The sequence below is a fragment of the Protopterus annectens genome, chromosome 3.part0 (genome assembly GCF_019279795.1).
Source record: "Protopterus annectens isolate FY-2018-M chromosome 3.part0, PAN1.0, whole genome shotgun sequence".
Taxonomy (NCBI): domain Eukaryota; kingdom Metazoa; phylum Chordata; order Ceratodontiformes; family Protopteridae; genus Protopterus; species Protopterus annectens.
Window position 1 is genome coordinate 1,046,075,172 of NC_056731.1, and position 72,089 is coordinate 1,046,147,260.

The following is a 72,089-nucleotide window of genomic DNA, read 5'->3' on the forward strand; positions in this document are numbered from 1 at the left end:
CTGATAGATTCCTATGCAAGAAGACTGAAAGCTGTAATTAAATCAAAAGTTGCTTCAACAAAGTATTATTTAAGGGTGTGCCTACTTATGAAACCAGCTTATTGTACATTTCTTATTATTTATATTTTTCCTCTAACAAATTAGTTTGCTTTTCAATTGAATTGTACAGGTTATAGGTTACATTAAAGGTGGGAAAAGTTTTGAAATTATTTATTGTGGTCTCATTTTTTTATATCACAAAAACCTGGCATTTTAACAGGGGTGTGTAAACTTTTTATATCCACTGTATGTGTTATGTAGATATTTGGGGAGAGTGCATGTATCATTATAATATATATACCTATAAGGATGTATTCTTCACCATCTCCAGCAAGAACTGGCTTCGCCATTGAGCATCAACCACAGCCTAAGTACTGGTTTCATTCCAGCAGAGTGGAGAACCGCCTTTGTCATCCCCTTGCTCACAGGTAGTGCCACTACTGACCCTGGAAATTATCACCCCATTAGCTTGACAAGTCTGATCTGTAAAGTGATAGAGCATATTATTATGGATCTCATAAACAAGGACATAGGCAATCTCCAAGCACTTGACCCCACCCAGTTCAGATTTGTCAAGGCCAGATCCTGGCTGTTGAACCTGGTCGACTTCTTTGAGACTGTCACCAAGGCCTTGGATGAGGGAAAGTCAGTACATACAGCTTACCTTAATTTGGCCAAGGCCTTTGACACAATCCCCCACTTGGGTGTCATAAAAAACGAACACAACTTGGCGTAAATCCCTATCTCATCAGGTCGGTGGCTAACTGGCTCACCGACAGGACCCTCAAAGTCAAAATAGGCACCTCCACCTCCAATAGCAGACCTGTCACTTGTGGAGTTTCCCAGGGATCTGTCCTGGGACCCGTACTGTTTGGCATCCATTTCTCAGAGGTACAGGCATAGACAAAAGGTCTGTGGCTGACCAAGTTTGCCAACGACTGTAAGTTGGCTGCTGTCATTGACTCCCCAAATGATGTTAACATACTGCAAGTGGGTCTTACAGTAACTAATGACTGGTGCCAAAGTCACGGCCTCAAGATGAATGCAAAAAAATGTATCATCATACCATTCAGCAAAAACACCACCCCTACTGATTACCACATCAATGGCAATCCCCTAAGCATACAACCTGTGGTGAGAGACCTGGGCACTCAGGTTGATAACAACCTCACATTTGACCATCATGTAGCGGCAGTGGTCAGAAAAACCTTTTACATGGTTCATCTCATAAGTAAAAGATTGCATCCAGAAAAAAGGAGGTTATTACCTCTCTATATTCCTCCCTCATTAGAAGCTGTGGTGGTGTAGCGGTAGCATTGTTGCTTCACAGCAAGAGGTTCTCCCCTTCAATTCTCGGCTAGAGCGCCTTTTGTGTGGAGTCTGCATTTCCTCCCCGCGGTCGAGGGGCATTCGAAAGACATGCTTGAATGGGCATGCCTTCGTTGATGGTTGGGTGTTGAGTTGGCACCTCAACACCATAAAACTCTACAGCCAATCATTAGCGGACCGGAGTTCCACTGTGGTGACCCCTAACCGGGAAAAGCTGAAAGAAAGAAGAAGAAGAATACTCCTCCCTCATTAGACCAGTAATTGAGTATCATGCTCTGTTTGGGATGTATCTCTCCAAACATCTGCACAAACTAGAAAGGCCACTGAAATACCTCACAAAGAGAATCCATGGTCACCAACACCTGTCCTATGTGGACAGGCTCAAATTACTTTCACTCTACTCGGTAATGTACAGATTTCTCAGGGGAGATCTGTGTCTCTCCTACAAGTCCAACTTGGACTCTGCCCTACTAAAGATGCTCCATATCCATAAGTCTAACTCCTCACGTACTACCCGTTCAAAAGACCTGAACCTAATATGTGACATTAACAAAACCTTTTGTAGTGATAGGTTTGTCTCCCAGAGGCTGCCCTGTCTCTGGAATAGACTTCCCATACACGTCAAACAGACAACCTCACTGACCCTCTTCAAGCGCAGCCTTGATGAGTGGATGGGAAATCACAAATTTGTCCCAGGGGTTCCACCTGTATCCCTCACTGACAGGGACAACAGGTGTTGACTGAGGTTTCTTTTGTAGGATACACTCTTGGCTAGGCTTGTAAGGGTCCCAGGGCCATTAGCCTAGTAACCTCCTATAATCCTAAGATATATCAGTATATATCTAACAAAAAGTGCCAAAAGGTCCAAAATACAACTAATAAATTAAAAACTGGATCCCTGAAGGTGCACAATAAAGCTTGCAGACAGGTGGTTTAATGTACTTTAATATAAATAAAATCCATCTACGGAAAACCATTAACGCTCAAAACAATTACATTTTTGTTTAAAAACTTAATCAGATGTGGGCTGATGTCTCTGAAGTGCTCATTTATAGTAACTTGAATTAAAAAGATCCAATCGCAGAGTATCTCAATTAACATAATTAACACAAAAGATTAAAAAAGAAGTTAAAAAAGGAATACCTACTTAACACATTTAATAAATACTCTTTTGAAAAAACTTTTAAAATCACCACTGAATAAATAAGTGTACATTAAAATTCAAATCAATAAATACTTATAATGTTTAAAAAAAAAAAATAATGCTTATTCCATTTTAAATTCCTTCAACAAAAATAAAACTTTTAATAGAATAGATTATAGCACCATCTTGTGATCATTTATGAACTATATCTAACTAGTGAATAATATTATTTCACACAGTCACATTTAAAAGTTTTAATAAATTAATGTGTTAATGAATCACTTATGTTAAAAAATAAACAGTTAAAACTGTTATTATAAAAAAGACCTTCCCCAGGATTCATGAAGCTCGGCACAAGGCCGGCATTAGGCTTGTGCTGACCGTGCGGCATGTAGATGGCGCAGTAGTGCCAAATGCATATCAATGAAGGTGCACTGCCGCCATAGCCACTTGCATAGGAAACGAGTGTGAGTGCAAAGGGCGTGTCGAAGTGCCACATGGAGGCGTGGAAATGTCAGCTGTCAACGTGCAACCTAAAATGCTTGCATATAACAATTTGCCTGCAATAGTAATCACATCTGTCAGTGTCCATGGATACTGAAATGTATGCAAAGCATGCAAGACAGTCCCTGCGAACACAAAATTAAGAAGCAAACACAAATGCACGGTAGGGAATAACGAGTCCCCATCCCTCGAACAAATGACATTGAAAACCGTGTGCCCGTATTCCAACGCAGTGTAGATAGTTATACCAAGAGGAAGTGGGACGCATCATGTTATCACGCCGCTAATAACTACATCCAGCCCAATGGTCAGAGTCACCAGCTGTCCCACATTGTGAGGGAGAGTACACAGCTGGGCAGATGTGGCCAAAACAAAACCATGATAAATGTAAATATCTAGCGACCGTATGACAGAATTATATCCCAAAACGCATGTAATAGTCACATACAATAGGTATGTCCATATGTAACATACCACATGTGACAAGAAATAGAATAAGTAAGAAAACAAAACAGAAGGAGCATATAAACTGCTACAACAATAAGCTAACATGTAGGCAGAAAGGAAAAGTATTATCCATAGTGTTGACCATGGGTATGGGATGTCCAGTACAATCGGATATGTGTCCAGAATATATCCCATCCTGGACATATGAAAAGGTGGCACCCTACCAATGATCATAGCAGTCGGCCAAAATCCGCACATATGTGGTCCAAGCCATACTTGTCAGAATGTGTCACAGTTGAACGGGTATTACCCGGGTGTACCAATCATGTCATGAAAGTTAAGTATGGGTGTGTACCTATGTGCGTGATATACAGTATGTGAAAGGTGAAACATGCCAGGTAGTCCACACAACCATACAGGTACCTGACATATGTAATGTATGCAATGTGTTACCTTGACCATGTCATGGGCCATCAACCAAAGCAGTGATGGATGGAGTGTCAGGAATATGTGTGTGGGGGGATGGGTAATGGTATAATCCTCAAAGGTGAGACTGCGTTGTATGCAGAATAGGTGAACCTGAGGTGTACGAAGGAGCAGCAGGTAAATCAGAAAGAAACACAAAGAACAAGTATACACATCTGCAATACAACCTGACAGGCCATACTGTAGAACACAATCACACAAACATATGAATATTAAAACGTGCGATACAAATGTACAGAAACGTCACCAGCACATACCCACAGAATGGTCCTGATGGAACCAGCCCATTCAAATGCAACACATCTGGATGCATAATTGAATACCCATCATCCCCTCCACAGCACACAACCTGCCCCCATACCTGAACGTCCACCAAATCCAGCCATACTCGGCCTACTAGCTTGGCGCAGCCACATCTACACATAATGACCACTACTCATATGTAGTAGGCAGTGTCACCCTAGACAGTTTCAGGATTGCAAACTATGTATCCCTTGCATGTAAAACCCCCAACACATTTTCGTAAAGCCAAAAGAATGGTCGGTATTGGCCTTGTTAAATTTTTGGATATCCCTCATGGGTTAAGTAACTTGTGTAAACATCAGAATGTGTATCAAGACACAAAATCCAGTTTTGTAGACATCTGGACACAAGTTGAATGTGCAGTAGTAGTGCACGAGACTGTCCAGCCCTAGACGGTCATGCAGAACCTACTACCCAGGATCAAACACCTGCCCGTGACACACATGTCCCCACATGAATAATCGAGAGAATATATTGTACACATTCGCATAGTGGCACTTGGAAATAGGGTGATTACGGCACTGATGTAAACAGGGTACCCCCTGATCCACTGTGAGAGGGACAGTCACTGTTTGGGTAGGTGTGTCCTGACCAACAATGATACAATGCCAAATGTCCTGTGATTGTAGGAAATAACTAAGTACCATACTGCATGTAACATTTGCCTAAAGCAGTCATGTCAGGATAGAAAATACGTAATTCGTACAAGAAACAGACTAACAGTTAAAGTGCTAAAGGTATAGGCTCTCAGCTAGGAAAATAATGAATGTTCTAAACCCGCACTGACCGTGGGTATGTGTTGGCCTAAACAATCTGGTGTCCCCAAAATATATCCCATCCTGTACATATGGCAATGTGGCAACCCTACCAATGGTTAGAGCATTCACACAATAACTGGCCAGCCTTTTAATCACTCAAAAACCAGTGACCTTTGGAGGAAAGGTGTTGAATGGGAATGACTAATGACAACAATTAAGAGTAATAGATGCATTTAACTGCATGAAATAAGTAGTAATATGAATCTGTCAAGACGTTCCAAGTTAATAGTATTAATATTGTAGAAGTGTCCGTGATTGTCCCTGATTTGTCATAGCCTTGTCCCTGTCACTGTAGAAATTAGTCCCCGAGTATCACAGAGGTCCGTAAACATATGTACACCAACCAACTGTCACATTTGTTGACAGGACTATTGCATACAAGTAGTGAATTTATAACTGATGTCCAGAATAATATTCATTGTATATATGAATGAATGAAATAGTCAAATGTGAAGGGAAACACCACTGGATATGGCATATAACCATGACACCAGTGGTTACCCAGCATCCCCCACTAGGAGACTGTAGGGGATGTTCATATTGGCAAAGGTGTGGTACAGCTGTGTCAGACTCCATATATCGTAATCATCATTGCTTCCAGGGCAGACAGCACACACATTCAATTTAATGCCCTGGCCATCGCATATGGCCTAGCTGTTGGAGGGTATGCCCCTGCAGTGAATATAGGCCCTAACCCGCTCACTGGGTGTTGCTTTGATGTGTACATGTGTGCAGGCTATAACACCCAGTACCCCAGGGTAGTCAGCCATGTGGTTGAAGAGATGCATATTGCTGGTCTACTAATCACGTGTGTTGAGGACATGTACGTGCTCACTAGCATGTGTTGACATGGCATCTGTGAACTGGTGCAATACTCTGGATGCAGATGCCTGTGAGATCCCCATGATACCCCAGTTGTGCTGTGGGAGGTACCTGTGGCTAGTATACCTAGGCCAACACATACCGTGGTATCCACTGTGATGGATTTCCCTCGGCCTGTTTGATGTGTCAGGTGTGGCAGGCACAGGTCAACAAGCTGCTGTAGGAGGTCTCAGCCCACCCCATAGTGCTCCACCATCCCCAGCTCATGTAGCCCCTGGTAAGTCACCCTGGGTCTATAAAGTCTTATGTCACCCCAGTGAGGGTTGTTCGGCAGCATACACATCCTCACTGCCCTCAGCCTCCTGCACATGTTGGTCTATGTTGCCTGCTGCAGCCCTTCTCATTTGGTTGGACTTTGTTGTGAAATGTCCCCGCAGGTATACATCGGTGGTGTAGAGTGCGGAAGAAACCTGTGTGTATGCTGCTTGCTCACATTACCGTACTGTTCAGGTGTGGGCTGGCCATGTAATCTGCTGATTGTGCTGATCATCACCTGTTTGTGCAGCCTGTTCACCTTGACTACCCCACTACTGCTTTTGTTCCTCCCAATGTCACCAGGCAGGTATAGACACACCCCTAGCTTAGGCATGCTAAGGCAGGAGCACTCCCGAGGCACAGGTGTGCAATGTACGTACAGTATGCCTGACCCCCCTCCCATGCTGTCAACTATATTCGAGCCCTGCACCCGGCTATCTACACACATATACACTCCAGGGATCTGCATCACACCCTGGGGATAAATGGGATACACTATTGTCAACCTCATCTGCATAGTATAGTCTTCTAATGAATAGTTATATGACCCATACCGTACCTCCAAATTAATAACCACTGCTTAGTGTTGCTCAGATACATACACAACTGGTAACAGGTGTCTTACTATCACCGTATTCGATTTCCCATGGTCTTCCCAGCAACAAAATAACCAGTGTCTACACGACTACAACCCAGGACCCTCCACACAACAGACGATGTGCATTACTACTACGCCATGGCAGATATACATACATCCCAGGTTATCATGTACAGATCATCCGGCACAGACATTCAATAGTGCTGATGTCCCCAGACATATATGTATATATCTATGTCTATCTCTCTATATCTACATATATCATATATATTATATGTATACATATAGATATATATATATATATATATATATATATATATATATATATATATATATATATATATATATATACACACACACATACATACACACATATACATGTACACACATATGTAGATATTGCATTTATAACACAATAGCAGACCACATGACACCAAAGCATTAGACAGGAATGAAAAGGAAACTACATGTGCCACCTGCATCATGTAGTGTTGTTACTATCAAGGCATGTGTGTTTTGTTGCGTCACACGGGTCAGAGTGTATTAAGGGTAAGAGTAGGGCTGCTGACATTTACTCACCAGACCTATTGGTGAATGTATGTGTTGACAACCCAGTGTCTTGGCAGATTATGCGGGCTGTGGACACTATATAGGTCAGCAACAAAACACACTGAACACATCCTGCAGCTAGCCACCCACAGATACCAATACATAGGGTATAACTGCCAAACACACACACCTGCCATGCCTTGGAATCGAGCACCTATCTGTCTATTCCCCCACACTACAGCGTTAAGCAGTAACAGAATGCACTACTGAGTTTCAGCATCACAGCACTCCCAGAGTTATACTTCTGGGTGGGTGACATCAGCAAAGGCAAAGACGCCGATAGGGAGTGTATGGAGAGTGAGCTGTCTAAAAACATTATTCTGTCTCCTGGCAGCTGGTAACACACACACACACATGGCAGGGCTGGGATTAGAACATAGAACTGACTACCTTATCACACTACAGCATTACGCAGTTACAGAATGTGCTACCAAGTTTACGGGATCACAACACTCCCAGAGGCAGACTTCTAGGTGGGTGACATCATCAATAAAGGGAAAGATGCCAATAGGGAGTGTACGGAGAGTGAGCCATCTAAAAACAACATTTTGTCCCCAGGCAGCTGGAAACACACACACACACGGCAGGGCTGGGATAAGAACACAGAACATACTACCTGACTACCTTATCACACTACAGCATTATGCAGGTACCGAATGTGCTACCAAATTTACTGGATCACACCACTCCCAGAGGCAGACTTCTAGGTGGATGACATCATTAGTAAAGGCAAAGCCACCTATAGGGAGTGTACGGAGAGTAAGCCGTCTAAAACCATTATTCGGTCCTCAGGCAGCTGGAAACACACAAACGCGGCAGGGCTGGGATTAAAACATTGAACTTACTACCTGATTACCTTATCACACTACAGCATTACACAGTTACAGAAAGCACTACCAAGTTTACTGGAACACAGCACTCCCAGAGGCATACTTCTAGGTAGGTGACATCATCAGCAAAGGCAAAGACGCCAAGAGGGAATGTATGGAGAGTGAGCAGTCTAAAAGCATTACTTTGTCTCCAGGCAGCTGGAAACACACACTTGGCAGGGCTGGGATTGAAACATACACCTAACTACCTTATCACATTACAGCATTACGCAGTTACAGAATGTGCTACTGAGGTTATTGGAACACAGCAATCCCAGAGGCATACTTCTAGATGGATGACATCATCAGCAAAGGCAAAGATGCCTTTAGGGAATGTATGGAGAGTGAGCAGTCTAAAAGCATAACTCTGCCCCCAGGCAGCTGGAAACACACAGACACAGGGCTGGGATTCAAACATACATCTACCTACCGTATCACACTACAGCATTAGGCAGTTACAGAACGCACTACCAAGATTATTGGAACACAGCACTCCCAGAGGCATACTTCTAGGTGGATGACATCATCAGCAAAGGCAAAGACGCCGCTAGGGAATGTATGGAGAGTGAGCAGTCTAAAAGCATTACTCTGTTCCCAGGAAGCTGGAAACACACACACTTGGCAGGGCTGGGATTCGAACATACACCTAATTACCTTATCACACTACAGCATTATGCAGTTACAGAATGCACTACCAAGATTACTGGAACACTGCACTCCCACAGGCATACATCTAGGTGGATGACATCCTCAAGAATGGAACAAACGCATATAGGGATTGTATGGAGTGTGAGCAGTCTAAAAGCATATTACTGTCCCAAGGTAGACGGAGACAAACACACGGCAGTGGTGTGAGCGGGACAACTGTCTATCTATAGAGCACTATTACAACACTACATAGATACGAGATGCGCCACAGACAGTACACCTTTCAAGACAGTCAACCAGTGTCTTCAATGTAGGACTCCATCCTGACGTGGGGTATGGGCATCTGTTGCATAGATGACCACTATCGCTATACAGGATTTCAATGGTCATGCCCATACACAGAGGCACATAACTGACACAAGGTGTCACTGGGCATGCTCACACAGTAGCACACGTCTGTTTGGAATGTACTATGTGTCCATCTACACAATGGCATACTGGGCATGCTCACACACTTAGTAGTAGCGAAGGGCTGTCTTGTATGCACATGGATTCTAAACATGGAAGGGCACAGTATGTCGATAGTGAACATTGTTAGCACGAACACTGCACTACATATATCTGACACCAGTCGTCAGTGCTAGATGTGTAGCGTTCATAATCACAGCTGACAATCCAGATCCAACAATGGGGAATACGGACATCTCTGCAGTGAGGAACACCTGGCATATGGCACAGTTGTGCACAACAGCACTACCACCATATACCTCAGATACAGACACGTGGGCCATAAGACCATGACGGACCGCTCCAGGTGTTAGTGTCCCCATGTACATGAAGACCACTCACATGTACTGACCAATACACACTCCAGAGCCATCACAGATGTCTCAGGTGCAGATCATAGTGGGCAATGCCGCATTCTACTATGTAGCCCTCAGACATCACCATGTCCTTGGACCAGCAACACACATCCATACATTACTACAACACCATGTTATAAATCTGAACCTAGTGCCATTGTGAGTTCGTGTCTAAATCTGTTTTTAGAGCCTTATTGTGAGTTTACATTGCCCTGTGTGACATCGGTCTGGTTTGGCTGCTTTTTCTTTGGTGGTTGTGGTTACTACAACACCATGTTACTCATGACCAGTGGACTGTACATAGGTCTACAGCAACTGTGTAGACTACACATGTACTGACAGGGTTCCATCATGTGTTATGCAATGCAATGACATCACTGTTCATAACCAGGTTAGCTCTACACATAACAGGGGCCCTGGGTCTTATACAGCTGTAACAGATGACTGTTGCTGTACACCAAAAAATACTCATGTTTGGATATGACATACATGTAATTGCCGTGGATATGCACATGGCCCCCAAACACACACACACACACACACACACACACACACACACACACACACAAAACACATATGTACATAGCATGGCTTTTGCTATCCTCCGTGCAGACAAGTGGCTACAGCAATCACACGCATGCACATGGAAGGTAGGTCCATGGCTGTTGAATGCTAACAGTACATAAGGTAGCAATGTTGACTGAGGTAACATTCCCTCTGTACTAGTTATCCATGACAACTATCATATCATACAACAGTCCATGTGACATGTATGTCATCACACATGTCCACCAATTGCAATGCATACAAACATGGCTACATGACAGGAATGTAGGGCCAACATACATGTACATGTAGTGGTGTGCATTCAGCTACCATGCATGTGCAGTAGCTGATGTATGCAGTTCATCTGTGTCTAACTACAACATGCAGTTGCAATGCAGCCCCATCACTGACACCTGTATATGGTGAAATACTGACAGTACGGTAGGATGTACATCAGGTATGGATGGATGTGTGTACATAAAGTGGTGGTCCACCTTTGCAGATGGATGTTTGCTGAAGATGGCTCACAGGTGTGTCACAAGCCATCCTACCATAACATGTGCAAACAGTATGCTATGTTACTGTTACTTGAAGGTGAAGACATACAACCTACACAGCAGTCAGGGTGTCACTGACTGTAAATCACTTGAAACCTGTAACACTTACGTCCTCCCGTGTGCATATACCAGCACAATTGCCAATGGTATCATCGGTACACATAATGCGGCCAATACTGCTGCATGTCTGTCAGACGTATCATCATATAGCAGGTGCATGATTCACAGTACTGCCATGGGTGTTTGCTTGTGTGACCATATATGCCACATATGGTGGGGAATACATCCCAATTGTTACACACTCCTGTACACTGTTGTAGAGATCTGTACATACTGCAGTGTAGAAAGCAAGACATAGGCAGGGGTGGTGTGTGTATCACACACATGTCAGCTATCTGTATGTGAATGAGATTTGTGGACTCCACAGTGTGTGTGTGTGTGTGTGTGTGTGTGTGTGTGTGTGTGTGTGTGTGTGTGTGTGTGTGTGTGTGTGTGTATGTATGTATGTATGTATGTATGGCTGTCTGGTGCATGGAGTGAGGATGTATGCTACCTTACAGAACAGACAGGATCCCTAACCCCTCATGGTGATGCAATCTACTACCCTGTTGATGCCGTCGGTCTCAGCCTTACTGCCTAGGTGTACATGTTCATTCTCTGTGTGGCGTCATGTGGGTGCACAGTACTGTGAAGGTGATTACCACATAGGCAGGGGTCCTCACCTCAACACTATCAAGTGTGCATTATAGTGTCATTGACCTTGTGAGTGTGGAAATGTTACTGTGTGTTTCTGTGTATGTCTGTGCGTGTTCTCATCCTGCAATGTGACAGTGTATTACTGCTACACAGTGAGGCCTCATGCTATCAACTGGCCTCTACCCTTGACATCAGCCAGACCGCTGTGTAGACCCCCCCCCCACACCATGTCACTGTACCTGTGATGTGACCCGATATGGATGTCACGTCTCTAGCCACTGTAGCCTATTAAACAGCTCACATGCTTCTGGATCAGTAGATGGGTGGACATCTGTGGAATGGTAGCCTTTCTAACAGTGAGGTTGAGGCTACGTATAGCATGCAGGTATTGACATACATGCCTCTGAGTACTCCACATTTACACATGGGAAACTGCAAACACTGCTACTTATTGGCACATGCAATTAGACCTTAAGGAAGGAAGCAGGTCATCATTACCAACATGCTGTTACTGTTGTTACCAAGACACACACTGTGAACATATAACAATGCATTCTAAACCTGTACTACATGGTATGTCTGGTGCATGTCAGCAGTACACAACAAATGTAGTATACACTCATCTCACTATTCTGTTCACCCTGTGCATCAGACCATATGAGCATGTCCCTGCACTGATGGTGTGGATAACAGGGATGCGGCACAGGCATCATCATATGCACAGGGTGATAATGTTTGCCAGGGGCATAGGCTGCACCAGTGGATGACATCATGTGTGTGGGTTAGGGCTGGTGATCTGATTGGACATGTGTGGTTGTTATGCATGTGGGTGTTGCAGTGCCCTACAGATGTTTCTGCTGTGTGTGTATATGTGTGCACACAGTTCTGCCATGTGTCTGGCCTACACAGGGGTATTATTGACAGCTCCAGATTGTACAGACCAGGATGTAGAGCTCACTGTGTCCGGCCACGGCCATGTGACCTGTGCCTGCCAGGGGTTGCATGGGCACTACCAGGCAGAGGTACAGATTGGCTACTATCCGATGACACATGTCCACTCGAACCGTGTCCCCGCTGGGAATGTCCAGGGCCATGTCCATGTGGCCTGCTGTGTCCTGGTGTGAACAGCACAGCACCAGCTGCACTGCTACTGCTACCAGCACTATGGGAGCGGGCATGTGAGGTAGCTCATTCACATTGACCTGCACCAGGTGGTGTAGCTGGCCTACATCCATGTGGCCTAAGCCTCATTCCTACCAGATGTTCCAGCACAGACAGCTCATGCTCATGGATTGCCATGCCACGGTCAAGGATTCCAACCATGTCACCCAATCGCCTGTCCAGAATGTCAGCAATCTGCTGTTGAGCATTTGCCAATGCCTGGATGTTGTCATTTAAAGAACAGATAGCAGCCCTCTGAAGCCTCTGCCCTTCTCTGTTCTGCCATTCAGCATGTGTCTGTGCCGCCATTACAGTCTGAAACATGTATCTGGTGACACCAGCTGCTGCGCTCTGTCCTGCAAGTGCATGTCTGCCAGAGATCCTCCTACGAGCAGCACTAACCACATGCCTGTGTGGCACACCTGCAGTCATTACACTGACACTATGGTGTGAAGACACACCTTCTGTAGCCACCACACATTCCTGTTCCAAGCTAACACATGCTGACTGTCCTTCCTCTATGGCCACTGGTGATGGGGTATCTGTTGGCATGAGAACTGTGTGTGGGGAAGAGGGGGATATAGCTGGGATGGCAACCACTGGCACAGGTTCAGCCCCTGACAACCCTGCCTGTACCTCATGCATATGTTCATCACTGCTAGAGTCTGTGGGGACACTAACATCAGATGGACCGAAGGAGGGTAACGCACCTACATCACCTGTGAATGCAAAGAAAGACTCTACATTACAATAGAGACACATGCACAGACAGAGACACACACACACACACACATAGACAGAGACACACACACACAGACAGTGACAGACACACACAGACAGAGACAGAGACAGACACACACGGAGACAGACACAGAGACACACAGAGACAGACACAGACATACACAGAGACAGACACAGACTCAGACACACACAGAGACAGACACAGACACACACAGCGACAGACAGACACACACAGACACAGAGATAGATACACACACAGACACAGAGACAGACCATGCATGTGATTTGACAGAAGGCATGCAGCATGCATGTGATACAACAGACAGCATGCAGCTCAGACTTTAATAGTGGTAGTTAGCATACAACCCTGGGTTGCATACAACAGCAAGCAGGTGTCATATCAGAAGCCATGCAGTTCACACAATCATGGTAGTAAGCATGCATCCCTGTGATACACCATGTGGACCAGCACAGGTTAACAGTACACATGGCTGATGTGACCTTGACATTAACATGTAGTATGACATGTAATCTGCTGTTGTGTGCATTGACATGCAGACATGTCTGACACAATGGTGTCCTGACACATGTACAGTGGTGTAACGGGTATCACATTGCAGTGTTGTCTGTATGCCCTACAGATCGAATGCACTTTTAGCAGATGTGCATGAGCATTGAAGGGTAGTATGAGGCGTCTACATTGCTATACAGTGTGAAGTATAGACACTGTGCCTTTGCATGGCATCATGAGGCGTCTATATTGCTATACCGTGTGGAATACACACACAGTGCATAGCCATGACTGCGTGCATACACATTACATAACTACTGTGGATTGTGACCCATGTCGCTGAGGTTTATCCACACTAAACCATGCTGTGTCATGTGACAGGTCACCGGAAGACCTACGGATGACACCCCTGCACAACTACTAGACTGTCTTAGCTGCCTGGCAACCGTGTCCATACATGGCAGACTTGTCAATACACCATGTCCCACATGACATTTATGTACCACACAAACGAGGTGCACGGCTGACAGTGTTGTCCAACAGCAGCAAGGGAAATGTACGGTATCTGTGGCCTGATGTGGTGTCTATGTCTGTGGAAGCTGTACAGGGGACTACTGTCAAGCTGTGACACAGTCATGATGTTCAACACATCTTATATGGTCAAATTAAGTGACACCTCCACAAGCTGTGCAGAGGCTTTTAGGATGTCCAGTGCTCCACATCAACTATATAACCATTCAACAAAGGCTATAGTTGGACCATGTGTAGACAATGTGCAACAGGGTGTATACACATCACATCTACTGTGTGTTGCTATATGTCTCTGGCCATCCTCCATGGTCATGTGTGAACATGTGTTGGCCAAATGTTTGTGATGGCCATCTATCTGACATGTCTGTGTTGTCTCATATGACATACACCCATAGATGTCAGATACGTCACTGTCCACAGGGTTATGAAGACAAAGGGTTGTATGTTTGGGATGTGGGGTATGTATTATGGGATAATGAGACAATATTTCAGCTGGAACACTACATGGCTGGGACATGTCAGATGGCACATCACAATGTGTGCACCCATTGCAGGGGCATATTCCACAATGGGAATCCTGTGGGCTGCCCATATCCCAGCTCACTGTGTGGTACTGTTTGCATACCACACATGTGTTGTTCCAATGTATAGTACATATTCCTACATTGAACAACACCTCCACCATTGTATGCACAGCTGTCCACACATCTAGCAATGACAGATACTGTGGTTTCATGTTGGTGTTTCATTTAGTTTGTATATATTGCACATGGGTAGCCAGTGTGATTGATGACAGATGCGACCTGTATATCGTGACTGGACCATACATTATGTGTACATGTGTTAACTGGCCAGATGGTGAATAGATCTATGCATTAACATGCCTGATACTGATAACTGTCTCACCTGCAATGGACTGCTGTCTGTGCGGCACGTCAGATGTACCTGTATAGGGGTGACACAGCAGTTTGTACATTATCCATGACTGTATGACAGCTACAGGGTGCACTGTGCATGTTAACACATTTGCCTGTACAATAGCATATAGTATGCACATGTGTGCATACACAGGGTAGCATACTATAGTATGTGGCATGTATGTAAACATACCTTGCATATGATGTTACATTACATATTGTACAGTGACACATGCAACTAAATGGGATATAATAGTTGTATGTGCAGTAGTGACTTACCAGGCAACTCCAGGCTCGGTGGTAGGGAGACACCCACCTCCATGATGGCAGCTAGTGTTTGTGGATGCTGTTCTGAGGGTGTCCCCAGGCTGGCCAGTAACTCCAAGGTAGGTGTGAGTGGGGGCTGAGTTGGTGGCCCACCACCTGTTCTACCTTGTTCCCTGGTGATTGCATTGGCACGCTGTTTCGCATGTCGTATCAGGTCCATGCAGTGTCTGCGCACCTGCTCGTAGGTGTGGTTATTGGCACCCACATCATTAACCCTCCTGCGAAGTTCCTGGGTTAGGTCGCCACTCTGGTGGGCATGCTGTGGCACATGGCTGAACAATACCTCATAGTTATCATGTTGGTACGGTATGAGGGCATCATCCACCAGGCGGCTATACACTGGCAGGCGTGAATGAGGCATTATCTGGAAGACATAATGATGGGGACAGGTCACAGTATCACAGAGATGTACAGAGATACAGCTGCACATACATTTGTATTAAATCTAGTACATATGAACAGTTATCTTTGCAAATCGTCATGACACTGGCATGACTGACATGTTTGTGGCACACACATGTAACACCCGTTGTGCATTGGATATCATCACCATATATGTGTGTCACCTCATTACATTGCTCATACACCATGTGAATGCTGTCTTGATGTGGGCATGTCTGTTTGCTATTGTTGTTCTTACCTATCAGCACATGACTAGATGTGTCCGCAGTAATGCTGTTGACCTTGATGCTGTGTATATGTCACATATCAACACATACACTGCCTTAACGGACATAAGCAGTGACAATGCAGACATGCACATGGAAACCTTTACATGCATGTGTTTTGCCAAATACATCTACACGGCACTGTACAGCAGTTCAACATCCTGCTCATGGATGGCACCCTGTCATAACTTGGGTGCCTCGTATGACTACCTACTAGGCCTGGAGACATCACCAGCTCAGGGAGGTAAACTGCACAGCACCATCCCTTACACACAGTGTCCATAATGTTGACCACTGCCTAGGTGGTAGTTAATGGGTACAGGGTTATTCACCTAGCGGTGATAATGCTGTAAGCAGCTGTCAGATTGTGACATGTGGCACCTCACCCACAAAGCCCATTCTGTATGTTGTCCACAACACTGAGACAGCTATTTCTCCTAGGTCATGGCCATTCACATCCTTACATACGCAGATGCCTCCCATTTGTCTGTGTGGTATGGGCTACAATGAGGAGGAAGTAAAAAACATTAACCCTGTTTTACTGTAGCTGCCACTGGTGTGATATGCACGTCACTCAGACACATTTTGTAGTGTTGCTTCTGTCAACAGGCCACTGGTAGAACACTCCTGTGACATACGAAGGTACATCTAGTATACTCAGTGTAGCTGGAACACAGTATGGTTGATGATGTCCTATGACCTGTCACAGGTATGCTATGCAGTGTGAAATCATCCGTACTGTCATCTACATCTGTACTGCTAACATCTACGTTGATAAAGGTTCATGGACTTGCAGACCATACTCAGCAGGGTAATAGTGCAGTGCTTCCCATTATGACTGGCGTCTCCACTTGTGGGTTGCAGTGGGTTTATATTATCCAACACCCTATCTGTATTGCATATTCATGCTCAGCACTTGTTCAGAACATGTAAGCACTTCATGAGCTACTAATTACTATAGCACCTATTCCAACTCATTTCCTACAAGTACACTGTTTGTCCTTACATTTCCAGCTTGCTTACAGTACAACAGCTGTTGTACACACATACCTCACATATCTTGTAAGACATGGTTGAATATACAGGCATGTCCAAGTGTCAATTACCAGTGTTATTGCCTGTCTATATGATGAATATGGCAAACATGAGGCAATAGAGCAATTGTCTCATGTACACAGTCAATGCTCACCTCCCAACATACGACACTACAGTCTGTGGAAGATGCACATATATAGCCATGCTGGGGATAATGCTCTCTCCAACCCAGACTGAACCTGACATTCATGTGGGGATGTTAAACATTTGCAACACACCCCACTCATCACATAGTCTCACTAGATCTCCACCACCACAGGCCACACATAGTATAACTACGACATTTGCAGAACCTCTCCATACTCTCTGTGTAGGCAACAGAGGCAGCCCCCATCACCAAACATAACACCAATTACTTATAGCCCACAGACTCATGTGTGCCCATCAACTACAACCAATAGAGTGTTATAACATACCCAACACACCAGTCATAGGTGATTCTGTTGGTGGTCACACTGATGTCCCACTCAGCAGGCTACACAAGGCAATAGTCGCTTACATCTAGCTGTCTGGTAACAGGATCTGCAACATAACCTATGCACTCATGCCACACCTCACCAGGTACAATTTGACTGTCATTCTCCATGTTAGTGTGACTGCCCTAAGATGTAACTTCCTGGACTACATGTACAGGGACATGCAATAGCTCTCCAGTCTTGTAGCCCAGGAAGGTATCTCCCAAGCCCTGAGAAGCATTCTGCATTAATCCAGACTGATACCACTGTATAACGACTGAATGTTTCACTTCAACAGTTGCCTATGCTTCTGCTGTCATTCCACAGGCATTCAGTATCTGTCTGCTTTGAATGACATGGTCAACAAAACACGATGCTTTGGCACAGATGATCTGCACCTGTTGGCCCTGGGATTACGGATAACATGTAATGCTCTTGCTGCTCCTATACTGCCTGTCTTGGACAGTTTTCAATAACATATTCACAACCAGAACAGGAACAGGCAAGCAAAACCTGGGGTAATGTTACTCAATGCTTGACATCTTCATCTCTAATGCACTCAGGCGAGGCACTCCTTATAATGGACCACTTTGATATATCTGCAGTGACTGGGACCTGCCTCTAGGCTCCGGAGAGCACACCTGCACTGACAGGTTATACGCAGACCACACCTTTCAGTCATGTAACCAGGACCGGAACACCCACGGCGGAGGTGTGTCCATATTTCACAAGGATGTACGCACCTCCAGGCTGGTTACTTAGCACAATGCATCAGAGGTAATCCATGTGCAACTAACTGTGGCCAGAACTGCTATACTCATTGTAACTTGCTACGGATTCCACACCATACCCCATGGTTACCGGCCCTCATTTCTTGGTGTACTGGACAGTAGGGTTCAGACAGGAACTACTGACGTGAGACTGACACTACCCCACACTTAACTGGGATACCTACTCATGTACTGACACATTAGGCCAATGCTTTCTGGGATTCATAACATCCAATCAGCTGGATCAAACCATACACACCACCACCAAGGCCAACAATATCCTAGACATGGACATTACCAACATGTGACTGGTGTTCCACACCTGCAGTTATCCCCTCGTTAGTAGTTTCCGAACATATGCTAATCACCCTTGTTATCCACATCCCGGCACCACACCCTTCATGGAATACATAGTACAAGATTTCTACAATGCCTACTTCAGATGTCTTATGACAGCGGTGGTAAACGTCATGACACCCGTGCAGATGGACAATGTACTTACAAACACTGAAACATACACCACTGCACTTCATTAGCATTTACACGACTGCATGGATCATGCTATCCCAAACAGAGCCATGATGGTACCCACCAGATAACGGACGCCATTCTGGGGGTCCAGTTCCATGGACCTAATGTACAACAAAAGGTGAAGGCTGTTGCAAAGTAGAGTACAATCCCATGGGTGGGGTAGCTTACTGGTCAGCCTCAGTAGGAATCCGGGATCCCTTATCACATCCTCCAAAGCTAGCTACGTAAACATTACTGTGACACATTCCAAGGACTACCACAAAGCATTATGGAGGTATGTCAGTACTCGATGGCAATACCCACATCTGCTCTGACATATGATGGTTAGGCAGGAACATTACAGAACCGACTGATATTGGCAACATCCTGGCAGATAGGTTCAATGCTAACTTTACACCCTCTCACTCCCTACAGGGCCAAAATCTGCAAAGGAACAATGCAGAGTCCCTGCGGTCACAACTACCCAGTTCCAACCTGCACTCTCTAAGGCCTGGAACACAGACTCCATGTGACCGTCCAACATCCCAGGCTGCGATTTACACAAATCTCAGAATGACATGGCTCCCCACTTGGCCACCAGATTCACTAATAGCCTTGTATCAGACATTGTGGCCCCTGAATAGTGTACAGCAACAGTTATCACACTCCACACAGGTGGCGCCACAATAGACCAGAGGGACTATTGCCCTATACACCTGACTGGACTGTTCTGCAAGGCTATGGGGCACATCATCATGGAAGTCATTCACAGAGACATTGGTGGGCTCCAGACCTTTGATGCCACCCAGGTTGGATTTGTTAGGGCCAGACCATGGCTCCTACACCTGGTGGACTCCTTTGATACAGTTACCAGGGTAGCTGATGATGGTAAGGGGGTCCACACTGCCTACCTTGTCCTCTCTTTGGCTATCAGCTCCGTTCTCCATTCTGGTATTGACAACATACACATACACCTGCACATCGACCCCTACGTTTCGAGATGTTATGCAAAGTGGCTCATGGACAGGACCCCCACAATGAGGGTAGCATACCGTAGTACCTACTTTAATTCAGTTACACTTGGTGTACCCCAGTCCTCGGTCATAGGGCTCCTCATGTTTTGGTATATGCTTCCCTGAGGTACAGGCTTGCACAGAGGGACTTTCCCTGAATAGGTTTCCAGATGACTGCAAAGAAGGAGCCATGATTGATCCACCAGCTGATACAGACACCCTCCATAAGGGTGTCACTGTGATGGATACCTGGTGTCGATAACATGGCCTCAAGCTGCATGACACAAGGTGCATAGACATCCCCTTCGGATTACACCAATCACCCACTGACTATCACATAGGTGGTAGTCCCCTACATACATGTGACATTATACGGGATCTTAGTACACACGTATATAGCACCCACTCCTTTGATAACCATATTGCCAATGTGGCGTGGATATCCTTCTACGTGGCCACCCTAATCTGTAATGGGTTTGTAGCTGGAACAAAGGCACCCATTGTACCTCTATACTCCTGACATATGACACACGTTCAAGGGTACAACACCCCTTTTGGGGTGTACCTTACAGAACAGCAATGGCTTTACATACCACAGCATTAGCACACCATGAGGATTATTGACCTCCAAAGGATGACGTATGCAGCACAACTACAGACACCACAACTGTACACATTTGCATACTGCATACTCAGGGGTGACCTCTGCTGAACATACAGGGCCCATGTCCACAACAATATTGATGGATATACTCCACATAAGCAACATAAGCAAAAGCCACTGAGAGCAACATGCTCAGGGATATGTAAACAAACGCAACGATGAGTTGGACGTGCTTGAGGGATACATTCCTGAACCAGACACTCACCATGCTTTGGAACATGATTCCTATGTACATCAAGCAGGGACTCTCACTAGCACTCTTCTTGAGATACCTCGATGGGTGGATGGGAGACACACATGTATGCCAGGGATCACTGCAGTGGCTGTACTGTACACAGGTTCAGGTAACAAATGGCTCTGCTGTTCACAGACACAGGACACTACCCTAAGGAGGTGCCGCTGGTGAAAACACTGTAGTTGAGCTTACAAATGGTCTTGGCCAGACAGCATAGTACCTAACTATGAACCTGTGAAGCTATTACATGTCCTTTGTGCATGGATAATTGAGTAGCTCTTCCGTTTCAATTAGCTATCATGCTGTTACACTGTCCCATGACTACAAGCCATATGTATCCTGTTATTGTGTATTGTACATGCCAATAGACATACCTTTTGTTTGCATGATATAACAGTTATGCTGTGTAAAATATCTGACATATCTACCTACAATACTGTACATTGCACATATTTTAAACATTATCCCATAATGCAAAGCATACTTGCACAGCAGGACCACCTTAGGCATGTTATTCTCGTTATATGCCCATACACATGCCTACTGTGACAGTATATCAACATATACTATCCCCTGTTATGGCGCGTACTTGTTGGACAAACCCTACCACTGACGGCGGGTGGTGTGGAATTGTTGTGTTTAAAGCCCTCATGTAGCATCCCTTGTGGTGTATGAGATGTTTACCTTGTGGCCCACAGCAGGACACACAATTTCTACAAGTATTACTATGCTCAACAAGACATCACTACATAATACCTTTTCCCACTTTATGCATTGCGTACACTTTAATTAATACAAAACAGGCTCTACATACACTAACATACTGAGTGTTCTACATACCTTGTTAGCATTCCGAGTCTTCGTAAATATCTCTCTTACACCTTTTCTGTTTAAATGGTTTTATGGTATGAGCATATGGTTTGAATGTATGGCAAGGCATCCTTATATACATAGATACCTGTAACATGTGGTATCCTGCCGCCAATTGGTGTTCCTGAGTAAATTATTACATGAACATCAGCTGTGCAGCTACTCCATTCACCAATTACACGGCAACAGTGGGGTATAATTGAATACTCCACTTGGGCGTTGCCCGTTTGCACTACCTTCAAGGGAGATGGCCTGTATGTGTTTTGTTGCAAGGAATTGCTACTGCTATTTGGAGATACACGGATATTTTGAATTCATGTCCCCCGTGGATTGTGTGTGACAGCTAGAGTATGTGTTTCTACATGTGAGTGTACCTGTCATCTCAGCCGTCTGATAAGGGACTATTGCAAACAAAACCTGTAACATCGCCGTCTGTTCCATTATAAAACAGCTACGATTTCACATGGCGCCATTATAAGTGTGTCTCTCACAAGATATGTTAACGCTTCTGCAGATGTAATTGAGTGAGTGGATGTTTGTGATGTTATTGCAGTCTGTATTGCAATTGTTTCGGGTGTGGGGGAGATGTAGGTGGGAGTACATAGCATATAGAGGTTTGTGGGGACTGCATTTCTACATATTCCATATGCGTGTGTGGGCTCCTTCCCTAATTGAAGACCTATCATTTAGTAGACTAAAACTATGGTTGTTGCAGGCTTGTACATTGAGCCATTGTTAATTGGTTCCTATATGGCATGCAGGTGAGGTTGATACTTCAATCCCTCCAGAAATACATCGATATGTAAGGGAATGTTACTAAATGACAGCTGTCTCGTGTATTTCTGTCACCGATATTTACACTCATTGCAGTTGTGTTGGTGACTGAACCTCTTTTAGAGTTACCACCTGTCCCACTTTGTGAGGAACAGTCCATCTTTGGGCAGTTGTGTCCTGACAAAACATTTTAAAAATGGCAAATGTCCTGAGATTTTAGGACAAAATTGTTTCCTGTATTTTATATAATAGTTGCATAAAACAGTTATTCTGTATCTAAAATACCTAAATGTTATAAGAAACAGAATAGGCAACTAAATTGCTACAAAAATAAGCTTTTATTTAGGCAAAAAAGTTAAGTTCTAACCTTTGTAGTGACCGAGGGTATGTATCGGCCTGTAAAATCTAATGTTTGTACCAAAAATGTCCCACTTTGTCCATTTGAAAAGGTGGCAACCCTAACCTCTTTGGCTTGGGTTGCCATCTTTTCAAATGGCCATAGTGGGATATTTGCAGGACACACATCGGTGTTTACAGGCCGACACATACCCACATTCAGTACACAGGATAGAACGTACTTTTAGCCTAAATACATACTTATTCTTGTAGCACTTTAGCTACTTATCATGTTTCTTGTAACATTTACGTATTTTAGATACAGTAATAACTATTTAATGCAACTATTACATAATATATGGGACATAATTATGTCCTACAATCTCGGACATTTGCCCTTTGTAATATTTGTTAGGACACAACTGCCCAAGGAGGGGCTGTCCCTCTTAAAGTGGGATAGGTGGTAACCATATGCCTACGGCCAGCTATGACAACACCTACCGTAATGATCTACCTCCGAGTTAGCACTAACAGACACACAATGCAAACACACACACACACATTACAGTCCCACGGAAATGCACACGGCACCCTCAACACACACTTACACAGACTACAGCAATCACAAACACAGTTGAACACAGTACCTACCTGGACCGCAGCACCGGCAGTGATAACTAAATGTCCCTTAACATCGTGATAATATTTCCCGCGGTTCTAGTGTTCCGGTACTGTGGTCTTTTGGTCTTTAAGCATCGTGATTATGCGTGTCAATATGTAAAACATTCGGTAGTTGGCAGTATCCTATTTATTTGTACCTCCATGGTTGTGTACATGTCGTTGACCTATCTATATATTTGCAGATATAGGTGAATCCGTATATATCGACATATATCTCTCTATCACCCTTTCTATCGCTAATATATAAATATATATATATATATATATATATATATATAGAGAGAGAGAGAGAGAGAGTGAGAGGGAGAGTGAACACACCTTTTGTTGTGTACATGGCGGTGTATACTGTTTCCTGAACTCCGCACGTTTGTGTTTTAACCTGTCACAATACACACCTGCCGTTGGTACATCTCGGGTAGCTTAGTGTTAGGTGATTGTGTACATGATTGCATGTTCTACTCCTGGCAGTGGTTGTTTTACCTTTCAGAGTAGGCACTATTAGTACAGGGGAGAATGATGCTAGTTTCACCTGTTCTGGACATCGTTGACCGTGATCTGCATGATATTCAACAAAGCTTAGCCCTGTTTCGCGCATATCCGTATAGTCATGTTTAAACGACGCTTACCAGCACTTGGCAATGCATAAACCCGCTAACATGTGCTAAACTTGATCTGATGACCTGCATCCAACATCCATTATTCGTGCCCTCGGGATTACGTAATGGCCCTTGCAGGACGTGGAACCGGGAACATGCACGACAGTCAGTGCCTTTACCACTTGGGCATCTGGGATTTGTTCACGTGTTATGGTGTTTGGTATGTGGACTGTACTATGGCTGTTACTCCATACTGCAATTAAATGTGTAACTCAGTTAGTTTACATATGGATGAGACCTATTAATGGTATGTCCAAGTGATGTTTAATGGATGTGCTCCAGCATTGGGAATCTATGTCACAGTGAGCCACACACTATAATGTGCTACACCTTCACACAACCATAGGTGGAGCATGCTGGGTTGACAGATACCTGTCATGGGTACTCCCCATGCTTTGCCACTACATCTCTGATTACATTATATGGAACCCCTCATTAACACACCAGGGAATCCATGCAGAGTGTGTGGGGAACAGTGATTACACACATGGATCCCGCAATTGGCTCTGCTCCACTGAGGGACAGTTGGTTAATCGATGTGGTGGTGACAGCAGACACTGTTTGCCTTGGCTGATGAATGGCCTCTGACAATCGGGCATGTACCTACCGATGTACCTAGGAACCTATACATACAGTATCAGCATATGCTGTTAGGTGCGTGTACTGTTCAGGTGTTGACTTTCCTTGTTCCAATAGCTGTTGTGTGTGCAAGGATTGAGGGCTGCCTATGTAGGATTCACACAGTAGGCCACATATACATTACAATTTACAGGTGGTCGTGTGTGTGTGCCATCCAGTTTACTGTGTGTGGAGGTGGAGAAGTGTATCAGTCCATAGGGGCCTACACTATCAGTGTATGTGCTATACGTTCCCTCTTTGCCAAGGCGTGGGCATATTGGGCACACCTCCATCTGCCTACTGGGTCTGGCACAGGGTGCTCGTGGTCTGAATCCCTCTGTGCCTGTGATGGCCTTGGCAATTGCGGTGGGCTGTGAGGGCCTTCACCATTATGTCCTTGCTGCAGCTGTTTCCGCAGGATCATATTATGTAGCATGGCACATACTATGAAAATGTGGGCACACGTGCCTGGAGAGTACTGCAAGGCTCCACCAGATATGTCCAAGCAATGGAACCATGATTTCTGCATCCCAAACACATGCTCTATGAGGATTCTGGTTTGTGTGTGTGCCTCATTATGGAGTTCTTGCATGGGTGTGTGTGCATTTCTGATGGGAGTCATCATCCACAGCTCCAGTGCATAGCCAGCATCCCCCACAAGGTGGCCATATGGGATGTCCCCCCTGACAAATACCTAATACAGCTGTGAGGCATGCCAGATATGGGAGTCATGGTAGCTTCCAGGACTGCCAGCACACACATCCATGATAATGCCCTGGGTATTGCACACAACCTGGCAGTTGACAGAGTGGTATCCCTTGCGGTTTATGTAGTGCCTACCATGCTCATCAGGTGGTGAATTGATATGCATGTGGTGCAGTCTATTGCACCCAGTACCTCCGGGTAGTATGCCACATGGTGGAAGAGACGCATATTGCTGGCCAGCTCCTGAGTTTGGGGGAGGTATATATGCTCACTGGCATGTTGTAACATGGCATCCAGGAAGTGGTGTAGTACCCTGGATGCTGATGCCTGTGAGATCCCCATTATATCTCCAGTTGGCCTTTGAAAGGTACCTGTGGCTAGTATTCGCAAGCTTACACATACCTTCGTGTCCACTGGGATGGGTTCCCCTCTGTTGTTTCTGGGTCTCAGGTGTGGCCGGCACAGCTCAACTATTTGCTGTAAGATGTCCCTGTCCACCCTGTAATGCTCTACTATCTCCAGATCATGTAGCCCCTGGTAGGTTACCCTTGGTCTGAACACTCTTCTCCTCCTCCGGGGCCTGCGGTGGTTGTCAGCATCATCCTCCACAGCAACTTCAGTCTCTAACACATGGTGATGAATCACAGCTATGGCAGCTCCCAACATGTACATTGTAAAAGTTCCCCATCTGTTTACACCGATGGTGCAGTATTTGGGAATACACAGGTGTGTGTGAGGTGCCTCCACACTTTATACTATTGTGCTTTGAACACTGATGATGTCATAGGGTGTGTATGTACAATTGGAGCTACAGGGTATCTTATGTGTTTTACCACAGATACTGCTATTGTGGTGCCTTTGGTGTTGAATTACATTTAACTGCCGTGGATTACCTCTTGCCCTTCCCTTAACATTTCTTAACGTTTCCCCTCCCATTTTCTGGCATGCATCCAGCAGCCTGCTTTCTTTTGTACTTTCCAAAACCTGGCTTATCTTGCAAAATGTGTTCTAAGGCCAATCTACTGCAGGTTTGCTTTGCTCTGCAGTGACAGTTCTCTTTTCTTTGCAATCCAACACCTCCCCTATCCTGTTCTGCAGGTTGCTGCGAGCACACTTGTTAGCTGCCGTTGATTGCCCATTGTGAGTTAATAGGTGTTAATTGCTCAGTTGTACTCCAATTACCCTACTGCAGCATTTCCTTATTTTATTTATTTATTTATTTTATTTATTTATTTGCTGTTGGTTAACCAGGATAGTCCATTGGGCCAAGAGAACCTGTTTTCAATGGAGTCCTGGTGAGAAAAGCTCCATTACAGATTACATATTATAGAGATTTATATGCAGATTACATATTATAGAGATTTACATCCAAATTATTGTACATGACATCACGAGGTACAGTGGTTAAAATGAGTAAAGTTAAGCATTAATACAATCAAAGTATAAAACATATTAAAGTTGAAACCAAATTAAATCATAGGCACAAGGATAAGGAAGTGAGTAGATAGATGCATAAGGCTTTCAGGAGGATAGGAACTATTAAGGAATAGATTACTGTCTGAGGTAGAGAGAGTAAAAGGTGGAATACAGTAGAGAGTATAGAAAGATTATGTGGGGTAGGAGCAGGAGCATTCCCATGTGGATGATAGGTAGGAGTGGAGTGATTTTTTAAAGGTAGGAAGGCTAGTGATGGTACGAATGGAGGGTGGGAGGGAGTTCCATAGGCGTGCCAGTGAAAAGGAGAGGAGGTTATGTCCTGGGGGACGATGGGGTCTATAGATTTCTATTAGGTTTTGATTAGTAGATCTGAGAAGTCTTTGAGTGTGGTGAATTTTAAAGGTAGTGGACAGGGAGGGACAGAGGGATGGTTGAAAAATGAGTTTGAGTGCATATGTTAGTTGAGTGTAGGAGAGGTAGTTGGGAAGTTCAAGCCAATTTAGTTTGTGGAGCTATGGAAAGGATCATCATGGACCTCATAAATAAAGATATTGGGGATCTACAGACACTGGATCCTACCCAGTTCGGCTTTGTTAAGGGCAGATCCTGCCTCTTAAGCCTGGTTGATTTCTTTGAAACAGTCACCAAGGCCATTGACGAGGGGAAGGTGGTCCACACAGCCTACCTGGACCTCACAAAAGCCTTCGATACAATACCCCACTCGGGCATTATAGATAAGCTCACCAGCTTAAATATAAACCCCTATGTCACTAGATGGATTGCAAACTGTCTCAAGGACAGAACCCACATGGTTAGAATTGCTGGAGCCATGTCAGACTCCAAACCAGTTACAAGTGGTGTCCCACAAGGCTCAGTCCTGGGACCTCTCTTGTTCGGTATATATTTCTCGGAGGTACAGGCCAACACGGAAGGACTGTTGCTGACCAAGTTCACAGATGACTGCAAACTGGGCACCATAATCGACTCTCCAGCCGACACAAGCATCCTCCAAAAGGGCCTCATAGAAACAGACAACTGGTGCCAGAGCCATGGCCTCAAGCTAAATGCCAAAAAGTGTATAGTTATCCCCTTTGGCAAAAACAAAGTGCCCACAAATTACCACATAGGTGGTAATCCATTAAGTACAGAAGAAGTAATTAGGGACCTGGGGACCCAAGTTGATAGCAATCTCTCATTTGACAACCACGTGGCCAAAGTGGTTAGAAAAACATTTTATATAGCCCACCTAATCATGAAGGGATTCACATCTAGATCAGGGGAGGTCATCGTGCCTCTTTACTCATCCCTCATCAGGCCCATAATTGAGTACAATGCCCCTTTTGGGATGTACCTTACCAGACACCTGCAGCAACTGGAAAGACCCCAAAAGTACCTCACCAAGAGGATCAAAGGGCTCAAACAGATGCCATATGCTGCCCGGTTAAAGAAACTCCAGCTCTACTCAGTGGCATACCGCCTGTTCAGAGGCGATCTGTGCCTGACGTATAAAGCCATGTCTAAAGCAGAATTAATGGACATGCTGCACCTCAGAAAATCCAAATCCCATCGAGCTACGCGCTTGAGAGACTTGAACCTCAGCACTGAAATAAATAGGACATGCTGGAGGGACAGATTCATAACCCAGAGGCTCCCTTCACTTTGGAATAAAATCCCAGTCCAGGTTAGGCAGAGTCCCTCATTGACTCTCTTCAAGAGGAATCTTGATGAGTGGATGGGAGATCGTAGGTTTACCCCGGGTATCACTTCTGTGTCGCTGTTAGACAGAGGCACAGTATACTAACCTCGAAAAAGGGCATAGCAAAATTAATTTAAAATGGGTGGCGAAAGCCAAACACATTCTGGCTAGGCTTATAAATGCCCTAGGGCAGATAGCCTAGTATGAACCTATGAACCTATGAACCTATGGAGTGGTACACAGTGATGGGTTGAAGATTTATTGCTAGTGGCAAATTTGGCTATTTTATTATAACAGGTTGAAAGTTTTGTTTTGAGAGATGATTGTAGATTAGTTAAAAGAGGGGCACCATAAAGGAGGGAGGGTAAGAGAAATGTGGTAGAGAGAGTGAGTTTGGTAGTAGGTGAGAGGAATTGTTTGTGACGGTACAGCCGGCCTTGTTTTTGGTGGGTTTTTTTAATGTTTTGTAGTAGATGGGACTTGAAAGTAAGGTTATTATCAATTTGGACTCCTAGAAGCTTGGCTTCAATTACCAGTTCAAGTGGGTTATTATTTTGACTGGTGATGGAGAATGGTTGTTGATCCAGTGTGTTGGTTTTAGAGGGGGTGAATATCATTAGTTTTGATTTAGCTGTATTAAGTGCAAGATGGTTGTCTTTCATCCACTGTTCTGTGGTGGAGAAGGCATCTTGAGTCAGCTTTTGGAGAGTTGGAATGGAAGATGAAGCACAGATGATTGTAGAATCATCTGCATATTGGATGATGTCAGCATAGGAGATAGAGTGATAGTAGTCATTTACAAAGATATTAAAGAGAAGGGGTCCTAATATGGAACCTTGTGGAACACCTGTGGGGCTATTTAGGAAAGAGGAGATGGATTTTTTCCACTTAACAGCTTGATACTTGTCTGAGAGATAGCTGGTGAACCAATTAAGAGCAGAAGGTGAAATGTTTAGCTTAGAGAGTTTAGTTAGTAGTAAGTTATGGGAGATAGTGTCAAAAGCTTTGGAGAGATCAAGTAGGATGGTAGATACAGTGAGGCCAGAGTCTCTAGCCTTGTTCACATTTTCAAGGAATGATAGAAGGGCTGTCATAGTGCTGTGATTGGGACGGAAGCCGTGTTGAGTAGAAGTTAGTAGGTTGTTGACTAGTAAGTAGGGGAAGGAGTTGAAGGTGAATACATTTCTCTAGAATTTTAGAAATAGGAGAGAGGATAGCAATGGGCTGGAAGTTGGTAATACTAGTATTATTTCCTCCTTTATGACAGGGAATTATAAAAGCCTTTTTCCAGATTTGAGGAACGTGACTTTCTTGGATGGAGAGGTTGATTAGGATACTAATTGGCAGGGCGATAGCATCTGCAGCTATGCTGAGGAAGTGTGAGGGGATGTTATCGGGGGCATTGGTGCAAGGTTTTAGCTTTTTCAGGAGTTTTTTGATAGTGGAAGTAAGGATTGGCACAAGCTTCATGGAGCAATGCAAATCCGGGCTGCCCGTTGCTAAGCAAACACATGCCCTGCGGTTGTACTTTGCGTTACTGTGGACATTACATTAAATGTTGTTTTTTAGGTGTTGTGCATCTTTTCTTATGTTTCTTCCCCTAACCTTCCTGTTTGAGCTGTGGTGCGGGGCGCGTGCGTCCGCTTACCGGGTTTTGGGCACGTTTTCATCCACGTACACATGCGCTTTCAGGCACCATATGTGCTCTCAGCTAAATGATGCTATACTTACATCCCCACCCCTATCCTACGGCTTTGCTTAGCAACGGGCAGCCCGGATTTGCATTGCTCCAATGTGCTTACAGCTACCGTGGCACACCCCACTGCTGATGTCATGTATACCTCCAAACCACTCCTCGGTGTTGTAGCTTTGCACCATATGGTACATCCTTAGTCCAGCGCGATGTTTGCGATTCACTATTACTTGCCTCATTTGCATAGCATTGACTACTAATTCATAGTTACCACACCGAACACTTTCACAGACCCTTAGCAACCCTTGCAGCTTGGTTGTGGTGTACCATGCATACCATTGAGTATTATGGTGAAATCATGATTTGTATTACATTGCGATTTTATGACATTTGTATATACTTTCCTTGTGTTCCCATTTGCGCACACATGCCCTGCGGTTGTACTTTGCGTTACTGTGGACATGACATTAAATGTTGTTTTTTAGGTGTTGTGCATCTTTTCTTATGCCATTGGCTGTATATTTAGCCATTGGCATATGTCAACTATGTAATACATGAGTCTGGTCCGCTTTCATATCTCAGATGTTCTGTTTGGCAAAATGTAAACCATTTTTTTTTGGTTTATATTTCTGTAGGCTTACGCTATGCCTGCACCACTTAATGAATCGCTATGTACCTTCATTTGCATGGTGCAGTACTGCGTATGGGGTGATTAGCATACCTGAGCCGAGGGCTGTGCAGATCTGACTATGCCTGTGCCTGGCACAAGCTTCATGAATCCTGGGGCTTATATAGACAAGGGGGAATAAAAATAAAAAACAAACATTTATACCATTATTTGTGTAATCCCTATAGATTTGCAGCTCTGAGTTTGAGAAGGGGGCAATGGAAATACAATCATTCAGCCCTGGCAATTTGTTAGCCTGCAAGGTTACTTGCCACCAAAGCTCCCTATATTTGATTATTTCCTCCCATAAGCCACCCCTTTCATCATTTTTCACCTTTTCTATCACAAAAAATAAAAAAAATTGCATTACTACAATCCTGCTTGTGTTTATATAGCGCATTGGTTTCTTTTTTATTTTGTACTTCATAAATGTGTTCATAAATTCTTCTTTTTAATTTATGCTCAGTCTTTCCTACATGGAATGCTTGGCAAAACTCGCATTTTGCCAAGTATACTATGCCCTTGTCATCACAGTTATTATATTCTTTCCCTTGTATTACAATATTCCTATTTCCTAGAAATATTGTCTCTATATTAGCAATATAGGGACACTGTGAGCAATGCCCACATTTAAAAGTTCCATTTTTTTCTTTTTGTATTACTTCCAGAACCGGCCCTATGATTGTTTTCCAAAAAATTCTTTAAACTATGGGAATTTTTATATATTACTTTCAATTTTTCTTTTGCTATTTTATCTAGATCTGTAATAGTAATAAATCTATTCCAATCCTTGTCTATAATATCCTTAACCAAAGTCAAACTTGAGTTAAATTCTAATACTAAAGCCCTATTAAAATTCTATGCTACTTTGTTCTGTCCAATGCTTCCTTCACTACACCCTAAAATGGGTTGAAATTTCCCTATTCTTCCTTCCAAAACTTCTTTCTCTACTTGCTCAATTAATGAATTTGGATAATCTCTTTTTTTAAACATTTGATTCAAAATTTTTCATTCCCTCAGTATATTCATCCATATTCAATGTCATTCTAGAGGACCTTATATATTGACCCCTTACCAGATTTCTTTTTTGATGAACAGAATGGGCATTGTTAAAATGTAGATAAGAATTTGAATAGGTACTCTTCCTATATACTCTAGAGTTAAATTTACTATCTTTCTTATAAATCTCTATATCCAAATAATTAATTTTTTTCTGGTCTACATTGAATGTAAATTTCAAGAAGTTTGTACTATTATTTAAGAAGTGAATAAAATCTGGAATTTCTTCTTTGGGCACATTCCAAAAAATGCAAATATCATCCAAAAATCTTTTGTATAACGACCATGTTTGGTTGTATATTGAATTTTGCACCAACTTTTCCTCCCATTTTGCTAGAACCAAATTTACGTATGTTGGTGCACAGGCTGCACCCATGGCTACGCCCTTTATTTGATGAAAATATTTCCCCTTAAAGTAAAGAAAGTTGTACATTAAGACTAAATGTACCAATTGTAGGATCACAATGCATTCATTATGTGTTAAACTCCCGTCCTCAAATACTATTTCTTCCAACAACCCTAGTCCTTTCTCATGGGGAATACTAGAAAAAAGATCAATTATATCAATAGTGAAGAAACACATATACTCTTTTATACAATTCTTGTTTAACACACCTAAGAAAATCCCAAGAATATTTAAGGATGTTGTTTCATTTTGACCATAGTTTTTTAACTTCAAATGTATATTTAGCCAGTGGTAAAGTTTTAGAACCTTCTGGTGAAATAATAGGCCTTAAAAGTGGATCCATCCCATCTTTATGTATTTTGGGTATCCCAAATATGGTTGGTATTCTTGGTTTATCCACCTTTAAGTACCTAAACATTTGGGTATCTATTAACCCTGCTAGCAAAAGATCCTCCAAAACCATATCAATTATTCAAAGGCTATATTAATTTTGTTTCTAGAAGTTCCAGTGTATCTACTGGAATCCCTTAAAATCTTGTTCATCTTACCTTCATACACAAGGGTGTCCATTAATACCATTCCTCCCCCTTTGTCTGGTTTCATAACTCTTATGTTTGTATCTTTTCTTAATTCATTTAAAACAATATTTTATCTGGTATCTAAATTTCTTTTGTACCTTACTTTATCAAAATTATTTCTAATTTCATTTTCAACCAGACACTCAATTTTTTTATTTGTGGGTGTAGGGGGCATTAAATATACTCTTCATTACCAAGTCAGTTGACCTAGTCGTAATTTCCTGACTAAAATAAAATTTGGAGGTTGATTTTTCTTAACATCTAATAAGGTCCTTGTGAGGTCCCCTTTTTTAAGAGGTATAAACTTCGTATCTCTGGATAATAAACTAAAATGTTCATTATACAGTTCTATAGAGGTAAAATTATAAATACTAAAATCCCCTTTGTTAAACCTAAAAGGGTTGGTAGAGTTCTGAATAATGTCTTCTTTTTCCCCGTTGGGGCGGGTGGTACTCACAACTCCTAGTGCCCCCCCCCCCCTACTTGCTCCTCCCTGAAAATTTGAAAATTGTTGATTCTGTTGAAATTCATTTTTGTTGCAGAGTGTCTTTGATCTCTGCAATGGGGGGTATTCGTTAAAACCATCCAAATCAGTATCATACTCTCCTTCCCTTAAATGTTCATTATAAACCTGCTCATCCCTTGAACCTTTGTGTTCCCTTTCCCAAAATCTAAACCTAGTCTTGGTTTTAGGGTTGCTGGAATTGTTCTTATACTTCAATAAATCCCTTTCAAGTTTTTTAACCTTCCTTATAATTAATTCATGACATTGTTCATCTATTACTTTTTTTATTTTAAAATATTTTTCCTTTTTCTCTGGTATTCCAAACATAAGGTCATTTTAATGCAGTCATTTAAAGCATCTATTTCTTTCATTAAATCACATTTAACTCTTTCGTTTTTATCAACCATACTTTTTTAATACTTCAAACCCACATCTGTTAAAAATTACAATTAGTTCTTTGTGAAAAACACTCCCTGCAACTACATTGTTAGCATATTTGCATATCCATAGCCCTTTAGGGACAATGTTTTCAGAAATACATTCCTTAAGATAACTGTTTTCTACATCCAAACTTTTATATTTATATAATCCTTTTTCAAATTTGTCTAGCTGGTTTTTATATGAGTCCATAATTGGCTTATGCTTAGTATTTTTCTCTTTAAAGTCAGTAGAAAACCTAACCTGAAGCCATTCCTTAAGGTTAAAATTATTGCAGTCACTGTTGTCTCAAAAAGGACGAGATTCCTGCCCCAGTCAGATAGTAGAGTTTGTACTCATGTTTGCTTGCCCAATTCCTTCTGACTGCCTAAGGGCTGCCGGTGTTTGCTGAAACTCTGAATCATTGTGAACATTATTTCTACTGTTTGTAGTTCCATAGGTAACATTTTGTCCATCACGTACGCAGTTTTCTCTGCGTCTTACTACTCTACTGTTCTCCACTTCCTGTTTCCTCCCATTGTGTACTTTAGCCACCGAATCAACTAAGTATAGCCTGAGAGGCATTAGTAAGTCTATTAACTGTGATAATTGGCCAATCAATTTTCTTGTTTGACCAATTACATCACGATTGTTCATCCCTTCGCTGTCCATGCTCGTATCACCTTCCATAGCACAACACAACCAATAAATCCAGCAAAAATTGCCAAAAGGTCCAAAATACGACTAATAAACTTAAAACTGGATCCCTGAAGATGCACAATAAAGCTTTACTGCAGTACTGCTGTACTGTACTTCACTCAAAATGTCCACGGCATTCCCCAGCTGTCTGCTGTACTTAATATGTCACAGATGGTCATAACATTACACCACACATAGAGTGAAGTCTGTGAAAACACCAGCTTAATAGTACCTCACACACAAAATACGTGAATGCTTCCAGATTAGAACCATCAACACCATCACCCATGTTATCATCCCTAGTCCACTGAGCCACACAGGCTGCCAGACAGTGTGGAGTCATTCATCACCCAATCAACAGCATAAATATGTATGTTGTTATTCCTGTATTACATGTGACATACATGTGTGATCGAGTTCTATGTTACAGCCCTGAGATTGCCTGGTTTGCTGATATACCCCTGCTGCTTACTGTTAAAGCAGTTATATGGGAACACTGCTATGCTGGGATGGGGGAACAACAACACATGATCTGCTGGGATAGACAGTAGTCCAGATATCATGTGACCCCACTGTTTAACATCTCTGTTGACTGATGTAGTGAATATTCCACCCATGAAGCCTAGTGAATATTACTCAACACGTACTAGTGGACTGGGTATCTGTAATCCCATGTGGATGTTACTTCTGCCCACATAGCCCACTATATTTCCTTGCATAAACTCAGCAGATCCATACATATGACAGCATATTATAGTAATCCTTACAAATAGTGTGTAGGTTAGAGACTTACCTTGTGAATGCAGCAGTTGACAGAACTGTAGTTCAGGGCTGACTTTGTGTGAAGCAAGCAGTCCACAGCCAGTACAGGAATAGGTGCAGATTGTGTGGGTTGCCAGGCATCAGCAATTTTGCTATATGTATGTGAGTAGGAGTAAAATGTCAGTTCCTAGGTTGTCAGTGAATGTGTTATGTGTTGTCTCTTAGCCAAAGCCAAAGCATACTGGGCACGCCTATGTCTGCCTACAGGGAAATCATCAGGGGGTTCCTCCTCTGAGTCCTCCTGTGACTGTGGCTGTGGTCACCTAGACAGTGGTGGGTGGCTGTATATCAATTTCCTTTGCTGATCCTGCTGCAGCTGTTTCCACAGGATCATACTGTGAAGCATGACACATACTGTGAACATATGTGTACATGTGGCTGGAGAGTACTGCAAGGCTCCAGCAGATATATTAAGGCACCGAAACCATGACATCAGAAGCCCAAACACATTCTCTGTGATGTTCCTAGTTTGTGTGTGTGCCTCATTACGGGGTTCTTCCATGGGTGTGTGTACATTTCCAGTGCATAGCTAGCATTCCCCCAGTAAATATTTGCATGGGATGTCCCCCTAGTAAATATCTGGTACAGCTGTGATTCGTGCCAGATATGGGAGTCATGATAACTGCCAGGGCTGCCAGCACACACATTCATGATAATCCCCAGGCATTGCACATGACATGGCAGTTGATGGAGTCGTACCCCTTGCAGTTGACATAGATTCTACCCTCCTCACTAGGTGGTGACTTGATGTGTACATGAGTGCAATCTATGCCACCCAGTACCTCAGTGTAGTTTGCTACATGGTAGAAGTGTTGCATATTGCTGGTCTTGCCTCAAAGGTGAGGAGAAAAGAAATGTGCTCACTGGCATGTGGTAGCATGGCATCCAAGAACTGATGGAATACCCTGGAAGCAGATGCCTGTGAGACCTCCATCATGTTCTCAGTTGGTTATTGGAAAGTACCTGTAGCTAGTATCCTAAGGGCTGCACTTAGCTTTGTTTCCACTGGGATGGGTTCCGCTCTGTTGGCTCTGGGTCTGAGTTGAGGGTGTCAAAGCTCAGTGAGTTCTTGTAGTATGTCCCTGTCCACCATGTAGCACTCTACAATCTCCAGCTCATGTAGCTCCTGGAAGGTTACCCCGGGCCTGAACACTCTTCTCCTTCTCTGTCTAGGCCTATTGTCAGCAGCAGCAGCACTTACTTGAGCAACTAGCACATACAAATGCAGCAAACTTGCAGCAGCCCCTACAATTCCCTCAGTTAAAATTCACAAGTCTGTACTCCAATGGTGCAGAGTATGGGGAAAAAAATCAGATTGTATGGTGTTTGCATATTTTATTGTACTCTGCTGTAGGTGCTGACTGTGTGATTGGCTACTTATGATGCATTCCACCTGCCTAGTATATCATTAACATCATTTAATAGTCCTACTTTAAGTCAAACAGGGGTCTAAACTAATTAATGTACCCCTGGCTTTTAGATACACTCAGCATTGTGGTGCACCATGCAAACAAGTGCCCCGTAGATAAACAAAGCTGAGCACTAGTGTGCACCCCCCAGACTTCCATGCTCAGCAAAGCAGCATACTGCACAAACACATGGAAACACATGCCCCTTAGCTAATCAAAGCTTAGAAGTTAGTGCATATACCTCCCTGAAAGTACATGCTCAGCATGATGGCTCTCCATGCAAACAGGTACAGCTAAGCTGAAATAAGCTTAGAAGTTATTGGATACACCCTTCCTGATGTCAACCTCTTGTGTAAACACCAACATGGTTCTCTGCTTACACAAAGGAGATATATGGACATGTTTACCCCTTTATGTTAAAGAGTTACTCCACCTCATTTGCATATGGATCAGTGCTCATAGTCTGGAAACTACACACTTCCTAGCCATACTACATTAGCAGCACAACCAATGCACCACTGTAGATACTCCACACAAGGTCCTGTAATACATTTGCGTCACATAGGTTCATAGGTTCATAGGTTGGTACTGGGCTATCTGCCCGAAGGCATATATTAGCCCAGCCACATTGTGCGGTATTAATCGCCCCTTTAGTAGTTCCCTAGACCCTTGTACTAGCAGCTAGTACCCTTGGTGTCTATCTAGTAGTGCTGTTGGTGTGATCCCCGGTGTGAACTTTCTGTTACCCATCCACTCATCAAGGTTCCTCTTGAAGAGTGATAGTGAGGGGCTCTGTCTTATGGAGCTCGGGACCCTGTTCCATAGTAAGGGAAGTCTCTGAGAAGGGAATCTATCCCTCCAGCATGTTCTATTCATTGTTATGTTGAGGTTTATATCCCTAGAGCATGTAGCTCGAGTAGATTTGGTTTTGCTAAGATGGAGCATGTTCAGCAATTCTGGGTTGGACATGGCTCTGTACGTTAGACAATGATCGCCTCTGAAAAAGCGGTATGCAACAGAGAGCAGTCTTAGCTTTTTCAATTGTGCTGCATACGGCAACTGTTTGAGGCCAGTAATCCTCTTGGTTAGGTACCTCTGTGGTCTTTCCAGCTGCTGGAGATGTCTAGCCAGGTACATTCCAATTGGTGCATTGTACTCAATAATAGGTCTGATGAGGGAAGAGTAGAGGGGCACCATTACATCCTTAGATCTTGATGTGAACCCTTTCGTGATCAGATGGGTCACATAGAAGGATTTTCTAACCACTTTGGCAACAAGGTTATCAAAGGAAAGCTGACTATCTACTTGGATCCCTAGATCCCTTATTTCTTCTTCAGATTTCAGGGGATTACCTCAAATGTTGTAGTTTGCGGGTACTCTGTTTTTTCCAAAGGGGATTACTACGCATTTTTTTGCATTTAGCTTGAGACCATGGCTTTGACACCATGCATCAGTCTCCTTTAGGCCCTTCTGGAGGATCTCCATGTCGGCCTGAGACCCTATTATAGCACCCAGTTTGCAGTCGTCCGCAAACTTAGTCAGCCACAGCCCTTCCATGCTTGCCTGTACTTCTGAGAAGTATATGCCAAATAGGAGGGGCCCCAGGAGAGAGCCCTGAGGCACACCACTCGTTACTGGTCTGGATTTGGAAATAGATCCCGATACTCTTACTTTATGGGATCTGTCTGAGAGCCAGTTTGCGATCCATCTTGTGAGGTATGGGTTTATGCCCAAGCTGGTGAGCTTATCAATAATACTTGAATGGGGTATGGTGTCAAATGCTTTAGCAAGGTCAAGGTAAGCCATGTGTACCTCCTTTCCCTTATCTATAGCCTGATTAACTGTCTCAAAGAAATCCACCAGGTTCAGGAGGCATGGTCTGCCCTTGACAAAGCCGAACTGTGTGGGGTCCAGCGACTGGAGGTTCCCAATCTCTCCATTTATGAGTTCCATAATGATTCGCTCCATAGCCTTACAGATCAGACTGGTCAGGCTTATTGGTCGGTTGTTCCCAGGGTCAGTTGTGGCCCCACCCTTGTGTAGCGGGACCACCGTTGCCATGCGCCATTCTATGGGCACATATCCTGTGGAGAGGCTGAGACTGAACAGGGCATTAAGATGTGGGGTTAATTCCTTTTGGAGTTCGCGTATGACACAGCCTGGGACACCATCTGGTCCCATGGAGGCAGTGTTTTTAGCTTTAGATAGAGCCTTGTTAACCAACGTATCAGTAATAATTGGACTTGCACAATCCCCTGAAATGGTAATAGGCCCTGTAGGTGGTGGTGGTGGGGGATTTGCACTGAACCTGTCAGCCAAGATGTTGGCAATGTCAGAAGGGTCAGCGTATTTTGTTCCATTTTTTACTAGCTCAGAACAGACCTGAGCGTTGCCATTTAGGTTTTTGACGTAGCCATAGAAGGCCTTATGGTTATCCTTGGCATCCTTGGCAACTTTCTTTTCAAAATTAGCTTTAGTTGACTTGATGAGGGCCCTCAATTTCTTACTAATGCTGATCAGGGATGATTTTTCTACTTGAGATTTGGCCATTTTTTGTATAAGTCTCCTCCTTTTATTGTAAAGTTTGCTTATGGCCGGGGTCCACCAGACTGGTTTCTTCTTGCTTGAGGAAGGAGTCTTGGTTTTATTTGGGATAGCATGGTCCATGCAATCCTGAAGATGCATATAGAGTGCCTTGGTGTAGGATTCCGCATCCTGGATATCATTATCCTTCTGCAAGGGAATAGTGAAGCTTTCCACTTCGGATGCAAGTAGTTTGAAGTTTACTTTGGAAAGGTTTTTGACTATGGTTTCTTTGACTAGGGGAGGTGGAGGGGTGAGGATGTCCAGGGTTATCAGTTTGTGGTCGGATCTGACCAAGGAGGGAGTGATAACGGGTGTGGTACAATGGGCGCCCATATTTCTGATGATTAAATCCAATATGTTGTCCCCTCTAGTGGGGGAACATACTAGTTGTTCAAGGGCATTTGAATTTATAAATTCTATGAATAGCTGAGCATAGGAGTTGGAACATTGGTATGTCGCCCTGTCTATACCAGGGTAGTTGAAATCACCCACCAAAATATTAATTTTGTTTTTTCCAATTTTTTTTTATAAAGCATGTTTGTTCACTGTGATGTGTAGCACAAACATGCCCAGATTATTAAACAGAATAATATTAATTTAACTTTTTCCTTTAATTTTTCAGACACAGAGGAGGATAGTTTCACTCATATCTGTATGTGGTATGTAATTTCGGTCCATATATCTACATTTGTACAGCCCGTTTTGTCTGTCTACACTCCTTTACATGGAATTTTTCTGTGTACACTATGAACACTGACATGGGGTCTGAAGAGATGACTGTCTGCTTGCTGGATTGCTCTACCTGACTCATTTGCATGAGAGTCACCTGCTTATGAGGTGATTTGCATGCCATGGAGCTTCTCGTTTTGGCAAGTGCATGCACGCCGCTCAGCAGCGTTTACTGAATCTAAAACCTGCTTACTTTCATGTAAGCAGTGCAGAGCAATGCCTAGACAGTGAAAAACACTATATAGCTTTATTAAATAAAATTCCCCTCTCTGTGTTTCTAAAGTATAGCTGAATACTACTCTTATGTAGTACTAATGTGGTCAGAAAAAGGAAAAAACATAGTTTGTCTGCAGCAAGTGGGGTTTGGCTTTGTTAGCTTGAATGTACCCCAAAATACTTAAAACTAAAAATTTCTGGGCATTTAAAATACAGATAAAATGCTGGTGGATCATTAAATGCCATTGTTGTATGTCCCATGGCTTTCCATTAAAAGAGGTTTAAGATATTATAAAGACTCTAGCAAGGTTGGTCTTTCTTACAATTTTTATTACTTATAGTATGTTGCTTATTAAATGCACTACTCCAACATAGTTTTCTTTTTAATTTAGGCTACTAAAAATAAAATAGTTTACTTATCATCTTCATGCATTTCAGTAAAGTAATTGTAAGTGTCTTGGACTACTAACATGGAAATCCCTTTATTGTTATAATATTGTTGTCCTTTGTATTCCATAAAAAAAACTCTAAATATACTAATTCCTGCATAAGGGATCTCAACTGTATAAACTAGATCAATTTTTTCCTTTTTCTTATTATTGTTTTTTTTTTAATTATCATCATTGTATCTAGTAAAGATTTACAAAATTATGCCTTTCACCTTTGTCAGGTATCCTCTATGAAAATTTAGAATAATTAAATGCCTCTTCTCTGGCCACAGCTGTCTAATACATTCCTCCATGTGCCTTTTCAATTCTTCTAACATAAGACAATCTGAAAATACATGTAGCAACTTATCTTGAATATCAGTATCATATCCCTTACATGTATTGAAAACCTCATGAAGTAAACTAGGCATATGAAAATGCTTGTGAAGGAAATCCCATTCAAAAAGTAATTTATTACATAAGCAATACTGTAATTCCACATTTATGTTTTATTTTGTAGGAAAAAGGGTATTTCTATTAGTAACATGGTAGGTCTAGCTCCATCTGTGCCATCCAAATTCAAAATACAAGAAATACCATTGTATGTGCCAGTCTGAATGGAAAATTAACATATCAGACTGTAACATAATATAGGAGAGATAGAATGACATTTTCTAGCTGTATTTTCCATAAATGGACTTAGCCCTGCTAGGGATCCAATCTGATTTAATTTGAAATTATTGCAAGCAGTGTGACTTTATTTATTGCTTGCCTTTCACTAAGAAATGGCATTTCCTCTTAGTCTTTGTATAGTCCAAATCATCTGCCAATACACAGCCTGTATCATACAAATATAGTTCTAATTTGAGCCTCAAGAGCAGGAGCACACTCAAGCAAATCTGCAGTCTGCGGGTACCACTCCACCCATACAGTATAAGAAGGAATCAGTACTGCAAACTAAACAAGGATATACATTTTGAGCCTCAAGAGCAGGAGCACACTCAAGCAAATCTGCAGTCTGCGGCTACCACTCCACCCATACAGTATAAGAAGGAATCAGTACTGCAAACTAAACAAGGATATACATTTTGAGGTTCAAGAGCAGGAGCACACTCAAGCAAATCTGCAGTCTGTGGCTACCACTCCACCCATACAGTATAAGAAGGAATCAGTACTGCAAACTAAACAAGGATATACATTTTGAGCCTCAAGAGCAGGGTCAGTCCACCCAGGCATTCTACTTGTATGTTTTATGAGAGTGAAGCTATTACATTAGCGTATTTCTTAGCAGTTCTCAGCTTGCTAATAAAACTGACTGTTGTAGTCTTGTGTCCCCCCGCCCCGCTAATACAGTAATCCTAACTCTCCAATAGACAGTATACATTTAATTCACATCCTTGTGACAAAAATTAACCATCAAGCAGCCCTCTCAGTGCTTTCTGCCTTAGTTTGTATCACTTGGAGGCCCACCTGTTTATTTGCATCTCTATACATTCCCCTTCATTGCTAATGTATCTCCCTACTCTAATCTGTGCACAAACTGGTTACTAATCAGCAAGTCATTGTGAAGACACACTCCCAGCCTTAATAAACTTTGCTGTCTCTTCTCTCCTTCACTTTACAGGTAGTTTGAATTATTACTTACCCCCCTCTGAGGCCTTCACTGATTTCCACTGACTGCATCTCTGGTTTCTTTGCATTCCACCTGGTTTACACCCCTTGTGCTATCTCCCTACCCCAATACAAAGTCTATATTAGAATCCTGCTGAGCATGGAGCCATCTTTAAATTTCTAGTCTCCCACCAGGACACAAGTGCTCCTCAGCAATTACATTCTGCTTGCCAGTAAGCCATTAGACCTCAGGAATTTGTTTTAAAAGTGTTCAGATTTGTAAAGTAATACTTTTTCTTTTGTCTTGGTTGGCTCTGCCCCGCTCCATTCGCCCTCACTAACGCTCGGGCTTTCTCCGCTCCCCTGCCCTGCCCCCTATTCCCTCCCACCCCACTACCACTACATTTATAGCACTCACAACCACACCCACAGCTCACCCTCACATCACCTCCACCAATCACAGCTCCTCAAGTCATATCACATTATAGCACACCAACGTGTTCCACACAAAATACTCCCAATCACTCTCATTCCCACTAGGCATTTTTTACATCACCCACACTGCTTCCCCATCCACATATAGTGCAACCCTATAATTCCTATTTAGACCCCCCACCTAGAAACAACTTAAACTTTATAACCATGACTATCACGCAACTAAGTCTAGTCTCTCTTCTCCTAATTCTTTACAACACCACAAGTTATCACTTTAGCAATATCCCTAAACTTAGTAGCACAACACTGCATTATGCACTCTCGTATACAGACACCACATATTATAATAATATCTGCCCACAGTTATTCAAGAACTACATAACAGACCAATTCACTACTAAACACATATGCTCTCATTCCTACTCCAAAAGAACACAATATTTTCTCACACTCCTCACCAAACTCCAACATCTGTATAATCATTTTAACTCCAGGCTCACCATAAGTGGGGATATCCAACCCAACCCAGGCCCAAATCCATCCTGTCCAACTCAAACTGCTCCAACACAAATGTCAGAACATAACATCCCCACTTTTTTCATCCCTGAGCAAATCAACAACAGCAGCAAAACCAACCATCTTTTAATGCTAAATATTAATATTAGAAGTATCAAAAATAAAATACCTAAACTCCAGGCCACAATAGCACACTACTCTCCAGACATAGTTGCTTTAACAGAAACCTGGCTAAATAAAAACATAGCTAACTCAGAAGTTCTCCCTACTGGCTATAATATCATTAGACAAGACAGATCACTTCGTAAAGGGGGTGGAACTGCCTTACTGTACAAGTCAAACTTAACTGTCCATCAATTACCAAACTCCTACCCCTCCCCAATAATTGGGGCATATTTATCTCACAACTTCAACTTCACCCTAAAAAGGTCATCACCACAATTGTGATCTATATTCCACCTGGTAATACACCTGCTAGCTTTGAAGACTTCTTATCCTGGTGTTCTTCCACATACTCACAAGAAACCCTTATTCTGGGAGACTTCAACCTAGATAGGTTCACCTGTATATCAGAACCACCAAGTAATCTAATAAATCTCCATGGCTACCAGCAGCTAGTCCAAATTCCAACTAGATGTGATAAAAAATCTAAAAGGGAATCCATCCTTGACTGGGTCCTAACTAACAACCCCACATTGTACCCTCACACAGACAGTCTCCCAGACACCTTAAGTGACCACAACATAATATACTTTATACGTAGTAGAACAAGCATATGCAAAACCACTAACTATATATCCACTAGAAACACAAAAAAATTCTCTCCTGAGGTCCTCAACACTTTACTCTGTAACTGTGACTGAACCCCCCCTAAAAACCCTCCCACTTGACCAGGCTGTAGCATATTTCAACAAAACATTTCTACAACACCTAGACACTGTCACTCCATTGCGCAAAATCAAGGTTAGAACCTCTACAAACCCCTGGCTCAGTAAAGAAACCAAACAAATCCTCAAGTCCAGAGACACTGCCTGGCTTTACTATCAAAAAAACAAAGAAACACAAAGCCTAACTAAGTACCAAGAACTGCGCAACCGTGCAAAAAAAATGCATTAGGCTGGACAAAAAATCCTACTACACAACATTACAAACTAAATACCAACACAACCCGCAAAAATTTTGGAAAAATGTAAACCAGCTACTAAAATCCACCCAAAAGGCTACCCCCAAACCAACCACCCCTGACACTAAAGTTCCCATTGAAACACAATTCAGCTCCCACTTTGTGAACTCAATTCTATCCTTAGTATCACAGGACAGTTCCTTCCTCACTATCCCCCAACACAAATAACACTAATACAAGCTTTACCCTCAAAACAGTTTCCACCACTTCAATCAAAAACATGCTCTCCAAACTAAAAACCTCATCAACAGCAGCCGACCTACTCCCCAGCTATTTCTTGAAACTCACAGCAGATGCTATTGCTATCCCAGTCTCCACTCTCATAAACAGATCAATTGTTGAAAACTATGTGCCCAAACTCTGGAAAATATCCTATGTTACACCCATACATATAGGCGGGACCTCCACTGCACTTAATAACTACAGACCCATTGCTTTACTCTCCCCCTGGCCAAAATCCTAGAAAAATGCATCCATACCCAGAAGCTAAACTATCTCCTAGACAGCAACATCCTGTCACCTACTCAGCATGGTTTCAGACCTGCCCATAGTACCACTACAACCCTCCTCTGCTTCACAGACACAGTAAACCGTCTCAAAAATGAAGGCCTACAAGTGTCAATTCTTTTTTTGGATATGTCCAAAGCACTTGACACAGTCTCACACCAAATCCTGCTAAACAAACTAAACCAATATCATCTATCAAATTCCATTCTTACCTGGTTCCAAAGCTACTTAACTGACAGGTACCAAGCTGTGAAATGGGAAAATTCTCTCTCTCCTCAGCTGCCCATAACTATAGGAGTCCCACAGGGTTCTATCTTAGGACCACTACTATTCACAGTCTTCACAAATGACCTCCATACCTCCACACAGCATGCATCTATAATTCAGTATGCAGATGACACTATCTTAATCTGTGCTGCTCAAAACATTCCCACCCTCCTGCAAACAACTCAACTAGCATTCTCTGATGTTGAAAACTACCTTACCAAAACCCAACATATCATCATTCCAAAGAAAACTCAGCTTATGATTATAACCAGTTCTAACAAAAACACTAACAGTCAATATACTATCTACTCCACTAATGCTACTCCAATTGCTCCAGTGGCACAGGCTAAGCTATTGGGAATGACCATAGACTCCCATCTAAAATTTAATAGCCATCTCAACTTAACTATTAAAAAAGTACATGCCAAACTGGGGTCGCTCTACTGTATCAAACCATTTCTTACCAACAACACAAGATCAGCCATTGCTCGCTCCCACCTTCTATCCACTCTACTATATGCATCTCCCATTCTGACTAATCTCAACAAAACTGAACTAAGCAAAATGGAAGCCTGCTATAACAGAATTGCCCGCTTTGCTGCAAATTGCTCATATAGAACTCATCACTGTACTGCTTTGAGACAGCTCCACTGGCTTGAACTGCCCAACCTCCTAACCTACAATCAGCTCTGCCTCTGTCATTCTATCTATTACCTCCCTAATAAGTGTCCTGCCCTCAAAAACCTAGTACAACATCACTCTGCCAAAAGGCCTCTTAGATCATCAAGCAAACTACTACTAGAAGTCACCAACAGCTACAATAGCTTTGGAGATGCACTATATAGTAGTTCAGTGGCTAAAAAAATGGAACTCTGTCCCTACAAGCTTTCAAAACACATCATCCAAAGCCTCCTTTAAAGACCTCATCAGGCAACATCTCAAGGAAAGTTGGCAGTGCCATGATTGCTCCCCAGTCTAGTGAAAGCAGATAACACATACATACAAAATCTAGAGCACTTGATAATAGTTTTCAATCTTACTCACAAACACTGGCTAATCTACAGTGTATGTACTGTACCTGTGTACTATGTATGTATTCTACCTATGTTCCAAATTTCAGCTGTACACCACAAATCTATTAATTACCTTTATCTTTAAAATTAATATTTTTTTGTTTGTTCTCTCCACTGTAACTGTTTATGTGCCACATACCACTGTAAAAACATGTCTCTTGTAATTTGTGTGTATACTGATCATGTCTAAATAACTAAACGTGTCTGTAATTTTTCTTTGTGGAGCTTTTCTCCCTGGGCCACTGCTGAAAAAGGGCCTTTTCGGCTCAGTCAGACACCCCTGGTTAACAAATGTAAAATAAATAAAATAAATAAATTGTATACCCAGTTCTGACATTTCATATTTATGTTACTTAACTCCTAACACAGTCTTTGAGGGAGGGTGAGTTTACAGGTGACACTAATTTGTGTATGATGAGTTGAAACTGCCAATCATTTTGAAGTAAAGCTACTTTCTTACTTCATATATGACCATTATAATGGTAAGAAGGAAGCAGTCCATTGACTTGTCTATTGCAAATGGATGTTGTCACTGATACCTACTATGTCACAGTTGCATTATCTCCCCATCTCCCTATTGCAGTTGCAAAAATATGTACTACTATTAGTATTAATAATAAAACATGACACAGTATTTCAGAGTGTTCAGTGTGAAAAGAACAATCCCTAGCAGTTGTAGTATTTACACTGAAAGGAAAAATTTATAGTGCATTGTCTGTGATAAACACATTTCCTCACACACTCTGCTGAATAAGAAACCTACAGTTGTGCATATAATCCCTAGCTTTCCATAATATTTCAGGCATTTTCTTGCTCCACAAACCTAATACTTAGAAATGAGTCATGAACATACCTGGAGAGCAAACAAAACTATAATTAAACATTAATCAAACAATCAGTAGTTCTGCAGTTCTCCAAGAGAATACTATGTCTAAACACAACAATACAACAAACAAATCCAGAAGAACTCATTTAAAATAATGTACTGATCCCATGGCACCAAATATTATTACCACTATTTCAAAATCAAGTGCAGCACTTGTAGACTTCTTTAGGATAGATGTAGTCAAAGCCTCCTTTAAAACAGATGACTATACAGATTCTGTAAAATAATACTATAATTCAGACGATAAAGTGTCCCAGGACATTTTGGGCAAGATATAAGTAGGCTAAATGGACATGAGTCAAGCTCACTGATTTGGAAGCATTTGCATGTGCTCCCCAAAATTAAGGTAAACCAGCTCTGCCTATGTCCACTTTTTCGGAACTTGGACCCAGATAATGAAATTAGCAAATTTAAGATAGCTAGCACATAGTTAATGAGAAAATCTGTAAATTGTAAACTGGCCTTCATACCATCAATTGAAAATGACAAGTGACCTAAAATTCATTAATGCATTCATGACATAAACAGAAATTTTAGTAATCTCAGAAGGGACCCTGACCAAACTCAGCCCTTTATTAAAACAAATATTACTCTCCCCATACTGCCACAAATAAGGTTTTGAATGACAAAGACTGCTGAAGTCACCAAGCCTGCCAGATGAAGATAAAAGCTTGGACTTCTGCTAAATATCAGACAAGCATGCAAGGTCAATGTTTTTGGGCAGTCCTTGAATAGGAATACATCATAATTTATAGAACCACTGGTCCAAAAATCCTGGCTAAAGTTTTGCAGTGTAATACAGGATTCCCAAATATCATAATCAGACAAGATGCCTGACATAGTGGGATTTTATCTCAGGACGGAAAAAGGGAAACCCTAATAAGAATCTGGCACCCCATTGGGAGTGCTTATGCTGCTGTTTGTCTCCCGCAAGGCTCTAAAGGAGTTCTAGCCAGCATGAGAGTCTATAATCTTTCCCTGTTATCCATAATCCACAAAGGCAAAACAGTGGTGAAGCAAATGCAGGAGGTGCCCATCACTGATGCACCTCATAAACACATGAGAGCAAGAACCAATAATAAACAAGTGCCATTAGTCCTTAAGATGACATGAAGCTGATTAAAGCTGAAGAAAAAAATGCAGCTGCTAATAATAGTCTGATATTGATTCATAGCACATACTCAAGCTTAACAGTGATGGTGGACACATAACTCACAGAAGTTAAAAATATAAATATCAGAATATTTAGTAGTCTAAAAATAGTTGCGATGTTTAGTATGTGGTTGCAGTGATTACCAGAAAGTATGCAGCAAACTATGAAGCAAGAATATAAGTTTTGTTGACAACTAATTACAGGTTACCACAAGGGGAGAATTTGGTCAGTATCAATCCCTCTTTTCTCTTAGCTCATCAAATGCAACCGTCTGCTGTGGTCTGATCAAATATTCCAGTCCACACAATGAGGACATCAAGCAAGGGAATAGAACACAGAGTGCCAAAATAAATCACATGATTGAGTGATATACGAAACAATTTCTTAGTTGTTTTTATGAAATCAAAATGAACAGAGAAAATAAACACTCTCCCTCTAAATGTCAACCAAACAACAGTGGAGACAAAAGCAATCAGAGACATATTAATGCCTAAAACCCATGTTTTAATCTCTATTTTTTCTCACTCAGCATGGTGTCTTCTTCAGAAGATATGCTTCATTATCACTTACCTTAGAGATATCATTATTATATCCTTATGACTCACTGCAAATTCATGAAAAAAAAACGGTTAAAGAAATGCATGTTGCTCCAATAACAGAAAACACAAAAACGCTGGATCACAGAAGTGTTGTAATACATTTTATTGAACCAACATAGGTTTTGTATGCAAATTCTAGAGTTATGTATCAGAATCATTAACTAATGATTAATAAGCAGCCACTGACAACACAGACCACATGGTTCAATGGCTGTAGAATAAATTCATATTTGGGTATTAAACCAGTTCCACAATGCACACTATACATTGCCGTGTGAAAAATGTATGAATACCCTAAATCTCAGTGAAGAAATATATTTAGGAAGATCCCATAGCAGTTAATCACTGCAACAGTAGGTACCGTCCCTCTTCCTGGAATTAAGTCTATATTCAACAGATCCATAATTGCCATAACTTAGCAAACAAGACAATAAGCCCAAGAAATTGTCTTTATTTTCTGCATTATCTAGACAACTAAAAATGTGTGGAAGCTGAAGGTAGCGTAAATGTATGCTTCATCTGACCACTATGCATGTCTCAACTACCTCCCCACCCTTCTACATGACATTGTAAATTCACAAATTTATTGTAAATCAGCCATTACTCTTGCTTGTCTACCTGTGAATCCAGAATTACCACTATCACTTCACAAATGCAATGCATCCCAGTGTAATCAAAGCACTTATTGGCCCAGTCCACATGTCATCATCCAACAGCAACCATCATGCCATCACAGAACTAAGCAACTAATCCAGTAACGTTATTATCTATAGAAACAAAGTCAACCACAGAGCTTCCATATCAGTAATGTGATAAAAAGGTGATGAGCACTCAAACGTGCAAGCTCTACCATCAAACATGATCACAAAAGACTAGCATGTAATATCAACAGAAACACAAAATGTATGCAAAGGAATTTTTACAGGTGGATTCACCCCCCCCCCCCCCCCATCTCCCAACAAGCTCAGTTACTGCAATTTTTATATGCTAACTCTGAGTCCTCTGTATTGTGAGTAAGGACAATTCTTGAAGATACCAAACTCTTGATTTTTTTTTATACATATCTCACCAATCAAGTATTACATGTCAAACTTTAGAGTGGTAATCACTTATGCCTCACATTTCTGACTGACACTTGGTCCCAACAATTGTTTTAGGTAGTTCCTTGTCAAAGGGGAACATGTCTTCTGGGATCAGGAGTTGTGCAAAGCGTTCCTTCCACCATCAGACAATGTTCCTAGTGGAGGTTAGATTTTTCCACTCTTGATGAAAAAAGTGTGTGCAATGTCCTGCCTCCACTAGCAACGGATAAAACAAGACAGGGCAAAGGTAGTGACTGACCCATTTGCAGCCTAAAAGGGGGCATAATTAGAATTGCCACTGATGAGCCTTTGGTTCCTGAGAGCAGTTTCAACAATCACTTAAGTAGCTATAACCATGAATTGTGGGTTTTAAATTAATCATAATGTGTGTGTTTGGAGAAAGTAGTTGTTTAACAAGCAGCTACTACCATAGATACATAAAAGCTGTTTATCTTGCCTGAAGCCAGTGAGAGGCAATAAAGCATAGGTGCTATTTGCATAATCTTTGAATCATTGATTACATGAGGTCCTATTTTTGTTTTTAGTGGTCCTCAACTGTTTGGTCCTCAACATGAAACTGGAGTGGAAAGCCAAGTGATGTGTAGGAGGTAGAGCCTATGCCCTAACATCAACTATCTCAGCTGTAACTCTGGCAGCAAAGCTTGCTAGATCATATTTAAGGCCATCTAACGTCCAGTTCCAATGGCCATTCAACAGTTATGACACACTCAGGCGTTCACATTAGCTGCTCTAATTACCTTGCTGGACGTCTTACTTGCTAGGACTGCATTGAAGACATTTTTCTTTAACTTACCTGCCACTCTTACAACTTCAGTGCACCAGCATGTCACTGTGTAAACTCCAAGAGAAAAATAGTTCACTTCTGTTCACAGCCCCTTGCTGCTGTCTAATCAGTGGAGGTTCTTGAGCTAGGTCTATTCAGTCTTTATATTTCTTACCTCCAACAATATATGAGAGAAGTTCTTCTAGAGATGGCAGTTTAACTCATCTCACACAAAAGCACATTCCTGAAATTACAACCTTATTATATGGAAGTGATCTGCATGCACCGGTTCTCTTTAGGAAAGGAGATGCGGCTGCTCTTACCTCTAAACTCAGTATTAGCATTAATCATATTAAAACATTATCTTTGCTAAGGACTGCCCATGGGTAGTACAGAAGGCCATTAGTAGCTTATCATTTGGGATCAAATCAGGTAAGTCATTCCTCTGAGTCACAACTCCCCCACCAACTATCTCTATAATTTTTCACGTGAGAAGTGCATTGAAGTCTCAAAGTTAGTCTACTGAGTCAGTATTTGGTAAGTGAAGGACTAATCAAATAGCAGCTCTATTGTCCATATATTCCTTTATGTTTTCTTTTACTATAAATATATATAACAAATTGTGAAACAAATGAATATGTAAAACAGCCATATAAATTCAGGAAGGACTATAAATTAGCCAAGAAGGTGGAAAAACATAGTTGACAAGCAAACAAAAAATAATTTTGGTTAGGATTCGGAGAACTTTTCCTGCCCTTGTGTAAACTGTTAAGGCAAAAGGGGCAGTTTATGCAAATGCAAGAAATGCAATTGAGAGAGATTTGATTAGACACAATGAAGAAAAGGCCTTATCATTGCAAATTTTCGTATCTCAGAATCATGTGGCGTAGGCACTACTGCTAATCAGCAAATTCCTTTGATAATCACCACTGGTGGCCCATGCATCACATTATACAAGAATCTCCTTCATTCACTATTGGCATACACACACACACACACACACACACACACACACACACACACACACACACACACACACACACACACACACACACACACACACACTGCTTAACTATCCCTGATTTTAATGAATGTCCCTGATTTTGTCTCTTATATTTACTCTGTCTTTCATAACTCATGGCTGATAGTCAGTTAGTAATAGCAGATGTTAGAGTTTCATATAAATCCAGAAAACTACACCAGCAACTTGGATTAATGGCTCGTTAGACAGAAAAAATGAAAATGCTATCAATGTTAGAAAATAATAAACACTAGAGAGCCAACACACGGCCAAGTTAGAATATAGGCTTTTTAAAAAGCCTATATAATAACCTGGCCATGTGTCGGCTCGCTAGTGTTTATTGTTTTCTAACATTGATAGAGTTTCATACATCTTATTGTTCAGAAAATACTTCATGATGCAAAACCTGATGTTATATTAACTTTTTAAATGACAATGTAATATTTAGCAAATGGTCCTTTGGGTCTAGTGCCCCTTTTCAATATTGCAGACTTTGTTTGTTAATCTAAGAGGGGTTGAAGAGTATAGCAGCCACCCCCACACTCAAGTTCATGCATGTCTGTACACATGCACACACACACACACACACACACACACACACACACACACACACACATACAACTGAGACCCATCATACCACTATAGACAAATATACACACTGTCACACACATACACACACTCTCAGACACCCCACAACTCCCTTTCCACAGACACTTATACGATCTTACCTTTTGCACAGTCTTTGCCTTTGATGCAGCATTTCAGATATGCTCATTAACATGGCCAGCCAGCCATGCTGATTTATCTATTTCAATGACTTACTCAGCTGCATAGCTACCCTCATAGGTTCATAGATTAGTACTAGGGTAACTGCTCTTGTGGGCCATTGTAAGTCTAGCCAAGCACCACATGTGAGTATCAAACCCTGCACCTTGTGGTTGCAAGGTAAACACCTTATCCATTATGCCAACCTCCCACCCAGAGCCCAACAGAGGCCTTTTTGGGGGAGAGCACTTGGCTAATTAGCATAGTCAGTTCCCCCACAATGCCTCATTAGCATTTAACAAGGATGTAGATTCAGCCTACTGCAGTAATTCTACTACTGTGTAGAGTAACTACAATGGACCTGGATCTGAGTCATGAAGGGCTACTGCCAGCAGTATTCAACCTGTGTCATGGCTTACACTGGCAGTGACCCTTTCTTCACCCAAACCCTTTGGGTTGACAAAGGTATTAATTAAGTAAAACATTAACAAAAATGCCTCTAAAAAGAGAACCCACATTCAAAACAAACAACAACAAAATGTTCAAAGATATTTGTTAGAAAATAATTTATGCCATATGAGGTTGGAGCACAAGCATCAGTTTTAATGACCAATCAGTATGCTTTTAGAACGTACAAAGGTTTTCTTTAACCTTGGAAAGATCCACTTTGTCCGAAATGTTTGAATATAATGATCTAGAGATAATGATATTCACCAATATATCCCTTAACAAACATGGTAACATTATAAGGGCTAGAGCATTATGACTGAAGAGCCTCATGCTAAAGGCTATTTCATTCAGGCATTAAAAGAACATGGTCATGTTTTATAAAACATACATTAGACAACTATTAGAATATAATAACTCTATATGTATGTATACAAGTGCACAAACTACAAGGTCTGAATCTGTACAAAGGTTTACTAAGTACATTCCTACTGTAAAAGGTTTAAATTATTATGAAATTATTGATACATTAATAATATCACAATTAATTTGCACTTGCTACACTACAGGCATTATAGGGTCAAAGCCACTTTAGCTTGCACAACATAAAATGATGAGGTAAAACAAGATTTGTTGCATTTAGATATGTGTTCTAATGCAATCAGTAAGAAATATAACAATTTAATATTTTCAATGACAGGTATTCATGGTCAGTTACGCAAATACGTTAAGGCTTTTGTGTGTGTGTGGGGGGGGGGGTGCCCAAATGAGCACAGCAGAGCTGCAATTCACAGAGGCCATTTATGCTGATGCACTGTGATCTCAAATGCATTATTCAAATGCCCAAATAATGAGATGGAAATTAGCAATGATGTAAATGTTCATATGCTATTGAAGACTAGTTTACACCATTTGCAATTCATATTCAGTTTTTCCTGCCTTTTCATGCTGGTAGCACATGGGCTATAAAAAGGAAGCATCACCAAATCTATCAGAGTTGCAGTTGGCACATGTTGATCAGTACATCTATTTCCCAGTGTCACCTTTGGACCAAGACAGGGCATGGGCTAGCACATTTCCCTGAAGAACTCAGTGCAATAGATGGCACCCATGTTGTAATCAAGGCCTTTCCTTGTCTACAAGGGGATCAGTATTGCAATAGGAAGGGCTACCATTCCATTAATTGCCAAATGGTGTGTGATGCATGGGGGTGCATCACCAACGTATCTGCCCAGCATCCTGGCAGTGCAAATGATTCTCATATCTGGCAAAATAGCTTACTGTGCCACCTCTTGTTGCATGGTGAGATGCCCACTGGTCATATTGTTGGTGATTTTATTTCTTTTCTTTTCTTTTTTTTTTTTTTTTTTTTTATTAAGTCATTATTCATGTTAAACTGTATTGCTCTATAGGAATGTTTATTTTCTTGTTATGTCTCCCCCCCCCCTCCATTGACTCTTTTAAATGGATGCCAGATATCTACTGGAGTCATGGCTCATGACACTAGAGAGAAATCCTTGAGGAGCTACAAAGGAGACATATAACATGTCCCTGTACTAGACCTGTATTGTAATTGAGAGGGTGTTTGGCCGCCTGAAAAGCCATTTCAGGTAGCTGGATGAGTCTGCCACTCAGTATGACTCAGCTACTGCATGCAAGATATTTACTTCCTGTTGCATTCTGCATAATGTGATCATGTTCCAATCTGGTGATGAAGTGATCCATGCTGTCACTGCAGTTCCCAGTGCCAATTCCACTATGACTAATGATGACCAGCCTTAAGCAGTGGTAAGGGACCTCATGCAGCAGGCTCATGCATTGCATCTAGTGCAAAACAATGGACCAGGACATTCAGGTTGTGTTTCCTTTTATTTGTAAAAAAATGAACACATAAAGAGTGTAATTCATGTATGCACAGATATTTCTGAGCTAAGCTGTGTGGTGTATGGTCTGCTATAACTCTTCATCTGACATTCTCTTTCATCTGCTGTATTACTACTAGTTTGCCTGACTGCTCACTGATTCCTGTTCAGTGATGCTGAAGGGCATCAAATAAAAAAAAAAATAAATTACTTAATTACTTAATTGATAATTAATTAACAGTTGTACCTGCTGTACTGAATGACTTTTGCTTTAATTATTTATTCACTATGCAATAAAAAGCAGTATTGGCATCAATTAAATATTCTGTTATATATGGCATTTCAGTTTACTGAATTCTGTTGTACTGCACATCAGATAGTTTTTAGTGCCATTCAAAATAAATTCGAATTCAGAAACTGCCATCATTTATGCAGTGAGGCGAGTGTATTGGTAGTAGTTAAGTTTACATGGCAGGATGCTTATTTTAATCTGCCATTTCCTTATGATGTAATAGACCTGAAAGTGTTTGCTCTTTACTGTTGTGATTTCATGTACTTAATAAATATACACAGACTTCCCTCTGCCTTAAAACCCAATTCCAGTGGAACAGAAAGTTCTATAAATGATTTGAATTCAGATTATGGTGTAACTAATAGCTGTAAAGCAGGGGTGTCCAACCTTTTCAGTTGCAAGGGCCGCATTGAGTCAACAAAAATGGTGTGGGGGCAAACAGCAGGTGAGGACCAAAAAAAAAAGGTCTCACATTAACTGAAGAGCAAAAAAAAAAAAAAAAAAAACACACAGGTTTATGCGGACTACTGTGGCTGTATTGTAGGTTCATTTGAACAATAAATAAATTAATAAATATAAATAAATTAATAAATGCATAATATTTTAATACAATAGATAACTACTTTGTTAAACTGCAGTTAAACAGAGGCCTCTAGTATAGTGCCTTTTTTTAGGCAAGGTTCAAATGACAAATTCACCACCTTAACAGGTACAAGCCAGCAAAATCTGAGGGTAATGCTACTCAGTGCTGGAAGTCTAAACCTCAAAATGCATTCATGCCTATCACATCGGACTACATGACTATGGGTAAGGGAGGAACTTGAGGTGTTTTGGTGTCCACGAGCTAAAAAAATTGCAGAGTTTCATCTGAGGATCAGATCCAAACCAAAAGGTTGAGGAAGAATGAAAATGGGCAACATAGACAGAGCGTTATGGTAAGTATATAACTTTTTACGAGTAAATGTTTTCCTTTAACAAAGTTAATAAACCCATTAAGCAGGTGAACCGTTGTCTCATTACTTTTGGCACTGAAGGGATGGTAGATAGCAAGGAGGAGCCACATTTACCTTTCTACTAAAATGCTTATATATAGCAATTCTACACCTAAATGCACTGTGTTTATGGCTGTGATATCTGCACTATTTTTTTCTAAACAGCCATTCAGAGTCCATACTTAAATGGTTATCTTTCTGCTTAATACATCCCTGTTATCTAACAGAAACCTGTTTCTAAGAGCAAAGACCTTGATGTCCTGTGATGTGAGGTGCCTAAATAAAATAAACATGGATTATGTTCTGTTTAGCCCTCATCCGTGCCATATAGCATTTATGAGAGTTCCTAACATGTCTCAGACCAGCACACAGCACTAAAACCTGAAATTCCACATTGCCCTGGTAGCAGAAGCTGGGGATTCTCAGGCAGGCAGCAGTCCTGTGCCCCTTTCAGTCCTACCCAGGATTTCCCCATGAGCTCAGCTGTTTGCAGCAAGAATCAGATGGTAGAGAGCAGGCCAGTTGTTTGCCCACTGGGGGTAGCCTATACTCTTTCCCCCTAGTGCAGCACACCTCTCCTGCGGTGGTTCTTCCAAGTTCCACTATATAGCTTCCTTCTGAGAGTTTTCTTTTGCTTAAAATGTAATTGCACACAGTAGTAATGGATCGATAGACTAAAGCTCCACAGAATAGACATGTAGTGCTCCTGCCAGGTGTCAGCCATGTGAACAGCTTAAATCTCCCTTCCCCCAGGGATGGGTGAGCAGCCAGCGGAGAGTGGTTGACTCAGAATGTGTTTAACCGAAGTCTTTTCTTTTAAGAAAAACTTAATACCCACTCCTCCAACCAAGCTATGCACATCTGTTGTCTAACATAAAAAAGAAGACACTGCTTCCGTCACAGAACTTTGACTGCAAGAAGAGAGTGATATTTACGTTCTGCTGTAGATGTTCAGTTACTGGGATTTTGCACATAACAGTATTTATTTCAGATTGTCACCACAAATTAGCTTTTTTTAATAAAGTATCCATTATTTCTAAATGTTAGCCATGGAAACTACATAATAACTTCTGTTTTAGCAAATGTTTTTCAGCACTTGTAACCTTTCTGTGCAAAATTGTAGCCATCAAGATTACTGTATACAGCAATTTTTATATTTAAATAAATATCACAACTGCAAGCAAATAAAATAAATAGTAAAATAATAAGAAAAAATCCAAGTAAATACTGTTTATTTTCATGGTACCTCAGCAAGCAACCTTTTTTGGGTGGATAAAATCACACTGAAACAAGAGCCATATGTAGAAAAACTAAACCTATTAAAACAGCAAGCATACAAACCTGAATGAATCTCCTCTGAGAGCCAAGGAACAGTAGAAATCCATAGTTAATTAACTCAACCGTATATATTAGATAAGTTATGTCAACCAGGAGCTAATGTATTATATTTAAGTATATAAAAAGACTCTATTATGACAACTGTTCCATATCCTTGCCAGATCTCAAATTAACATAACTTTTTCTGAAGTAGTGACTTTCAAACCAATAGGCTGACTATTACAATACAAAAGTGATCTTGAATGGGGCTAAAATTATATTAATTCCTAATATTTCTAATATATCCCTCCATTCTAACATTACACATACTTTGTATCTCCTCAGTATACAATAGTTTACAAGAACCAGAAATACTATAAACCACTCTATCAATGCAATAGTTATAGGTTCAAGCAACTGTAAACACGATGCCATTAATTTGCTTCAAATCAGAGAGGCAATGAAATGATAGCTAGCATTATTCTATTACAAACTTCAGTGCCTGGAGATGTTAAAGGCTAGAAGAAATGAAGGGAGGAGATTTAAAATGACTATAAACCAATATATTCTCTAAGTTCTAATCCTAAGAAATCATGCATAACAGTAATTCATGTGCATCATGGTCAACCAACAAAATATTCCAGGACTTTATAGTGAGTGATGTACGTGATGTAACTCAAATAATTTTCCTTACCTAGCTAGTTCTAAGGGAGCAAAATACTTAACTTACCTTTGTTGTAGTGTAGTCGGTGTGTACACAACGAAATTAATTAAAATAATAAAATAAATCCTCTCACTATGGCGCTACGATCTCGCTCCTTCCTGCAGCTTTTCTTTACCAGTAGTAATATAAAAAACGCCCGAACGGTGTTTTCGCGCATGCGCATACCAGCGGAAAGACGCTGGTATGAAAAAAACGTAAAAAAAAGAAAGTTGGCGCATGCGCAGAACAGCAAAACTACGCGGACGTGTAAACACATGGAAAAAAAGTGAAATTAAATTTAAATTTAAATTTAAGGGTCGCGGGCCGCATGGAAGAGCTCTGAGGGCCACATGCGGCCCGCGGGCCGCGGGTTGGACACTCCTGCTGTAAAGGGAATAACTGAATATATATCCAACCCCCCAACCCCTACAATACCCCATTTCAACTTAACAGAAAGATTTGTCAGTGAATGCACCTCACAGAAGTTCCAAATCAAATGAATCATACACATCTCCTATTGATAGCCTGGTGATGGTGCAACTGACTTGGAGAATGGGTTATCATGAGAACAGAAGGTGAGCTAATCCAATGATGTGATCTACTGGAGGACATTGATCCTGCTGTCAGTGACATGACACTGTTGCTGGACCATGATCATGACCTGAAATGTGAGGTTCTCCTAGGTGTAGATGACCATTGACGTGGCCTGTGGGAAATGTGTTGTGATTGCTCACTGTGAGTACTGACATTACTGTCTTGCGAATCAGTGGTAGTATCATGTGATCTCCCCCCATGTATCCTTACAGTATGCCAACTCCTACCCCTCATAAGACTGAGTCCAGCTTGGCTCTGGTATGTCCTAACTAGTGTACAAATGGAAGCTGCAACTGGTGCATGACCTGCCACCATACTACTCATCATCAGTAATAACCGGGCATTAACCCTGCTCTCTGTCATTTCAAAGTAGTGCTGAAAATCATCACATGTACTTTAACCATTTCTTCCTGACTATCTCTTGCAGTAGTGTGAGCCCTAACAATTGTCACTGCACATTTATTGTTGGGCACATAATTCTTTATGTGTTTTCTGAGGTAGTTCTAAATAATTCCTGTGTCTGGCACCTCTTTGTAATGATGTCACTGTGGATAATGTGGCCTCAGAATGCCTGCTATCATTCTTCAAGTGTTCTTCTGTGTGTGGAGAAACTGTGTTAGATGTGCAGGGTCTATACTGAATCAGCGAATGCTTAAAAAAGTGAACGCTGATTCATCGTCCCTATTTGAGCTAATGCTGACAATGCCAAACACCAGGAACAGCAATTTATTTCTCAGGGAAAAAAAACGCTGAGCCGGTTTCGGGAGTTTGCTGTTTCCTCCACTGTGGTGCGATCTCAGAGTTGGTATATTTAAGTAGGGGGGTGTGGGGGGTCAAAGCCCCCCCACGTTAAATACTGTTTTAAGGGTATTTTTTGTTGTTGTTTTGGTGGAACAGCGATTTTTTTCCCTGGGGAAAAAAAAAATCGCTGTTCTGAGTATTCGGGATTGTCAGCGTTCGGTGAACTAGGATCGGTGAATCAGCCTTCACTTTTTTAAGCGTTCACTGATTTAATATAGATCCGAAGTGCAGGGTTGTCCTGCTGTACAGACATGAGCAAAATGTCAGCTTGTATATGACTTTGCAGTGCAGTGTCACTTCCCTCAGGCTGCCTCATAAACATAACTATATTATCATCACCATCATCATTGCTGGCAGCAGCAGCAACACCCATTCTGCTGCAGACTTCATCCATATTTATTGTTGCAGTTGAACTGCTTGTTTCTAATGCTGACTCTGTAACATAAATCATTACAAAACATTAACAACAATGCAACTGCATATGGTATAGTAGGCTTACAAGGGGGTGAGTGCAACTCTTACTATCCGCACTGCTTTCATTTTTATTAATTTCTAATGCACAAAGCTCACCTAAAAATAACGAATTGCAATGTGTTTAATTGCAACAGTCTTTGTCACCATTCAGCTTTGACTAAAAAAGGTGTGCATTTTAAATCAACCTTCAGGAAATGATGAAGGCAAGTGCTGCTGCAGACTTTAGTTTGATAGAGCAGTGCCCACACCACCTCTAATTATTCCATTTGCACCACTGTCTGTATCACAGTCATCCCCACAGGTGGACAGAAGGTATATATCATCTGGTGTTAACAATAAGATTCAGAGCCCCCCCCGGTGGTCCTGGGAATTGCATTCTGCCTGGTCTTGCTTCACGCATGTGCTACGATATCACTTGTCATTTTCATGCACTGTACCAATGATCTGCTTCTGCTTCCAACTGCATTGATTTCAAAAACTGTTTCGCTGCAGGCTTTATTCCTCTCAGTTTGCCTGTTCCCTTTTACCAAAAAAAAAAATGTCTCACATATGTCCTGAGTGCTACCATGAGTACACAAGTTTCCTCATTGCTAAAGTTATCATGTCAGGGGGGATAAATGGCTACAAACATTTGTCAGTACTGTTTGGATGAGATCTGCTGTTAAAGTAGAAACCACTGGCCTGCTATTCCTGCCATCCATAAATAACAAATAAATAAGCAAACAAAAATGTTATCTAAACTACACAACTGCAGTTTAATCGATAATGACAGCAATTACACAAAAAATAATTTGCACTACTATCTGTATTTTCCCCTCATTGTCAGCAGCTGAACATCAGATTTATCACACATGTCTATTCCTGTCCTTTGCACACTGAAATTTCTTGAGTACAATAAACATTTTTCGCATGGCTATGCAATCACTACACTATGCTACTTTTTAATGATCTGCTGATCATTTACTAAACTTAATGTAATGCACATGTGAAGCAACTTCAACAAATTGACCAAAGTTACCAGTTATGCCATGTTATTAATATATGCACACTGCACATCAAAATGTATTAAAGGTTAGTTTTAAATCAATATTACAGTAACTGTTATAGTGTTTCATACTAAATAATTATTTTTTAAAGTTTTACTTACTTTGAGATGACTGTGGAATCCTAAAGTATTTGCCACCTATCTTGGATATTTGTGTATCCATATGGTGATGCTCAACCTATTGGCATAAATTCAGGCTGATTTACACATTTGTTATGCAAATTAGGCTAATTGATATACATGTATTTGAATCACAGTATAATGCAAAAGTGTCCCAAGGTGTATTAGCATATTTCAACATTTCATCAATTGTGAACTGACATCCCACAGGACATGAACATATCTCAAAGATATATGGATACGCTGTGGATAATTACAAATTCCACAGCATTCCACAGAAATGTCAAGCTGTTGGCAGAAATGCGTGGATTGCCCTAACCTAGCCAAAATAAGAATATAGCTGTAAAATTCAGAATGGAGTCTCCTAAATTTTGGTTGAAAGCAATCCTTGCCCATCCAAGAGTGTGTGTTACACCCTGATAAGTGATACATATCTTAAAGTCATAAAAATAAGTTTTCACATTACTGCTGAAATTTATTCCCCCACCTTAATTTGCAAATAAAAAAGGATTACAATAAAGACCCTTTTCACTTCATGACACATATTGCTGTTAAAATTTAAAAAAAAAAATTACTTTTATCAATAAGCATTAATAATGACAGTTGTTATTATCCATATATTTATGACTACTTTATGACACATGGAAAGGACAACTAAGTGTTTTTCTTTAAGAAAAATCAACATATGACAAAGCAGATTTAGTTACACCAAACTTGACAACAGCATTAATACCTGCTTTAATGAGCATGCTAGGAAAAACGGGTTGGTCTAAGTGATATCACACTCAAAAGGGAGTGGTTCTAACCCTGATTGATACATCCCTCACCAAAGCTCATTCCTCATTCTGCTTCTAGCTCTGTGAATCATTGCAGTTCCTTTTAAGGCACAAGACAATACTCCTAGCTGATCTGAAAAATATACCTTAATAATGCTTTGCCTTTTGCATGACTCATACCTGGAGAAGATTCATGTGTGCATTTGTCACATTATGTGGAAGAAAAATAGATACCTGGCAGGAATTGGGTGATGACGTGTCAACCCTTACAGGAGCAGAACCATCACATACTTGATGATTTGCTGTGTAATGCTGACCTAATCACCCTTGATATCCACATCCCTCCCCCACCACCTAGTAAGGAAACCTCTGTAAAAAAACTTCTCCAAAGCCAACTTCATGCTACTCAAGTGAGAAGTGAAAAACTTCATGACACCCATGAAGACAGGAACTGAAAGTTCGACTGCTGAATCTTACAGTAAGGCAGTGTATGAGCACATCCACTTGTGCATGAATCATGCCATCCCAAATAGAACCAAGACGCTCTCCTCCAAAAAAAGGAAGAAGATCTAGTGGTCCCCAGCCATAAACAAACTTTACGACAAAAGGAAGAAACTGTTGCAGAAAAGAGGAAAATCCCAGGATGCAAAAAACTCCCTTACCAGCCTCAGTAAGAAGCTGAGATCCCTCATAAAATCCTCCAAAGCTAGTTATGAAAATAAAATTGCCAAAGATCCCAAAAACAACCAGGCATTCTATAGCTATGTCAATAATCTAAACAGCAATGCTCGGATCTGCTCTGAGCTACAACAGAATGGCATTAAATATACTAATCCCGAGGATATTGCCAATATCCTGGAAGATTGATTCAGTGCCAACTTCACCCCTCACTCACCCCGTAAAGGGCCCATCTCAGTATCAAAAGATTGCAAAATTCCGGTAATAATGGCCACACAGGTAAAAAATGCACTCTCCAAAGCTAAGAATACAGCATCCATGGGACCAGATGACATCCCGGGCTGTGTACTACATGAACTACAAAATGAACTGGCACCTCACCTAAGTGTCATATTTAATCATAGCCTCACTTTAGGCTTCATGCCCACTGAGTGGCGCACAGCTACAGTTATCCTACTCCACAAGGGGGGATCCACCTTGGATCCTGGTAACTACCACCCCATCAGTCTGACGAGCCAGATCTGCAAGGCCATGGAACGTATTATCATGGAACTTATAAATAAAGACATTGGCAACCTTCTAACACTGGACCCCACCCAGTTTGGGTTCATGAAGGGCTGATCTTGTCTCCTGAACCTGAATGACTTCTTCAAATCAGTCTCCAGAGCTGTGGACGAGGGTAAGGCAGTCCACACAGCCTACCTGGACCTCGCCAAGGCCTTTGACACCATCCCCCACTCTGGAATCATAGATAAACTTACTAAGCTGGGCATTAATCCCTAAGTAACTCGATGGGTTGCCAACTGGCTTACTGACAGAACCCACACTGTAAAAGTAGCTAACTCCAAATCCAGCTTCAGACATGTGACAAGTGGAGCACCTCAGGGTTCAGTCCTGGGACCACTCTTGTTTGGCATCTACTTCTCTGAAGTACAGACCAACACTAAGGGACTCTGGCTAACAAAGTTTGCAGATGACTGCAAACTGGGAGCCATTATTGAATCCTCAAATGATGTGGATATTCTACAAAAGGGCCTTACAGAAACAGATGCTTGGTGCCAGAGCCATGGGCTCAAGCTCAATGCCAAGAAATGTATAGTTATCCCCTTTGGGAAAAAAACATGTACCCGTGAATTACCACATAGGTGGCAGTACAATAAACACTGAATGTATGACAAGAGACTTAGGGACACAGGTGGACAGTGGTCTCACCTTCGATAACCACATCGCAACAACAGTCAGGAAATCCTTCTATTTGGCACACCTCATCATTAAGGGCTTTTCATCCCACTGTACTCATCCCTCATTAGACCCATTATAAAATACAATGCCCCGTTTGGTATGCACCTCTCAAGACATCTGCAACAACTGGAAAGGCCGCAGAAATACCTCACTAAAAGAATCACAGGCCTAAAGCAGATACCCTCTGCTGTCCATCTAAAAAAACTCCAGCTATACTCTGTTGCATATCGTCTACTCAGAGGTGATCTCTGCTTAACATACAAGGCCATGTCAAACCCAGAGCTGTTGGACATGCTACAATTAAAGAAATTCCAATCCCTCAGAGTCACATGCTCCAGGGATCTAAACCTTGTCATCGCAATGAACAAAACATGCTGGATGGATAGGTTCCTGACCCAGAGACTCCCAGACTCTGGAATAGACTGCCCATACATGTCAAGCAGAGTGCCTCTTTGGCCTTTTCAAAAGGAACCTTGACGATTGGATGGGAGATAAGAAATTCATCCCAGGGATCACATCAGTCACCCTGCTAGACAGGGGTCCAGGAAAGTAAATATTGTGGGAAGAAATAGCCAGGGAATTGTTATGGTTATGGTTAGACTTGATAGCCTAGTACCAACCTATGAACCACCTGACTGAGTGGGTTGACCAGATTGTAGCAGGAAGGACAGAGTTCTATAGTAAGTTCTATAGTAAGTAAAGTAAGTAAGTAAAATTATTTTCTTAATTCATACATACCTATATATATATATCAAAAATAAAAAAGGGGGTTAAAATTGCATAGATACATGTACTTGCACACTCAGATATCTGTACATGAAAATATTTACTTGTACTGATATTATGAAATGCATAAAAATGAGTACTATATCGGTAATCAGACATCCATCCTTTGAAGAAAGAGGAAAACTGGTATTACGTTAATAGGATACAATAATAAATGGAAATATCAGTTGAGTGTTACAATAATAATCTGTGTAGATATCTAGGTAAATATTTTACTATTGTTCAAGTATCAGTAATGCTGACTGCATATAGTAAAGTTATGAAATAAACGTTGCAGTTACACATTTATAATTGTTTACCATTGCAGGGAAAAAGATGTAACAGATAAATATTACAGGAAACCATTTTTGTGAGAGATATAGCTAAAACAACTGTTTAGCTTAGTTGTTTGCTCATAAGTATTTCTAGCTGTATGCACAACATGGTTAAAATGACACCATATCCTAGTTACATTGCATTTTTGGGGAGGGGTGGGGGTTATTTTGCTAAGAGAATCAGCAGTATAGTAGTTTGCAGAGAATATGCTGTTTTACTTCAGTATTACTACAAATGAGACTCAGATCTGCAGAAAAGGAACTGCACATATCATTGAAATGATACACTTCAGCTTTTACACTTTAGCTGTAAACAGAGTGTTACATGCTTTTTTAAAACAAACTCAAGACTCATTTCATATTTCTCTACGATCCTTTAGAATTGAATAGAATCTTAGCAAAATATTGCAATAATTCACACATGTATGCATATAACAGTTAACATGGGAAAGAAAAGGAAAAAAATAAATGTGTACAGTAAATATAAGACATAGGTATGCTTATATGAGGAAGAAATTCAAATATAGATAAAAAGATTATCCTTCTCATAGGTTCATAGGTTCATAGGTTGGTACTAGGCTATCGGCCCTAGGGCCTATGCAAGCCTAGCCATAACAATTCCCTGGATATTTCTTCCCACAATATTTACTTCTCCAGGCCCCTGTCTAGCAGGGCGACTGACATGATCCCCGGGGTGAATTTCCTATCTCCCATCCAATCATCAAAGTTCTTTTTGAAGAGGGCCAATGAGGCGCTCTGCTTGATATGTATGGGCAGTCTATTCCAGAGTATGGGGAGTCTCTGGGTCAGGAACCCATCCCTCCAGCATGTTTTGAAAAAAGGGGAGACAAAACAAAGAGGTAAGCTCCATTTCAGTTACTGCAGAGAAAGACATACAGTGCTATCCGCAGCAACAGAAGTTGTCTGGTTGAGTCTTCTGGTAATTATAAGAGGTGCCCAAAATATAGTTCTTTTTTAAAATGCATTGTAGAAATTATTATACAACAGTAATGATAGCAGGAAAATTGATATAACATTACTTTTCAAATTGATTTCTGTAGTACTTCTGTAGACAAAGTTGTTCTAGCTTCTTGGCTGAAAGAAATGTAACTGAAAACGTAACAGATTGAGAACAATTTCGTACAATCTGATTTGTTAACATGATTAACTGCAATAATTATTGATTTCTTTTTTTGGTTTGTTTTTGGATACTGTGTACTCTGTATTCAATGTATATAATTTAAACACAGAACCCTTCAACAAAACAAAGGCTCTTGCCATTTCAATTCATCACAAGTATGCATAAGCACTACTTATATTCTTCACATGTACAGAAGCACATCCCAAATCATTACCCCCAAATGTAAGCATAAACACTTCCCATACACAAGTTTTACTTCAATAAAGATTTTTTTACTGCTGCATTTCAATATTGTGTTGCTAAATTGCATTAAAACAGTATTGTATATATTTTTGTGGGTTTTTTTTGTGTTTTGTCTCTCCCCACCTTTGTTTTCTTATTTTGCTTATGCATTTCTTTCTCCTTTTTGTTTTGATAATCTCACATTTGTTTTCCTTTTTTATACAGTTTCAAATCACTCAGGAGCAGACCGGGCACATACCTCCCAGGCTAGGGACAGATACACCTCTGCCTGTCAGGGAACATATTCATAGGGTCAGAGTGCAGGCATCAGTCCTGCAGGCACTCCAGCATGTGGCAGTCTGGCATGCCTCATAGAAATCGGGCTATGGAGTTTAGTTGAGGAGGTACTGGTAGAGGTAGAGGACAGGAAAATTGAGCCAGTCAAAAACCTCTCTTCAGCATATAGAAGACATACTCTCCCAGTTGGTACCAATCACTGTGCCAACACAGGCCCCTGTCCCCTCAGAATCAGGGTCATCCACTGCAACACCATCTGGTAGAGGATGCATTTGAGGCTCTGTGAACTGGGGTTCCAGTTGACACTTCCTCAACCCTTCTTCTCTTACTGTTTCTCCTTAATCCCCTTCCCTATTTACCACACACACTACCCTCTTATATATAAAAAAATTAATAATGAAAAAATAAGAGGGGAGAGTCTAGCCTCTAACAAAAACACAGTGCCCATCCTCACCCACCATCACTAGCACAAACCCTCTTGATGTTTCCCATGTGAGCTTACCTCTTTGTTTTGTCTCCCCTTTTTTCAATCTGTCCTATTACCCAATTTTTATTCTTTAAGGAAACCATCAAGGCATCCACAAAAAGATATTCCTATATAAAAAAAATTATAACCCCTTTTCTTTTTCATAGTCCACAGCTTTTCAAAATTATTGTTAGCATGCTTGTACTAAGCCATGCTTGCCCTCAATATGTCACAGCATAAGCAACTTATGATTTTGCAAAGTAATTCACAGTTTTGAATGCACAAACTTTATTCGATCTATTATTTTTGAAAACTGAGAGTGTTTTTAAATATTGCTTCACTATTATGTATTTATTACAAATGAATTTCTCTAATCTCATTGGCATATCCATGTAGTGCCACTGTTCACACATAACTGTTATGCACTTGTGAAGTCCTGGACTGTCAACCCCAGCCAATGTCTCTTAACTGAACATACATAACCTGAAGCTTAATCACACAAGCTATTCATAGAAATTGGAACAACCTGTCTAATAAAATAAGCTAGTCTAATAGTCACATATCATTCAAATGCCAATAAGACATCTGGATGGGCAATAACATTTCTGACTTACATCTTTATGGAATCAGTGTACTGATATGGCCTTGAGGTCTAATACTTTTTTTTACAACTTATGGACTTATGTTTTAATGAATCATCACTTTTTAATGAGTAATCAGAGTACAGGCACATTAATGGAAAAAAAAAAATCAAAATATCATTTCATTGATATTTTCGTGAAGTATACATGTTTTGTTATAAAAATTCACTCACTCCAACATTATTTAAATAGTGTAATTTCTGCCTTCCCTGTAAAATCAGTTCTCATCCTGAACATTATTATAGTAATAACTGATGAGGTGGGTGTGGTATATTGAAGATTTACCCATGGTTGGTGTGGTTTAATCATGAGGGTGAAGCTTAAGTGATTAAACAAATGCAACCGTGGGTAAATCTTCATTATACAGTGGCCCCCCCATTTATATTCCAAAATGTGTACTCTGATTGGTCAGCATGCCCATTGTAAATCAGTGCTATACTAATGGAAAAAGGTCCGGTCGCTTGGACTTTTTCCATTAGTATGTCTTTTTTTTTTTTTTTTATGTGTTAGACAGCAACGGAGAATGGAAGAGCTCTGTTGCTGTAATCTCGCTATGTTAAACGGGTTTAACATAGCAAGATATCTTAAAAAAAAGCAACAGAGATCTTCCTTTCTCCGTTGCTTTTTTTAAAGCTGTCTCTCTATGTTAAACTCTTTTAACATAGCGAGACACCTTTTAAAAAGCAACAGAGCTCTTCCTTTCTCCATTGCTTCCACACACAGCTCTGATGTACTGCATAAGCATAAGCATGTGCAGTACATCAGAACTGCCACAGAATACCAGACATCTGTGAAAGGGCAGCACGGAGACATTATACAATGCCATTATTTAAGAAAAGTAAATATTTTTTTTCTTAAATAATGTCATTGTATAATAGCAATAACCCACGTCTGGGTGTGGGTAATGCTGGATTTACCCACAGTTGTCTCTGTTTGGCCACTCGGGCTTCACCCTTGTGACCAAACCACACCAACCGTGGGTAAATCCAGCATTACCCACACCCAGGCGGATTGCTTAAATATACCACATCACAGAGTCGGTTATTGCTATTATACAATGACATCATTTTAGAAAAAAATGACTTACTTTTCTTAAATAATGTCTTTGTATGATGGCTCTGTGGTGTTCTTTCACTTTCCTCTGATATCCTTCTGCTTTTTATAATGTACTGTGCATGCATATGAGACTTTCATTCCCATGCTTACACAGTACATCAGTGCTGTGTGACTGGTGCTTCGTATAGGAAGCAATGGAGAAAGGAAGAGCTCCACTGTGTTTTTTTTGTTTGTTTTTAATTAAAAAAAAAAAAAAAATACTGGGAGACTATGAACGTACAGAAGAGACGGGACATAAAAAATAAAAGGAAAATCAGGTAATTTTGTCTAGTTTTGCATAACGTACCTGATTAGTCATTTATTTTTGTCTGCCCCATCTCTCTCATTGGTTTCAAGTCTCCGGTTTTGTAAGTTTATTATTTTTTTTTAAGTGAAAGAAAAGTGAAATTTTTATGGCATATATTAATGGAAGAATGTCTGTTCGACCGGACCTTTTTCCATTGGTATATTGTCCAATTTACAACAGGCACGCTGATTGGGCTGACCAATCAGCGTGCTACTTTTTGAATGTTAATGGCCAGTCATAATCTGTTTATATAGTTACCACAAATTCCAGTTATATTTTACTGCAGTTTGCTATTTCCCTTATCTATGTTTTACCTCCTCTACAATACCCAATGCTTTGCTACTATTTGCTTTTCTGGCAGCCAATAACATTAAACATAATAATGCAATTCATATCCTTTATCCCAGCACAGAAGATTTTCCTGGTTGCAACCATTTGCTCCCACAAAATTTCTGACAAAGTATTCTGTAGGGATTTTTTTTAAATCTGCCAACTCCATACATTCCCTAAAAATACATTCCCAATTATTTCTCTCTTTCCCATCAACCAAGTAAAATGTCCAAACACAACGAAAAGGTAAAAAAACACCACAACACAATCACAAAAATAGGATTAGCGCTTTTGTTTATACTCAATTGATAAACTTCATCAGATCTCTTTCCCATCAGACAATGAGAATTTGCTAATTACCTGAGGAAAAATTGGCTGCACATATGTGTGCATATAACAGTTAAAATAGGAAATAAAAGGAAAAAAAATGTGTACAGAAAATATAAGACATAGATATGCTTATATGTGGAAAAAAATCAAATATAGATAAGCAAGATTGTCCTTCTCTCTTTCACTTATAGCTGAGAAAGAAATACAGTACTATCCCCAACAACAGAAGGCACACAAGCATTGTCTGGTTGAGTCTTCTGGTAAGTATAAGACGTTAATCAGAAAAAAACGTAGACCAGCAGACAATGGTGTACTGATAAGTAATTTTCTTTATTATGCCATAAGGCTCATAAAAAAGGCAAAAAGTGTACAGTTCAAAATCCAAACCAGTTTTGGCTTATATATCAAGCCTTCATCAGTGAAGAACAGAAAACAAAAAAGAACCGAAAAGGCTGCCTGCCTTATAAAGGGAACACCTGTCAATCATCATTGCAAACAGTTAATGAACTACAAATATTTATTTAAACCAGGGGGAAACAACCCACCCAAATTAATAATCCATCTTTTCTCTAATTTATTAAGAATGTCATGCCAACCAGAAACTTTTCCTCTATTACCTTGAATTTTATCAATGATAGTAAAATTAAAATTTGCACTGGAATGTTTCATTGTGTGTTTATATAAAGCATTATTAGCTCGTTGATGCCTAATATCAGCTAAATGCTCTGCTATTCTAAACTTGACAGGCCTAGATGTCTGCCCCACGTAGAATGCAGAACAACTACATGTAGCTAAGTAAATGACCCAGTCAGACTAACAATTAGCAAACACAGAAATATTACAGACTGTACCAGTATTGCGGATGTGAAGCTCTTGGTTTTGTTAATCTTACAACAATATACACAGTGGCCACAGGAAAAACACCCACTAAGACGGTCACCCAATAATGTTCTCTGGATATTAGCCCCTAAGGGATAATGCCCCTTCTTATAATGATTAAAGAGGGTACCCAAATTCCTATCTTTCCTGAAAGAGTATAAGTATAAGAGGTTCTCAAAAGATATATATATTTTTAAATGCATAGTAGAAATTATTATACAACAGTAATGATAGCAAGAAAATTGATACAACATTGCTTTTCAATTTGATTTCTGTACTCGGCTGAAAGAAATACAACTGAAGACTTAGATCAACAATTTCTTATAATCTGATCTTTTAACATGATTAATTGTAATAATTATTAATTTCTTTTTTGGGTTTGATTTTGGGTATTTAGTTGTCACACGAAGTGTTTTCTCATACGCAATACTGCTTATTGTGGGCAATGTGCCATGCATATTAATGATGTGCATAGAGGGTAAGCAAAATTTCTCAGCTCGCACCAGTGTTGCTGGCTGTGAAACCTGTAGTCTGAATGAGGATCATACCTCCTAACCTTTTAGTGCAAGAAATCTGGACAAAGACTAAGCTAATGGGGGGACAAGTTCCAAAAATAGGGACAGATTTACAATATTGTTCTGATAACCATAGAAAGCAGGTAGAATAATAGGATTTGTGTTAGCATGCATTTTCTGAAGGATATGAAGTACAAAACTGAAATATATGTCATTATGTATTGATGTTAATCTTCATTGATTTTCCAGAAAGCCACATATTTTACAAGGAACAGACCAAAAATATGATGCAAACATCTGGACATTCTGCAAAATTCTGGATAGTTTTCCTTTTTTTTCTTTTTTCTTTTTTGAGGCCAGTGT